Source organism: Lissotriton helveticus, chromosome 1_1 (genome assembly GCF_964261635.1).
Source record: "Lissotriton helveticus chromosome 1_1, aLisHel1.1, whole genome shotgun sequence".
Classification (NCBI taxonomy): Eukaryota; Metazoa; Chordata; class Amphibia; order Caudata; family Salamandridae; genus Lissotriton; species Lissotriton helveticus.
Genome location: NC_136057.1, coordinates 2,037,194,262 through 2,037,266,350, shown reverse-complemented (window position 1 = coordinate 2,037,266,350; position 72,089 = coordinate 2,037,194,262).

The window sequence follows — 72,089 nt, the reverse complement described above, 5'->3', positions numbered from 1 at the left end:
GTTTTTTCGCTCTTCTTGGCTCATTTAGCAGCCATCTAGGGTTAGCGGTCTAGTTGCCTGCCTACTAAAAGTTGATGCCAGCGCGGATACGCTGCTCAGCTCAGGCAAGCACTATGTCTATTGTGGCATGTGGGGGATTAGTGGACATTGTATTTTAAAGGCATAGTTTTACCAACTATTTTATGTGCGCCGCCTTTGCTTCCTGTTGCGCCACAGTCCTTGACTGTTTGATTCAGAGAAAACCTTCTTTTTAATTTTCCACAATTTCTGGTTTGTTTGCCAGCCATCTTGGTTTAGCGGTCTGGTTGCCTGCCTATAAAAAGCTGATGCTGGTGCGGTCGTGCAAGGGACGCATGCAGCATGCTCACCGCTGGCATGCCAAAAGTACGCCTTAGGCAACACAGTTTGCGTCTATCCACACCTGGACATTGCCAGGACACACAGTCCTTTGGGGAACAAGTTGGCAAATCTAGCAGAATATCATCCTCTGCCACAACCCTGCATCAGCTAAGTAAGTCTAATGTGTCTATCACTTTATCTAAACTGCACTACCTTAATAGTTTTTCTTGGGCGCTTAGGCTCCCAGTAGCATGTTTTTGTTGCCATTTTGAATGTGGCTATGGTTTATTCAGCCACGCCTCGAAGCATAACAAACCTGATATATATTAAAGAAATAAATCCAATTTGCTGTGAGAAAGCTCCCACCAACCTACCTTATGCCCTCCTTTTTATTGCACCAACTCAAGAATTATATCCTACTAATTTTAAAACAGGCCTTAAGAGGAAGAACTTTCTTTGTAATGTTAAGTCATTAGCTAAACATTTGACTACAGTGTGGGATCCTATTACTTCTCTGTCCCTGGATATATGTTTTCCTATGAAAACTTGGCTAATGCCACACATTCCCTGGCTATTACTTTGGCTATACCTCAAAACTATCAGCTAATGAGATTAGGCAGAGACTTGAAAACAGGAGGTGGCATCACTATGGTTTTTAAAAATATTATCAAAGTATCGTGGGGTGTGACGCCTCTATTTCCAAGACTATGGAATTAGGTATTTTTAAAGCTGAATTTACCCCAATGAAAAGCTGACAAGGCACACTTATCTATTGCCCAGGAGGTCCAACAAAGGGTTTTAGCCAGTGATTGGTAGAAGCAATATCGACTCAAGTCCTGGTGACACAATCCTTTCTCCTTGTGGGTGATTTTAATTACCATGGAGAAGATCTATCCAATCCAGAGGTGGTGCAACTCATGGCAGATGTAGAAACAGATTACAGGCCCTACTCAAGAAGCAGGCCATTTGCTGGGCCTTCTGTTTACTAATAGTGATTCAGTCATATGTGATGTATCCATGCCTCAAACAAGGACAGACCATTATATAATACCCTTTCAAGTTCAATTTCTCAAATAACCAGTATGGCTAAAATTAAAGTGGATGACAAGACTGTAAGAAGAACCTGACACTCAGACTCACCTGATTCTTTCAGTGAGCTTTTTAAATCTGTTGTACAAGCAAATGTCTTTGATGTTAACTTAGCTTTATCTGATTTTAATAAGGCTTTAGCTATGGCTTTTGATAAAATTGCAACACTGAAAAAGAGTGGTAATGCAAAACAGTTTTCCTCTGCTCCTTGGTATACAACAGAGATAACGCTTAAACAAATCATCTTGTAAAAAAACTTGAGAGAAGATGACATAGAAGAAAAAATCTCTTGGACAAAGATCTCTATAAACTAGCCTTTTGCTAGATATCATCATAATACCAAGTCCACGCAGAATAATTTTTTTTACAAATCAAATTGAACAGGCAGGTAACTCATCCAAAGTGGAATTCAAAATTAAACATAATGTTATCAGTTCTCAGGCATGCTCCCAGTCTACTTTTGCATCTCAGGAATTATGTGATTCTCTTGCCAATTTCTTTCAGGATAAAATTTCACAAATATTCTTGAATTTTAATATCCCAGCTGAAGAAAACATTGGTGACATCAGGAGAGCTGTCTCTGTAGTAGTAGAGGGGAATCCAACTTTAGGTGAGTTTAGACCTTTTGCTTTCGAGGTTGTCCCGAGATCCTCAGATACGGTGAAATCTGGCTCTCCGCTGGACCTACGTCCTTCTAAGGTAAAGGCTCTACTCTCCAACCATATTGCCCCAGCTATTCAGACACTATTTAATCTAACCGTTGAAAAAGGCATTATCCCCACTGACTGAAAATCTGCGCAAGTCCTATCTCCTAAAAAAAAGCAAATTTAGATCCTAACATCTTATCGAACTCTCGCCTTATATCCTTACTAACCCCTTTTGGAAAACTTTTAGAAGGCCTAATTAACAAACAATTAATAGCCTATCGCAAGGAGAATCAAATTCTGGACCCTTCGCGATCTGGATTTAAGTTTGGTCATAGCACTGAAACAACCCTTCTGGCCATCCCAGATTTTTTAAGACTCTCACTTGATGCCGGAGCTTCATCTATGTTAGTTCTGCTGGACCTGTCCGCAGCTTTTGATACGGTATCTCACTCAAGGCTGCTACAGAGACTACAAGAGACTGTTTTTCAAGGGGTTGCTCTCAAATGGATCCACAATTCTTTGGGAGATAGGACCCAAACTATTGCTCTTGGTCTCGTTACCTCCCTCCTGCAACATGCAGCTTGTAGGGTGTACCACAAGTCTCATGTTTAAGCTCTACTCTGTTCAACATATATTTCTGGCACCCCTTGCTTAGATTATAGGTCCCTTTGGCTTTGAAATAATATCTTACGCTGATGACACTCTGCTGATTTACACCTTTGACAAAGATTTAGCAAAAATGTAAGATCATTTTGCTACAGGAATGATAGCCATCTCTAGTTGGATCACAGCAAACTGTCTACAGCTGAATGTTGACGAGACTGAGATTATGATGTTTGGTAAGGCAGTGTCTTTTTGGTTCAATGGATGGTGGCCTGCTATATTGGGCACAGTTCTGACTCCCAGACAGTCTGGGAAAAATCCTGTTGTCAAAATTGATCAAGCGTGATCATGAAAGCGCAGATTTTGGCTACCACTGGATTGCGCTTTCACCCCATGCACCTACTACGAAGAGTCTTTCCCTATCTTCCGGGATATTACATCACAACGTTAGTCCAGGCCCTTGTAGTTAGTAGACTGGACTACGGCAACACTCTAATGGCCACAGCAAACGAGACGCTTATGGATAAATTTCAACTGGTACAAAACACTGCCGCCAGGCTTACTATCAACCTTCTGTCAGGAGCGCCTTCAGCCCATTCATTGAAAGCCTTACATTGGCTGCCAGTAGGGCAGAGAAGTATCTTTAAAATCTGCTGCCTCAACTATAATGCCTTAGGGGCCAAAGGCCCTAGATATATCTAACAGAAACTCAAATGCTACTTACGAACCAGAAGCCTAAGATTTCAGGATTAAGACTTGTTGAGTGTACCCTGTTTCCATCTGTCCAGATGCGATGGCAGAGTCTTTTCTTACCTGGCTCTGCTCTACTGGAATAACTTACCTCTTCACATTTGACTCTCTACTAATTAGAATCAATTTACTAAATTTCTGAAATCTTCCTTCTTTTAAGAGACTTTTTTCCTTTTTGTGCTTGCAAGTAGCTGTAGGCAGTGCTGAGATACCCTTGGATGAGTTGCGCGCTAAACTAAATTCAATTAACATAACATAACTTTAGCAACACTTGAGTAATGTTAATCTGCATGAGTAATGAACATCAGTAGTAGCATGGCATACAAGGGAGAAGGGGCAAAATGTGTATAGCATCTTAGTTAAAGTTGGAGTGGCCTCATGGTAGTTCTAGTCTAACTTTAGCAATACTTGACAAATGGTAGCCTGCATATTACGTTGACGTCAGTTTTAATGTGGCATACTAGTGAGAAGAGACAAGAGGAGTATAGCCTCTTGGTAGAGGCAGGGGTCATCTGGCACTGCTAATCAGCTTAGTTTACTTCATGGCTCACATATATTAGGGGTACACAATTGTTATGGTGTCACTGATGCCATCATTAGTTTCAGTTGATGGGTCCAGGACACAATCAAGTAATGTATGCATATGAATATCTGAGTGGAGCTTTTTCTGTATATTTCACAGTCCATGATGAGTGAAGATCAATTGTAACATGGGAGACAAGTAAGAAGGGACAAAAGGAGTGTAGCATATTGGTTAGAGTTTTAGACACAGGGCATGAAAGCAGTTGTGGTAATGTTTCAATGTCCCTTTACCAACACTTGAGAAATGATAACCTGCATGAACAATTAACATCAGTTGTAACATGGCATACTCGTGAGAATGGTCAAAAGGAGTGTAGCCATTTGTAGAGTTGCAGTCACAGGGCCTCATGGTAGTAGTAGTAGCTTTTCAATGTCACTTTAGTGACACTTGACAAGTGATAACCTGCATGATAGTTTAACATCAGTTGTATCATGGAATGCAAGTGAGAAGGGGGAAAAGGACTGTAGCATCTTGGTTGCAGTTGTAGTGACCAGGCCTCATTGTAGTTGTAGTCACTTCAATGTCACTTTGGCAACACCTGAGTAAAGGTAATTTACACGAATAGTGAACTTCAGTAGTGTTGAACCGTAAACGAAAAACCCTCGAGACGCTATTTTGTGTTGCCATGCTCTCGGCAACTTGATAAAGGCCCGTCTTTCACGTACCCATTGAATCTTACACAAACCCTTGTTCCTTGTGTTCAAACTGATTCCCAGAAACTGCCTATGTGCTTCACCCCCCAATGGTGTCAAAAGACTTAGCCGCGTCCTGTGCATCGTTGGTGACTCAGCCTGTCACGAACCAACTGCCCCGTGACCACAACGAGAAAGGGGAAGCATGAAACGATGCCTCATGATCACGCCGGATAAAGCAAGATAGCACGAGGCTGAGGACATTGTGTATACAGGGACAAATGTCCCCCGGCACGATCACACCATGCGAGGCTGACGGAGAGCATGCCAAAAGAGGAACTTAAAAGCAGAACTTGTATTGTGTAAATGGGCATGGCTAGCGCTATAAATATGTGTAATGCTGTGGAGTAAAGCAGCAGTCTCCGTAGAATTGTCTTTGTACCATTCTGGGACCTCTGTCTTAGCTCGAGCTAATAAATTACTTGCTTCCCTCCACGGCTGGTTGTCCTGGTCTCTTTGGTAATGTATGATTGAAGCAAGAAGGACCCGTAGATTTAAGGCATTTCCCTGCGCCACTGGCTTTGTCTTCCCTAGTGAGGGTGGTCTCCAAAAAGCCGGTTCTACAGTAGTAACATGGGTAAAGAGTGAGAAGGGGCAAAAGCTTTCAAGCATCTTGGTTAGAGTTAGAGAAACAAGGCCTCATGCTGGGTTTAGCCACTTGAATCTCACTTTAGCAACACTTGACAATCAATCAGTATATCATATCTGTTGGCAACATGCATTTCGGATGGACCATACATTTATATTGTAATACATATCATGGGTCCTGAAAAGATATTTTGGTGGAAATGCACTTACAGACAGCATTGCAACATATGGCATGTCCTCCAATCATTTACAACTACAGAGCCCCACTCCGCTCACATGGTAGGATCATTTTCAAGTTCTGTTTTCCCTATGTATACGCCTATCACCCGTTTCCAGGCCCCCAACAAGTCAAATGGACCTCTGTTGGTCAAAGCTAAATCAGTGGGACTGTGAAACCACCCTACAGACCACCAGACCGCGTCTACCTTACTCGATAATCTCGTCTTCCTGCTGCTTTGATGAATGGATCAAGAATTCTCTTGATTCTGTTCTACCTATTAAGAAGCTTAGAACCTTCCCACAGGAAAAAAATCTCCTTGGTTCAATTCCAAATTCATTGCACTCAAAAAAGGAGTGCAAACGACTTGAAAGGTGTTGGAGAAAGTCATATGATAAGGCATGCAAAAGTAACTACAGGAGCTCCGAAGGCATTATACTACTGCAACAAAAACAGTTCAATCGAAGTACTTTGCCACAAAAATTGAATATGCCGCTAATTCCCAGAGAGACATGTTTAACATCCTAAAAGACATCGCTTAGCCTAAGCTGGTAGGCTCTGCTGAAGAGAAGCCTCACTCAAACACAGCAATAAGGTGATCTATTTTTTTAAGAGAAATATTCTGGACATCTACTCCACCTTCTCTAATAAGCCAACTAATATGGACCCTTCAGGCAAGGAGTTCCTGCCTACACTGAAGGCAGAAAATCTTTCGGCCTTTCAGAAATTGAATGTTAATCTTCTCTCAGATCTTTTATCAACATTAAAATCTGGATCTCCCCTTGACCCCACCACTTTACATGTCTTACATCAAGGCCTCCACAGTATTGCCCCCTTTTTGATTGATTGGTTGAATCTCTTCCTTACCTTGGAGGAAGTTCCCCTATAATTGAAGTATGCTGTGGTCAAACCTTTCGTTAAAAAATCTGGATTCGATCCTTGCAGCTTGAGCAATTACAGACTGATAGTGTTTTTACCAGGTGTATCAAAGCTCTTGGAAAAACATGTGAATACTCATATTTCTGCATTTCTTGAGGCTAACGACATCCTCGAACCTACAAAATGGGTTCATAGCACCGAAACAACCTTGCTCCCCATAGTTGAGGGACTTAAATCTCTTCTAGATTATAGAGGATCTGCGTCTAATATTCTTTTAGATTTGTGTGCTGTATTTGATCAATAGATTTCTAATGTGGGCATTTCTCGTCCAGCTTTGAAATGGCTCTCCTACTTCCTGGACAATAGAACCTTCAAGGTTTTAGATCACTCTCAGTATTCTGACAGTCTCTTCTTAAACTGTGGGGTATCAAATGGTTCCTCCCTAAGCCCTACCATTTGTACTCATATAAGGTTCCTCTAGCTGAAATCGGATACTCCTTCAGGTTTTCATTGGTTTCTTATCCTGATTACATCCAATTGGTGATATCCATCTCACCTGACCCCAGCTCCAATCCTTCGGGCAGTGTCCAGTTGGATGTCTAGTTTTACGTTTAAGCTTAACTCCGATAAAATGGAGGTTATGATGCTGGACAATATGCTCAGCAAGGCAGTCCCAAATTCATTACCTGCCTGTTTAGAAGGGCTCCCTAGCCCCAAAGGAATGATAAAGAGCCTTGGAGTATGATTTGACTCCAAGCTCACCATGAAGTAACACGTGGAAAATCTTGCTGCCATCTGTTTTGGCATTCTCTGACTTTTGAGAAAGGTCCTAAATCTTCTCCCCTTCCCAGCAAGTAGCCTAATTGTCCAGGCTCACATACTATCCCATCTTCATTACTGAAATGTGCTTTACTTTTGTTCCCTCCAGTATGTGACTATTAAGCTTCAGATTATACATAGTGCAGCTGCCTGGATACTGATGAACCTTCCAAGGCATCAATCCACAGATAAGGTGCTGCACACCCTCCATTGGTGGTTTCCTGTAAACAAACTAATTCATTTCAAGGCCTTGTCCATTTTGCATAAATCACACCAGAATAGAGGCCCCACTTGTTAAGATTTTTGACCTCTCCCTATATTCTTGGAAGACTACGCAGATCCTCCTCTGCTCACCTGTTATATGTTCCTAAAGCAAGAAGATCTCATTGGGGGTGTTCTTTTTCCTATTTAGCCCCTAAAATAAGGAACATGCTTCCTCTTGAGCTACGTCTTCTACCTACTGAACTCCTTTTTCACAAGGCCTTGAAAACCTGGCTTTATTCAAGTTAGCTCTTCCGGTAAGTTGATATCTAGTGCTGTTCTAGTACTGGGAAGCCTTCGTGTAGCCATGTGCAATACAAAAAAAAACTGAATTTAATTACCAAGCAGCACAATCTCGGTCTTGTCAGTATTGCATTTTAAATGATTGGATTGCATCCAGTGGATCACTTCAGTAAGACAGTTTTTTAAATTAAGCTCTGAGTCAATGGATGCTTTGTCCAGCGATAAACACAAATGTGTATCATCCACATATGAGGTGAAAGTAGTCAGAGAAGTCAGGGGGGGGATCATGTAGATGTTAAATAATGCAGTGCTAAGAGATGAGCCCTATGGTACCCCTAATGTCACAGCTCTTTCTGGGGATAAAAAAGGTCCTAACGAAACAGTTTGCCTATGATCTGTTAGCACTGTTAGAAATGAGTACGTAAATACATGAAAATTGACAGTGTTATCCAAATCACACACTTGTCAATATATATGAGAACTGCAATGTGTTGTTACTGAAAGAAAAGCATTAATATACACACATATATAAATGTCGAGGTTATATAGAAAATGCATTTTCTATATGTCTTCGAGTGCACATCACTTAATTAATCATATTAGATCACACAAATATACAGGGTCATAAGTAAACATATATGTGGCCTAATCAATCATAAAATGGTGGAGCTAAACGTACTCTGCTCCAGTTCATTCGCTTTGTATATGGCATCAGTCTACTATTATTCTCTCATATCACTATTCACTAATACTGAGTTGTTTGTTAGAGCATCTTCATTATGTTTTACTGAAAAGAATATAAAGTAAATAAATGGGTTTGCATGCATATATTTTGGTACGTTCATACATTTCTGGATGTTAAGGAAGTATAGGCTTAAGACTCCTCTGTCTGAGCCATTGTTTTCCCATTTCACGTATTACCCAGGTCCCTAGGAATACAAGGTTGCCCCTTAATACATTGTTGCAGCAGGACTTTGGTATTCCAAAGCCCTGGTGTGAGTCCTCGTCTGCCAACAGGAGTCAGGAGTCTGCTTTCAGCCTGGCATCTTCTTCAGATGGGGACTTCCCTGGTACAGGAATGTTTCGAGTAGGAGATGGTGGAGGTGTCAGATTTACCCTTTGCACTAATTAGTTATTTGAGAAATGTCACCACTCAATCCCAACTATCTTCCTGCATTCCCTACGTCCTTTTTACAGCATTTCCTCAGTGTGTTACTGTAAAATTACCCAGGAGCCCCATTATAAGATGGCAAAACCAGGCTGCAAATATTCTGGCCTGTGTTCAGCTCTGAATCCACTCCTCTGTTTAGATAACCTCTCCTTCCAGTTGATCGGGTTGAATCTAGATTTCCCTCCTACTGTGACTGCAGACTGGCTGTCTCGGAGGTGTCTGTGAATGAATAAGAGAAGCACTTCGTGTCATCTCAAAGTCAAAAAGGTAGTGCTAAACCTGCAATTTGTTCTGCACACTATTCCTGACGACTCCCAGTTGGCAAATGCCTGCTAAGTAGTCAACTGTTAACATACATTAGTCTTTCTAGGCTCAGATGCAGGCCATTGTGCTCAGACCCAGAACCATTAACCCTCCGAGCAAGGATATGTTTTCCAGCTCTGGAGGTGTGATGAGTGGCAGAACTGGTTAAGCCAGTTGTAGCTCAAGGAAACTAAAAATCAGATTTCACCATCAAACCAGATTTTGAAATAAAGCAGCAAATAATTTTGAAGCATTTTTCTAGCCTTTTCCTAAGAGGAGATTTAAACTGCTGCTCAGCCTAATTACAGTAGTGTTCCTGGCTGATATATATATTTACCATTCCATGCCATAGGTGCACTTTAGGCCTAGTTACAAACGACTTATAGCAAAGTTACATAGGCCTAATAGGTAGTTCCAATGTGGACCACTTGTTTCACTTTGGATGCACAGGCACCTTAATATTGCTAACCAGTGGTAAAGTGCAGAGAGTTCTAAAGTCAGGAAAAATACTATCCCCAAAAAGGTGAAGAATTTGTTGTAACTCTGTAGAAAAGGTGGCTATGCTATACAGCTCCCCTCCAACCAATTACTAGATTACACTAATTCATCTTTTGATGGACTTTCCTGCTCAGACGATAGAACAAGGACAATTTGTCATCTCTGCAATGTCACTTTTCTATTATATGCTATTCTGAACCTTCCAGTACCCCTATGTAAAAATTTGCCTTCGCCATTAACCTCGCCAATGGTGAACCCATCTTCTCATCTGCAGATCCCACTTGTGAGAAGAAGAACCTTACACTGCTCATAAATTCATCTCAGTATGTGAATAGTACTGTCATTGCCAACAAGGTTATTTGGCTTCATGTGGACTTTCGTACCTCGTAGTGCTTTTCGAGTCGGGGGGTTATAACATCAGGCTGTCTACCCATCCTTTCACTCTCACTTCGACGATCTCAGCAGGGACACTCAGATCTCTCACTGCATCTACTGTACTGGAGAGCCAAGCCTTTCCACGAACGGCGTGCAGCTTGGTACAAGTATCCCACAGAGTAATGACATGGGTACAAAATCACTGTGTCCCTCTGGAAGAACATCCTGAATTCCCCAGGATCACCAGCTAACATTCTGTGTCCATCTCCCAACACAGGGACAGCAGTGTAAGCTCTACCCTCTCTCCCAGGGAACCACCTTCCCTAGCTCTGTACTAGCCAACTTGTAGATTGCTCACTAGTGAGTGCCCTCCAGGGTCAAGAAGATTCTCCCTTCTTGTGCCCTTACTGATGACAGTAAAAACACACATCCTTCTTGAAGGGCTTTTTCCACCTGGGTTAATGCCTTCCTGCTTTTATGAAATGGGCGGTACTATTTTTCTTTGTGTGAAGTTTGGGGTCATAAGGGGCTCTCCCTTTAACCTTTTGCTGGGAGCCTCACCCATCCTTCTTCTGATCACCACCGGTACCTATTTGGACACTTTGGCGACGAGTCAGAAGCCAGGCTCTTTCCCAAGCTCCCAGGACTCTGTCAGCTTAGAATCAATGAAATGCTGGTGCAACTCTGTAAAAAAATGATTCAAAATGTGCTCATGTGTAAACAAATTATACAGTCCATTATGGTCATTTACTTTGCTGCCCTTCAACCAACACTCCATTGCTTTAATAGGCACATCAAAAATATCTTCTCAAGACTACTGTAACTGCTTTTGGGCATCCCTAAACTTCAAACAATAATACCTGGGAGTGATTTCAAACTTGCAAACGAGAAGAGCCTTCATGAGATGATATTGAACTTGCTCTGTTTCATCAATGGCCAATAGGGTGTCACCCAGTCAATGCGCATATGCTTACACGCCCCCCAACGTCTTCAAGTACTTTGTGCATGCACAAGACAAAGTAATGAGAGTAAACCACTTATCTACATCATTTCAAACACAAAGCTATTCTCAATATTTCCAGAGACATTAATCTTGTGAAGAGCCGTGTTTTGTGTCAGCATTGCTGCCGCCATCCTCAGTGGACTCTAATGCCCTCCTTTTCCTGAAGCATATCTTCTTGTGCTGGAGCCTCTCAGGGCCAGCGTAGCTTTCTGCTCCCCCAAAGTCAACATTTCCCAATGTACTGCACACAATCTAATGATAAGCACAGAGCACGAGTCGGGGTCCACGTGGGTGGACGGCGTCCCCCCACTTCTATCACAGAGTGGATGCCGTCCACCCTGCCAAGAAGTTGGGCTACACTAAAAAAGATGCTGAATTCGTCCCGGTGTAACTTCCAAACACCGGGACACATTCACCCGCACCTGTACATTGTTGTCTGCTTTGATCACAACAACTTGCAGGCGGGGACAGGGCTCTCTTATTTCTGAATCCTGCTGGGATACTCGGCCATAACAAAGGCCGAGTCTTGGGGGTTATCAAGCCTCCTTTTGTTGGAGTTTCCTGGCTGGCAGCAGTCAGGAGCCTCACACGTGATGCAAATGCAGCAAAGGGGAAACCTTGTTAGCACTTCACACATACTTTGGAGAGGCAGCTTTTCACTTTGTTCAGGCTCTATTTAGGAGATTTGCATGCACTGTTAGAACATCAGATATGTTGATCTTTCCCAGTATTTGCAAAAAAATAAATTGCATTTATATACACTTTTTACCCTTGAGGAGGCGTTGTAATAATTTAAATATCACTATATCTTTTAAAGCACTATGGCTATAGAAAGCTTAACGCTGACAAAAGGTAACATTGTTTTATATGTAGTATACATGTAGTATACAAAAGTTTGAATCTTCTGCCTAAATCAGGAGGGTTTGCAAGTATGCTCGAAATGTGCTCTAATGTACTCATGATACACCTGCTAAATATATATGTGAGGGCTTAAGGTCTGATATCACTTCTTGTGATGCCAGTTCCTGTGATGTCACGCACTGTGATGTCATGCGCTGTGATGTCACGTGCCGTGATGTCCTCGCTGCGATGCCACGCGCTGCGATGCCACTGCCACTTGCATACTGTTTAACTAGGTTAGTCGCCCAACTTTTTTTTAGAACTTGTGCCCTGGATAAGCACATACACTTGTATGAGCACTTTAGTACTTTATAAAGTGCACAGAGCTGCAAAGCCAGCACAAAAAGTGTGAAAAAAAATAAATCAAAAAACCTTCGATGGACATGCAGAAAAGGCAGATTTGCTACAAATTCTGCAGAAAGTAAAATACAATAGCACGTCAAACCATCTACATTATCGCATATACATTTCACTCTGTTATGCGCACATGTTATTTAAATTACGGGCTCATTAAACACGATTTTTTATTTGGTACTTCTATTTTGGATCAAAGGAAGGTTAGAGCCAGACTGTGAAATTCGAGCGCTGTACATTTGATGCGAAGTCCACGAGTTAAGAGAAGAAAGGCTAATCGCCGCAGTCCCCATTATTGGTGTATACCATCAAATGTCTCTGTTATTACTGCCTGCGAAATTATGGTGGGTTGAATTCCTGTTCCACCTATACCGTTAAGCAAGGGCGTTCTAAGAATAGCTGCGAGGCTCCGCAAGCTTTGTCTGAGAAGTGAAGCAGCTCTTCAAAGACAATGGCGACTCTCAGAAATGTGTTCCAGGGTGAGCTAATACAGATCCGATATTCTTTTGAGGGAGCTGTCAAACAACGGCGTGCTTCTGTTGTAGCTGCCCTCCCTGGTCGCCGGGAGAAAAATGTAAAAAAGAACTGCAGGGGTGCTCACGCTTCATGAGGAAATCAAAGAATTCTTCAAGGTGTCGCATTTTTAATGGATGTTTCACAGATTTGAATACCATCAGCTGTCTGATCTAGTCAGACGTCAAAGGTGTGTCTGGCTGCTATTTTGGAACTGAAAAGGTCCTGGGCACATGTATTTAACTTTCAATAAGTAAGTGTGCGTGAAGGATGTGCAGGCCTCTGCTAAAGTTTGAGTAGGGCCCCGTGTTCTGTGGCTCATGATGTCAACCATCTGACTGAGTTCCAAAGTGTGCTTACCCTTTCTGCATTTTAGGATTGAGAGGTCCTTTGGCATTTTTAGGAGCCAGGCCAACCTCCACCACAAGGGCTGGGATGCAATGCAATCTCACACGTACTTGGAACAGTGGCTACAACCAAGGGCTAGGTGTGAGTACACTTGTATGGAGGGCTCCATAGGATTAACCGTTCCATAGTGCTGCAACAGAGCACTCATTGCCTGTCTTTACACTTAGGATTTATCTGAATTGAATAAGCTTTTATTCGATATGCAAGATATCTTATAAGCACACATACAATACAGCCATTTACAAAAAAGCAACAATTTAAGAAGGCAATATTAAATCTCATTAAAAAGGATAAAAAGGACATAGAATGCCCGGAATAATTTAACTAAAAAGAGAATTAAACCGCTATTGTCAGTCTCTTGCAACGAATAAGCCAGAACTGTTTTAAAAATTTAGCTATGCCACATACAATAGGAGGGGAAGTGTCTGCCATTAGAATGCGCAAAGCTACTAGGTAACTGCGTGTACCCATATTTTGGCAGAGAGGTTTAAGCCAAAAGCTCCTGGGCTTTGCATAGTCTGGGCATTCGAATAGGATGTGCGTGATGGACTCTATCCTACTAGGACAACATGCACAATTTGGGGACGTATGAGCAGATGATTTCCAATTTGATGTCAAGGCCCCAAGCGGGAGCAGACCTACTCTAAATTTAAAATACAGTGCACGGTCAAAGGGGAGGGTGATAAGGTCCAGGTAAGGCTCAAAAGCTACAACATCTTTTACTAATAAAAAGGCAGCAGTGGACTTGCAATGATCTGGGTTTGTAGATAATTGTTCCGCAGCCCATTTCCAGTAAAGTCTCTTCACGGCCTCTTTTGGTGGAGCTGAACGTGATGACCAACAATCCCCCAGTCCGATTTTCTCCAGAAGGTTTTTAGTGTCTCTCAGCCATCTTATTTTTGCCCAGCCTCCCAAACTCATTATTTCCGCCAACCCATCAGCGTACGATTTTAACTCTTCACCCCTCCAAATCCGTGTCCATAAAAGGAGAGGGCGAAGCTTGGCTTGATCTTTGATGTTTTTGCAGCCTGTATCCAACAGCGCAGGTACAGTTGGGGTGCTCAAAGGGATGGCGATGAATGTTTTTAAGAGCTTACTCTCTGCTGTAGCCAGGGCGTCCAGACGGCAATGTCCCCAGAGTTCTGCCCCATATAAGGCTGATGTTACTACCTTAGCCTTGTAGATGTCAATTACTGGGGTAAGCGATCTCCTAGGTGAAGCCCGAAATTCCCTCAGGAGCGCTCCTCCTACTCTCTTATAGTTGAGGGCCATCTTTTCAATGTGGGGTAACCAGGTCATTCTGTCAGTAATCCGAATTCCAAGGTAGTCAAATTTGGATACTTTCTCCAGGGCAACAGAGTTAAGAATAGGTGGGCGTCCCAGTTTCTTTGGAGGATTTAGGACTAGGTACTTGGTTTTGTCCACGTTAATTACTAGTCCCTTTGCAGCACAGAAATCCTGGAATCGAGTTAACAGTTTCTGGAGGCCTTGCGGAGTCTTGGAGATCAAGAGCGTGTCATTCGCAAAAAGCAGGGTGGGGATCCGTACTCCTCCGAGACTGGGGGCGTCGGCTGGTTCTTGTTGGAGATGTTCTACCACCCCATTCACATATAGTGAGAAAAGGGTGGGCGCCAGAACGCATCCCTGCCTCACGCCCCTAGACACTGGTATTTTCTCTGTTAGCTCTCCGTTTTTACCCCAGCGGACCTGAGCAAAGGTATGGGCGTGGAGGCTAGTGAGGAGGGATAAGATGTAAGGGGGCAATCCCAGCTCGTAAAGCACCCTCCATAGCTTCTCCCGGGGAACTAGGTCAAAGGCAGTCCTTAGGTCTATAAAGGCCAAATATAGGCTGCCCTTGCCTAGCTCCACCACCTTCCACCCCAGGAGTGCCAACCTGAACACCTGCTCTATTGTCCCCATTCCTGCCCGAAAGCCTGCCTGGTAGTCCGAAAGTATTTTGTTCTCCTCCACCCAGTGTAGAATCCTTCCAAGTATAGCTTTGCCTGCTATCTTTTGAGTGGAGTCTATCAGGCTTATTGGGCGGTAGTTCCCCGGGATTTCTCTACACCCTTTTTTATAAATCGGGACCACTACCGCTCCCTTCCACGATTCTGGCACTGGCCCTCCCGTCATGATGTCATTAAGGAGAGCTGCAATAACCCTTCCCCACTCCACTGGGTATGCCCGCATAAGATCCCCCGGGAGGCCATCTGGACCAGCTGCCTTGCGGGGGGCTACCCACCCTATTACTTTTTCGATCTCTAAAGGGGTGAAGAGATCATAGGCGTGAGGTTCTAATACTAGTGGGGAATTCACCCTAACATTTAATTCCCCATCTGCCGGGAGATATAAATCCCCAAAGTGTTTCACCCAACTTTGAGGGGGGATATTACAGAGCCTCATAGCTGCCTCGGGCCTATTCCGGGAGCCTACAAGGTTCCAAAAAGCCCTTGAATCCCTACTTTTGCTAGCCTGGAGTAGGTCTTCCCAGAATTTATCTTCCCACTCCATCCTAGCAATTCTTAGGGATCTGCTGTAGGCCTTCCTTGCTTCCTGAATATCACTGTGGGATTTGTTCTTTACTGCCTCAACAAGCCTAGACTTGTGTGCCCTGCATGCTTGAGTGTACCAGCCATCTTCTAGCTTTTTACCTAGCTTGTTTCCCAACTTACTAGAGTGGATGGTAAACACATTTGTCAAGGCATCTACTAAGGAGACAAATAGTCCACTCACCCTGCCCACCCCTTCTAAGGGGGACCCCAGGGTTGTCACTGCATGATTTAAGAGGGTTGCAATTTCTCCGACCCTTGCCTCCGAGAGGACCAGTTTAGCCCATTTTATTCGTCTTCCACAGGGCGAGACTACAGACTCGTCGGGGGGAGCTAATGCGGGGCTATTAAGACCCTTTTTTACGGGGCACCACCACTGGTCCATGCTTAAGGAAAGTGGGTCGTGGTCACTTTCAATCGTGGGCACCACCAACATATCCCTCACATGGTTCCAATGATATACATCTACTAGGATGTAGTCTATCCTAGAGGTGTGTCCTGGTCTATTGTACGTATGGGCACCCCCCCTATCCGATGTTGTCCTCCCATTAACTGCCCTTAGATTTAGTTCAAGGCTCAGGGAGTATAGCTGTAGCGCCACTTCTGTCCACCTCCTGATGGGTGGGATTTCCAATACAGGGATCCCTGTCCTAATGTCCTCCTCGTCTTGGTCAAGGGCAACGTCCGAGCCCAGAGGCTCGAACGTACAATTCATGTCACCAGCAACCAGTGTGCACGACTTGTAAAGAGTTTTATTCAGGAGGGTCTCAAGGAGAGATATTACAGGTGACTTTCTCCCACCCTTAGTCCCTCTGGCATAAACATTATAGACATTTAGGACTAGTCTTCCCCTTTGGTCTCTTAAGATGATATTTTGGATGTCCGGCTACCTGTGTGTATCACCTCTATTCTGCAGTCTAAGGAGGCTGCTACCCAAATAAGTAGACCGCCTGAAGGTCGCCCCCTCCCCGTTTCCGAGATTAGTGCAGGCACAAAGTAGGAAGAGAATCCCGCCCTGTGTACCGGCATCAAGCTCCAGGTCTCTTGGAAAATACATAAGGAATGCTCATCAACCCATGCAGTCCAATCAGGGAGAGCCAGCTTTCTTGCTATCCCTGCGACATTCCAGCTGAAAACCTTGAAAACTAGGTCCGTCACAACTGGAGTGGCGCTGGTCGCAAGAATACTATGGTCTGTGGCCCCCACAAAGGGTGCTTGGAGGGAACAATAATCTTGCGGAATGTCCTTTAAGACTCCCATCCCGCTAATATCTACAATTGAGGGAAAGTCAATTCGGGTGGATGACACTGCCATGGGATCTACTCTATTCACAGTTTCTTGGTCTGAAGCTACATCCGTGCATACCCTGGGGTCAACCTCCTCCAGTCAGTAACACCCTGGCACCCACGGAGGGTTCATCCCAGTACCCCCATGTGCCCCAGCCCAAGATGTCTCCCTATTTTGACAAAAATCAGGGGAGGTTAGGCTTTCCCCAATTAAGCTAACAATTTGCCTGGGGTAAAAGTAGGATAGGTCTACTACCTTCACCCCTGGAACCCCCATATTTTTTATGGGAGTACAAATGGAGTTCACTACTCTGGGGTCTTGAAAGTTTATTATTATGCAGTCCCCCTCCTGATTTTTTTTACCCTGCCCTACCCATCCTACTCTGCGGACACTTAGAATAATCCCATCCACACCCAGCGGAATTGGCTTTTTTGACTTTAGCCAATGGATGCACTTATTCTTGAGAGATTGGTGATTCTCCTGCTGGCCTTCCTTTAGTGGGGGAACGTTTACCAGAACAGCGACAAAGGGTTGACAGTCTGGCGGGAGGTTTACTGGAGGGATCCGGCGTATTGGATTTCTAGGGGCCACTGTAGTAGTAGTTGAGGCTATAGGTTGGGGTGCAGCTTTGGTGACCTTCCCTGTTACTAGTCCCTGAGCATTATCTCGTGAGCCTGGTGTTTGCATATCTTTCACTTTACCCCTAGCTGTCTGGGGCTGTTTTTGTGGAAGTGGCTTAGGCTTAGTTTTAGCGGCCTCTATGTGTGTTGCCGCTCCCTTGGGTTTCGGCCCTGCTTTAGGTAAAGGAGAAGTTTTGGAAGCTTGGGTTTGGTCTCTATTAGTAACAACCTTATTTAGGCTTTTTGGGGGATTGGGATCCATCTGTGTTGGTATGGAAACTACTGGGCGCTCGCTCCCCTTTAGGCCTGTGTCCTGTTTATCACTCACTCTAGATAATTGTTTAATTGTAGTTTTAAGTGAGTAGAACCCATCGAGGGTTGATTGCTCTAGCTTATCTAATCTCGCCCCCAAACCCTTAACCTGAGTTAGTAGGGGCATCAAGAGATTATTTACCCTCTCCAAAATATTTTCAATAGTCACGTGGTCGGTGAGCTTTGGGACTTTAACGGTGTTGTCATTAGTAGGTGGTCCCTTGGGAGAGACCACTTCCTCCCCCTCTGCCTCGGCTTTATTCTCGGTGGACATGCCCTTTGCATGTTTCCCATCAAGTCCACAGGGCTTTCTTATTCTTTGATAAAGCGCGGCCTGTCTCACCACCCTACCCTTTTTACGGTGTCCCGCCTTTTTACTTGTAGACCTCTTATCTTGTCTAGTTTCGACAGTTTCAGTTATAGAAGGCGCCCCATCTGGCACCCCATCAAGTATGACTATAGTCGGGGTGGGCGGTTTTGGCAATGAAGGCTGACTGGTGGCTTTTTCTAGGTGATTAGGCGATACAGGTGGAGATGATATACTGAGACCATCCTCTTCCTCAATACCACAGGGAAGAATCACGGCCAGATGTTCCAACCTGTCTATATTTTGCCCTATTTCAAGCAGCTGAGGGGGGTCTATAGAATCGTCCAGAACACCGGCAGGGGGGACGATTTGAAGCCGCTCACAACCCGGTGTAAGCGCCTGTGCTGCGGGCCCCAGGGATGAGCGTCTGGAAGGAAGGTAGACCTCGGATAGGCGCCGCTCTGACATAGCGAACTCATTTTCTATTACAGCTGCCACCCTGGTAATGAAGCAGTCCATAGTTCCAATCACAGGGCTCCCGGCAGCGACTCCCCTTTCACCCTCACTCCTGAGAAGTTTACCAGAGCGGGTGGACATGATTGTTGGAAACCCCGAGGGTGCTCACACAAACCGCCTGTACACACTGCTGTGGGAGTGGAAAGGGACGTGGCCCAGCCCAGCCTTGACAGCCCCTGACTGCCACAGACTGCCCGCCCTTTGCTCGGGCTTCGCTCGGCGTCCCGCTCGCGTCCCGCTGAGCGTCAGGTAGAGCGTAATGTAGGCACGTTGCAGGCGGGGGGCGTGTCTGTTGGTGGGCGCGTCCGCTGGGAAAGCAGGGACTCCTGGACTTGCGAGTCCCTGCTACAGCGCCGTCTTGTTGGTCCTTCACGCGCCTCCCAGTACCCAGCACTTGCAGGTGACTCTCCCAAGTACTGGCGCCGCGAAGCGGCACCTGCGGAGCGGGTGCGGCGAGGGGCAGCGGCGAACAGCAACACAACACAGCAGATGGATCCAGAGATCGGAGGGACAGACAGCAACCTCCAACGCTCCCAGGTGTGTCCCAACGGGGAGGGGAAACACCCGCCTTTTCACTCTGGTCAGGCGGGGGGCGTGTCTGTTGGTGGGCGCGTCCGCTGGGAAAGCAGGGACTCCTGGACTTGCGAGTCCCTGCTACAGCACCGTCTTGTTGGTCCTTCACGCGCCTCCCAGTACCCAGCACTTGCAGGTGACTCTCCCAAGTACTGGCGCCGGAAGCGGCACCCGCGAAGCGGCACCCGCGGAGCGGGTGCGGCGAGGGGCAGCGGCGAACAGCAACACAACACAGCAGATGGATCCAGAGATCGGAGGGACAGACAGCAACCTCCAACGCTCCCAGGTGTGCTCCATCTTCCAATCCCGCCCTTCCCAGCTCACAATTTGAAGACCACACAAACGAGGGGTTCAAGTATTGCAGTCAAAGTGGGTTGTGCATTGCTGCCGCACATCTACCACCCAATGGGCGGAAGGGTCTTACATGAATATCTTACTTTAGGCCATGCTACACTGTTGAACCACCCTTACCAGGGCCGGCCCGTTGCAGCACCAGGGGAAACGCATGAGTTTTCTAATACCATGCAAAGCACATTAAAAACAATTGATATTGGTGTTTGAGCCACCTTATAAACGCAGAATACTTTGTTTTAATACTTTTTGTTTTACTTTGTGGCATGTACAATGCGGCGTCATCCTTCTCGCATGATGTCCCACCCGCATCATTTGGAACCGGGTTCAAGATGACGTCAATGATAGTTTGATGACAGGGCTTGTGCAGGCCCCTCTTCAAAACTAGAGATATAAGAACGTCCATAACTTTAAACTTTTAAAGATCATTAATGCAGTATACTTAATTGAGTTCGAATAAATTATCAGCACATGAGCTCCTAACGTAGGGAGTACATAAAAAATGCAGGTAGGTGAAAATCATGTCTATAGCATATTCATATTTATATGTTGAAGAAACAAAAACATTGAGAGAAAAAAGTTGAGAAACAGTTATGCAGTGGATTCATGTTTTATCTCATATAAAACCTATCTTTAAGAAATTTGGCATAAAACTCATACATATAAAATTCATTTATCATTCCATCTTGCCATTTAAAATACTATATATCATATAACTCTTTATAAAAGACGAATTTCAGTTCTATTCACTTTTAAGGACTTTTTAAACTTTTTGGATAAACTTCCCCATGGCACATGCTATATTAATTTCAGTTAGATGATCTACTGCTTGTAACTTATTGTTAATACCATACTTTCAAAAAATTGGACATAAAAACATTATATATAACTTATATCCAAAACCTTCCAACAATCCAATAAAATGTGTAATATGTTGCATGTGTGCAATTCTTAACCTTAGTAGTTCCCTTCTTATCCAACGACAGGGGAGTGGTCAATATAAGGGAAATGTTGTTCATTTTACCATGAATTAGCCATAAAACATACCGAATTTTTTCTCATGAGACTCATGAGATATTCTTGATCAAGATCTCGAGAGATTTCTCTCCCATGAGCCCTAAGTTTCCTCTTGTTTCCTCTTGTCTACCTCAATTTGTAAATTCTTTGGGCATAACTTGATCGTCATGACTCTACGGGCTTTAGTTATGGTTTCCCTTGCCCCCTTTGCCCACTTCAGCTCACTCTGCAATATCTCATTTCTACACAGCTGTGATATTTTGTGTTCTTCCCCACAGCCCAGGCACTGTCAGAATATTAATAGAGCCACACATGCCATTATATTCCATGATACAACATTGCAGGCTATCAATTAATTATGCAGGCAAAGATGCAGAAGGGCTAAATGCTTTCTACTTTACAATAAACTTTATTTGATCTTATTAGTCTTGAACATTATATTTATTCATGCAACTCAAAATTAAAAAATAAAACATCTTTATTTGATCTAAAACCACTTTTTATATGCAATTAAAGAGAATATCATTGCACATAATTTACCCACTTTGCATTTTGTCTGATTCACACCTCCCAAAATTATATACAAACAGAAATACCATCATTCCTCTGTTCTAGAAATAAAGGTCTTCATTACAGAAAATGTGAAGGGAACATTTCTAGGAAAGCTTAACACAAACTAGGAAAAGGGGTCTGCCAAGCAGGGTTACTGTGTTCCACAACATGACAAGCAAAAGACTGATTTACCTGAAATGGAGAGGGGACAGGTAAGGCTTAAAATGTTTTTAAATGAATTGCCTACCTCCAGCCGGTAGAACTCTCCTCACATGTTAGCAGTGGATGCAACAGTATTTTCACATTCCGCAAAGGTGGTAAGGAGTCAAACATGTATTATTCTGGTAGCAAATAGAGAGAATGTCAAAATGTCTAAAATGCATCAGAGAGGCTAGTATTAATTAATCTGAAACATATATTTATATAACAAAATCCAAAACCACCTTTAAAGAATAAAACGCAAACCAAAGCCCATGTCTTCAGCTATCAACAGCGGACACAGAAGGAAGACGCTGTTGTAGTTGATATTGTTGCATAGCTAGAAAACCTAACGCATTATTTGACACAAGAGAATCTATTTATTTTCAATGGAAAAAATGAGTACTTTAGGAAGACACTTGAGTTAGGCTGAAGCGGAACTTCATTGACTTCAGTAATGGGTATCGTCTGTCATCATTTATGCAGGAGTTTGACAGGATATTTCACTGGTAGGGTGGCACGATTACCGCGCAAAACACCTGAATGAGCTAAGATTTTGCATTAAAATGGCATCCAGCAGCCACAGTGGGATAGCAAGTGTGCCATGGGTCCAATAGCAAGCCGAGAAAATGGGTCCCTTTATGGCGGGAGTTGTACCAATTATCTTCTGTAGGCTTGTTGTTTCTATGGGAGGCGAGTCTATCTCGTATTCTATATCGTATTCATTAGTGGCTCATTTATGAGCCCTTGAAACACTTTTGCTCCGCCGGTGCCTCACTTTGTGAGGCACCGGCGGAGAAAAAATGCACCATGTTGCGCCCTCAATTTACAAAGTGGCGCATCTAGGCAGATGTGTCCGTTTGTAAACCCCTGCGCTAAATTATACCTGCATCAGATATAATGTATGCAGGGTGGACGTTTCCCCGCATACCAGCCTCGTAGAAGTGGCGAATTGAAATCTATATCATTTCAGTGTGCCACTTCTAGGACGCCATTGCGTCAAATCCTTACGCCTGCCTCATATCAGGCGTAAGGGTGACGCAGTGCTGTATTCGTAGTCCTCCCACCTGCATTGCTGGAGTTGCGTCACGTTTCCGACACAACTCCAGTAATGCGTCAGTTTTGCGCCGAAAGATACGTCAGTAATACTGACGTATCTGTCATTCCTTGCAACATGATGTGTCATACAGTAAATATGGTGCATCCATCATGTCACAAGGAGGGCACAATGAGAAGTGACGCATCGCTGTTTTCACACAGAGATGCGTCACTTCTCATAAAAAAGGCCCCTAATCTCTAAGAAGGAAAACAAATGTAAGTTCATGCTGTTACTGCTCCAATGTATATTGATCTGAAGTATTGAGGAATTAGAGAGTATTTAGATTTGGGATTATCTTTTAACTGGCAAAACGTGAGACAATCAGGGCATTTATGAATGTACAATGGGCAAGAAATTGCACAACAAAATTGGACACAAAGTGCAGCATCATCACTACTAGTTTGATGGTCATTCATTGTGTAGCCTCGCATGATGTTAAGATTATATAGAATCACATGCAAGAAAAAACCAGCCAGCATACCACCATCCTAGAGGAAAACCTCACAATATAAGTGAAGTTTTACTGAGCCGTGCTATGACCAGTCAAGAGAACTACAGAAATCCTCAGCTTTTACACAATGTGAAAACAAACTATTTGTTATGTTATGTTATGTTATTTTGTGACTTTTATAGCGCACGGCTACTCAGAGAGTGTCCCGGCGCTTTATTAACATCCTGAAAGCAAAACATAACATACAGAGATTAAAAAGAGGACAAAAAAGGGAACTCAGAATCTAAGAGGCAAACAGCCAGGTTTTTAGGCCCTTTCTAAAGGATAGCAAATTAGAATTGCTTTGTAGCGCGAAGGGCAAAGAGTTCCAAAGCTGAGGAGCCCGGAGCATAAAAGAGCGACCTCCCAATCGGGCCCTCCTCACACGAGGAACGATGGCAAGAAGCTGCGATTCTGATCTCAGAGATCGCAACGGACAGTATTGCTTAAACCTCCTCTGCAGGTATTTAGCCCCGGTGGAATAAAAGGCCTTATGGGCAAGAGTCAAGGTTTTAAAAACTATCCGCTGTCGGATAGGCAGCCAATGAAGTGCCTGTAATAGGCCAGAAGCATGCGCTCGCCTGTGCAGACCAAAAATGGCGCGGGCCGCCGCATTTTGGACCACCTGCATCCGTTGCAGGAGGTATTCGGGCAGGCCAAGATATAAGATGTTAGCATATTCCAATCTTGAACCAATCAAGGCCTGGACCGTAATCCTTCTGTGATCCTCTGACAGCAGCGGAAAGAACTTCCGCAGCATGCGGAGAAGTCCAAAGCATGTGCCTGTAAGGGTGAGGATCTGCGATCTGAGGGTCAAACCGTTGTCAATTTTGACCCCTAGATTCTTCGCTACCTGCGACGACTGGCTCGGAGGAGACATGTCCGCCGGCCACCACATCTGCCAGTCCGGATCGGATTGACAGCCGAAGAAGAGTACCTCCGACTTATCTGAGTTGCACTTGAGGCTGTTCAGTTGGAGCCATTTAAAAACAGCCCCAAGGCACTCACGGATACTCTCTCCGTCAAAATCCTCCCCTTTCCGGCAGGTGAAGAGCAGCTGGGTGTCATCCGCATAGGATACGATCCGGGCTCCATAGGACTCCGCCAGAGCCGCCAAGGGGGTCATAAAGATGTTGAACAGAGTCGGGCTCAATACAGAGCCCTGCGGGACTCCGACTCCCAATGGCTGCATCTCGGCGGAAGCCGAGGAAACCCGGACCGACTGTCGGCGACCATCTAGAAAAGAAGTAAACCAGCTGAACACCGTCCCCCTCAGACCGATCTCATGAAGTCTGATGAGCAAACCCTCATGGGGGACGGTGTCGAAGGCCGCCGATAGATCGAGCATGATCAACATCGCTCTACCACCCAGATCTAGCATCTCCTTGATGGCCTCAGAAACCTCCAGCAACGCCGTCTCCGTGCTCAGATTAGGGCGGAAGCCCGACTGAGTGGAGTGAAGCAGGTCGTTGGATTCCAAAAAATTGGAAAGCACGCTGTGGACATGCTTCTCCAGGGTCTTGGCTAAAGCCGGAAGAAGAGAAATCGGCCTATAATTAGCCAAGACCTCAGGAGCCAGACCGGGCTTCTTAATCAAAGGGATGACCATGGCCTGCTTCCACGCCGAAGGGACCTCACCTAGGCTAAGAGAACGATTCAGGAGAGGGTTAACCAACGGGTTAACTACCTCCGCCATCCTCGCCAAGAATTTGGCCGGGCATGGATCAAGCGGTGACCCAGATTTGAGATTGGCCAGCAGAGCCAAGGAAGAGGCCATAGATAAAGGCGGGAAGTCTGACAGGACAGGTCCCGAGGGCATCGATGGAACAAAGCCAACTTCAGGGGCAGGCGGGGCAGCTGCCTGCCGCGGTGGAAACGACTCCTGTATCGTCTTGATCTTCGCGGTAAAGAAGCAAGCCAGATCCGAAGCCCACTTCTGAGTGGGAACGGACTGGGCCACGTTCGACCGCGGGGTGATGTATTCCCTAACGATCGAGAAGATCTCTTTACAGGAGTTCGAGGCATCCTCGATCCTCCTGGCAAAATAGCTTTTCTTCTCAACCAGAATCGCTCGATGGTAGGCTTTGATCATAGTCCTATATTCGAGCTTGGCTTCTAGATTGTACTGGGCTCGCCAGGTCCTTTCAGCCACCTTGCACTGCCTGCGAGAAGCAAGCAGTGCACCCGTAAACCACGGGGCGGAGACTCGCTTAGGTAATAATCGAGGAGGTCTAACCGGGGCCATGTCATTTAGCCTCTCCTCAAGCCAGGCCTGCAAGGATTCCAGGTCACTATCCAGATCTCCCGTCAGCGGGAACGGATGTTCAGGTAGTGCTTTAGACAGCAATTCAGGAGTCACCTGATGCAGCGCCCTTGTCTCTGAACCAAGCTGCCTAGAGGCATTGCTCCGAGGTCTCTCATTGGCCGGTATGTAAAACTGTACCAGGCGATGGTCGGTCCAGAGCACCGGCAGAAGTGCTGTCACCTCTATGGGAGAAGAGGAAAAGACCTGGTCCAAGATATGGCCTTTGTCGTGCGTAGGTTCAAAGATAAAAGGGGCTAAGCCCAAGGGGGTCGTGATATCAGCTAGTTTAATCACGTCTGAGTCCTGGGCATCATCCATGTGAAAGTTAAAGTCACCGGCCAGAATGCAATGGTCAGCTCTCATGGCCAGCGATGACATAGCAGACTGAAGTTCATCAAAGAACGAGCCTGCTGGACCCTGTGGTCTATAAACTAACAAACCTTTCACTGACTGATGCAGCGCCAAAGCTAAAGAAAAGGCAAGGGATTCAGACCCTTTGATGGCCTAAGTGGGAATGATAGAACACGCAACAGCGTTATTCACCACGATGGCTACACCGCCCCCCCTTCCTACCAGCCGGTCCTGCCTATAGATGCTATAATCTGACGGGATAGCCGAGGCGATATCCGGGTTGGAGGAAGCTCCCAGCCAGGTCTCTGTGAGCATCAGACACGTCGGTTTTTCCAGTGTCAGGAGATCAGAGAGCTCCTGAGCGTGACTACGCACTGATCTGGTATTCAGTAGCATACACAGATGTTTCACCGAAGCCACCTTCCGATGAGGAGGTGGCCGTGGACCAGCGTCTTTCGACCAGCCGCACCCAGGGCTTTTACTCTTACCTCTTTAACGCCCGGGGAAAACCTTAAAACAGCCACAAGACACCGTATTAAGCGACCGAAGTTGCGCAGAGGTATAACTCACCATAATTGCTACGATGAAACCCCGTCGCCCCTAGTCCAGATCAAACGCCGCCCCGACCGCCTCCGGGACGCTGACGGGCGCGGACGGGCAGGACTCTGGCGCGACTCAGGCGCAGGGAAGGTGCGACCGCTGCGCGTCACCGCTGCGCGCTAGAGGGAAGGGTTAAGAAGGGCGGGCGGAGGAGGTCCAAAGGGCTAGAACGCTCGGTCCGGCGCCTCTAAGCGGCGCTTCCACACCCAAGATGGCGGCAGAAAATAGTAAGCAGCAGGCTGAAACCCCTAGACCCGGACCCGCTAAGCAGCGGTGATCTTTACAATTAAAGTGCAGGTGGGGGCCAGGAACCCTCTTAAAAACAGGGGGAACTAAAATAATAAGAACAGAAATAATAAAACGGGCGTTTAAAAAGCGCAAAGCGCTAGCTAGTGAATCAGCGCGCAGAGCACCAGCGTGTGAGCATCCAAAATGTTAAGCAGACTGACCCGCTAGAGGCCAGCCTGAAGAAGGGCGGGCGGAGGAGGTCCAAAGAGCTAGAACGCTCGGTCCGGCGCCTCTAAGCGGCGCTTCCACACCCAAGATGGCGGCAGAAAATAGTAAGCAGAAGGCTGAAACCCCTAGACCCGGACCCGCTAAGCAGCGGTGATCTTTACAATTAAAGTGCAGGTGGGGGCCAGGAACCCTCTTAAAAACAGGGGGAACTAAAATAATAAGAACAGAAATAATAAAACGGGCGTTTAAAAAGCGCAAAGCGCTAGCTAGTGAATCAGCGCGCAGAGCGCCAGCGTGTGAGCATCCAAAATGTTAAGCAGACTGACCCGCTAGAGGCCAGCCTTAAGAAGGGCGGGCGGAGGAGGTCCAAAGAGCTAGAACGCTCGGTCCGGCGCCTCTAAGCGGCGCTTCCACACCCAAGATGGCGGCAGAAAATAGTAAGCAGCAGGCTGAAACCCCTAGACCCGGACCCGCTAAGCAGCGGTGATCTTTACAATTAAAGTGCAGGTGGGGGCCAGGAACCCTCTTAAAAACAGGGGGAACTAAAATAATAAGAACAGAAATAATAAAACGGGCGTTTAAAAAGCGCAAAGCGCTAGCTAGTGAATCAGCGCGCAGAGCGCCAGCGTGTGAGCATCCAAAATGTTAAGTTATTTCAGTTCTCTGAACAGCAACTCACTGCTTCAAAGCTAGTTTTGTGCTTCACAAGCTCCAAGACATACATGCCTACACATACAGTGACCAACATGAGGATGAGCCTAAGTTCTTCTTTATACATTGAAAAACAAGCTACCTTCTGCGATCAAAGAATGACAACACATTACATTCCCTGTGTAAACGAGAACATTAATCACTCAACGCACCATTTATTGAAGTATAGCTAAAAACATTAAGGGTCAGATCTGAGAACATTTTAAATAGAACCATTATCTTAACAGAAAATGATGCACCTTCCTCAGAAAATGAGTCTTCTATACCACACAGATATTCGTTAGGCTTTGGCTGAATGGGCCCCCTGGAGGGTTGTCCCCGTACTGCAGTTATGCTGCTGAATGGAGCCTATAGCAAGATCTTCAAAAGAAACAAGTCATCACGCACAATCAAGAACTCCATTTGTGAAAATATTAATGTCCGATTACTCATATAGGAACAATCTATATATTATTATCATAATTTAGAGGTTGTACTGTCTCCTTAATTGTAGACATTTCTTAAATGTGGACGGACCCACTGGTGAATCCTCATACCAGGATGACTCAGTACCATACCTGGAATGCAAGAAACCAAATTGGGTTGTAAGATGAACCCTCACATACCACCCTAGTTGGTGGAATGCTTCACAACTGGGTTCCCAGCTGGGCTGCCGAATGCAACCCATCTGTGCTTAGACGCCGGGTTTGGCTTTTCAATGTGATGTGTGCTCAAAGTAGTGATGTTAAAAATGCCTCTGGGATCCCCTACTGATAATGTTTTATTCCCGGGGTCCTAGGACACAGGGAACAGGGATAGTGATGATGAAAAATTGGTCTTCGTTTTCCCCTAAACACTGGTCGACATGTTTCAGCCTCGTCAACAATAATGAGGCTTTCATCAAGACCATATAACGTGAAATGTGATGTGGCAAAAAAAGAATAAAGCCACATGAATTTTTTCAGCACACGCGCTAAGGTGTGCTGTGCATGCAGTGGTATATCCGGACTTACAGACCCATCGTCTGGTTAAAACCTGGAAGACAAAATACAATAATAAAGGACATACAAACCATGAAGAAAAGCATAATTGTGATTATTCTTTTCTAGCTTCATTATCCTTTTGCTTGTGATGTGCTTACTTATGTATTCAAGTGCACTCCATGAGTCGGTTGCTACGATTCTTTCATACAGTCATCCTCACAGAGATATGCACCATACACCTAGTTTATGCAAATTCATTCATGGTGGCTGGTGCAGGCATGCATGTCTCATAATGAACATTCTAAACTGGCTTGCGTGACCACATGTCTATATGATCGCAGCCTGAATCAAGGTAGGCTAATTGAAGCTACTGTTTTGACTATGCATGGTAAATGTTATTACCAGTAGAAAGGACCTAGAACTGGGGGTCAAGGAATTTGGTCAAGGAAGACATTTGCATTGCTTTGAATGCATGCACAATCGAAAGCATGGATTTTAAAACATTCTTATTGTCACAAAAGTAAATGTATGCGTAAACATAAAAATCCAGAGGGATCTTACACTAGTGGGTCCATCCACGTTGTTCTAGATTACTGTTAAATAGGGAAAAGTACGTACCCTATTGTCCTTCCTCGCTCTCTTTTTGTTACTTTGACATTTCTTAAACCCCATAATTACTCATAGGCATTCTGAGACAGAAAATAATTTATCAGACACTTTTAATATTTCATTTTACTCAGAAGTTGAACCTATGTTCTGCCACCACTGTACTGCAAACTAACCTACACATATTTTACAGACGCGTCTTAGCACTAACACTAAGAGGATTTTTTTCAGTCAAACCCAGTGATACTTCTCCTGTACTCTTCCATTCATCTCATCTAATATACTTTCAAGACATATCGCCATTTGTCTTCAGTCAACTTCTTCTTGAGCACTAACACTATTCATTTCACAAACTTAACAAAATAACCCTTTCCATACAGCTCCTTATACTCTTTCTCTTTCTCCCCATCTAAACATTTGCATGTGTGCCACTGCAAAACAATTTTATTATCATTATAACTACCTCAAGAGATGCACCATTCACTTAACCAAACCTTGACACAGACATTCACACATAATTCAAACCAAATCAACTAAAATGCATCATACAATAACCGTCCAAGAGAGTAACCTAAAAGGCGATCTAATGAATTTATCAGCACATACTTATGTTTGCAAGATTGCACACCTTATAACACTTCACAATTCAGAATTATTCTTCAAAACCCAGAGCCCATTTATGAAAAAGTTGTGCAGCGCAGCAAGTCACCTTGCTGCACTTTGTGTTCCAGAAAGGGTAGGAATGTGCTGTATGTAAGGTAATACAACACATTCCTGCCTTTTCCTCTAGGCTGCCACCCTTTTGGCATTCTAGCGCCAATGTAAGCACCTTTGCATCATGTTGCAAGTGTGCCTGCATTGCATGCAGGATTTTTATTGTGCAGGAAGGGCCTTCCTACGCAAAAACAATCCTAAGAGGCATATTCCTCTTTCTATGTGTACTGCACAATGCAGCACACATAGAAAGAGGAAGAAACTGCACAGCTTGCAGTGGGTGGGGTGTGATGCTACCCCACCCTCAAGAAGAAACCGCAGCTGCCAACGAGTGTCAATCATGTCTTTACATACCAATCTTTCAGAATATTGAATCACAACGCGGAAGAAATCATTCTTAATAGAAACCTTCATGCTCTCTAGAAAGCTGTAACAGTCTGTCTCTTCAAAATACAACTGAACACTGAAGACTGATGTTCCCCATTGTGCTCTTCTGTGTTCTGTTGGCACTTTAATGTGCTTTACTCTGTTGTATCTGTGAGGCTCTGTCCTGCCCATGTGGCAGCTACATAGGTACACCTTATACACAAATAAGTAAACTGTGCTTCACTTACAGGTGGCAGACTTACAGGAGAAAAGTAAATACGATTGCATTAATCTAAAATACAAAACAACTAGGGAAATACATTCATTTATCATATGGTGCTTTAATCTTTCAAAATAAACACAGGATAAGCTGAAATACGCTTTTCCAAACTAGCATCATAACATTTTGCACACTGATTTATTCACAAAGAATGTGCTGTGACTAACTCATGTAGTTAAACTGAAATTCATGAATTGGCTATGCTGGAGCGAGAATTAGTTTTAATTAAATCTTTGTTTACAATCATCAGGGCTAATCCCCGCTTAGTCTGTGACCCATTGATCTTTCCCATTGGTTTAGAGAAGATCAAGAGCTGTACATCACATAAAATTATAATCAATAAATCAATCAATTAAAGCATTTGTATAGCGCGCTACTCACCCGGAGGGTCTCAAGGCGCTTGGGGGAGGGGGTCTTCTACTGCTCGAACAGCCAGGTCTTGAGTTGCTTCCTGAAGGAGAGGTGGTCCTGGGTCAGGTGGAGGTGGATGGGGAGGGAGTTCCACGTCTTGGCAGCCAGGTAGGAGAAGGATCTTCCTCCCGTTGTGGCTCTTCGGATGCGGGGAACGGCGGCGAGGGCGTGCTTGGTCGATCGTAGCTGGCGGGTGGGAGTGTAGAAGGTCAGGCGGTCGTTGAGGTATCTGGGGCCTTGGTTGTGGAGAGCTTTGTGTGCGTGGGTGAGGAGTCGGAACGTAAATCTCTTGCTGACGGGGAGCCAGTGCAGGTCTCTCAGGTGTCCAGTGATGTGGCTGTGTCGGGGGATGTTCATGATGAGTCGTGCTGAGGCGTTCTGGATGCGCTGGAGTCTTTTCTGTAGTTTGGCTGTGGTTCCGGCGTAGAGGGAGTTGCCGTAGTCCAGTCGGCTGGTGACAAGGGCCTGGGTGACCGTGTTCCTGGTTTCGGTGGGGATCCACCGGAAGATCTTACGTAGCATGCGTAGGATGTTGAAGCATGACGAGGAGACGGCGTTGACTTGTCTGGTCATCGAGAGGGAGGAGTCCAGGATGAAGCCCAGGTTGCGTGCGTGGTCCATTGGTTTGGGTGCGTTGCCAAGGGTAGGGGACCACCAGGAGTCATCCTAGGCGGAGGGTGATGATCCCAGGATGAGGACTTCCGTCTTATCTGAGTTCAGTTTCAGGCAGCTGTTCGTCATCCACTCGGCTACGTCTTTCATCCCTTCGTGTAGGTTGGTTCTGGCTGTTGCGGGGTCGTTGGTGAGGGAGAGGATCAGCTGGGTGTCATCGGCGTAGGAGATGATGTTGAGGTTGTGTTGGCGAGCGATGGCCGCGAGGGGGCTCATTTAGATGTTGAACAGCGTGGGGCTGAGGGATGATCCTTGTGGTACGCCGCATATGACTTCGGTGGCCTCGGATCTGAACGGGGGGAGGCGGACTCTCTGGGTTCTTCCGGCGAAGAAGGAGACGATCCACTCCAGTGCCTTCTCCTGGATTCCGATGTTGTTCAGGCACTGCACTAAGGTGCGGTGGCAGACCATGTCGAACGCTGCGGAGAGGTCCAGGAGGATGAGGGCCGCTGTTTCCCCGTTGTCGAGCAGGGCTCGGATGTCGTCGGTGGCTGCGATGAGGGCGGTCTCGGTGCTGTGGTTGGCCCGGAAGCCGGACTGTGAGTGGTCGAGGGATCCGTTCGTCTCGAGGAAGGCGGCCATCTGTCTGTTGACGGTCTTCTTGATGACTTTGGCAGGAAAAGGAAGGAGCGAGATGGGTCGGTAGTTCTTGAGGTCGGTGGGGTCCGCTGATGGTTTCTTCAGTAGGGCGCTGAGTTCGGCGTGTTTCCAGCTCTCTGGGAAGGTGGCGGTGTCGAAGGAGGCGTTGATGATGTCCCGGAGGTGGGGTGCGATGACGGAGTCGGCCTTGTTGAAGGCGTGGTGAGGGCAGGGGTCGATTGGTGATCCGGAGTGGATGGAGTTCATCGTGCGGATTGTGTCTTCGGTGTTGATCGGGGTCCAGGCGCGCAGGGTGGTGGTGGGGGGCATTGGTTCGGTCGTAGGGTGCGTCGGCTGAGTGCTGAAACTGTTGCGTATGTCTGCGATCTTGCTGTGGAAGAACGAGGCGAGCGAGTTGCAGAGGTTTTGCGAGGGAGTGATGTCGCTGTTTTCGGCGCTGGGATTCGAGAGCTCTTTGACGATGTTGAAGAGTTCCTTGCTGTTGTGGGCGTTGTTGTCTAGTTGTTCCTTGAATGCGGTTTTCTTGGTGGTGTGGATCAGCTGGTGGTGTTTTCGGGTGGCGTTCTTGAGGGTGGTCATGTTGTCTGTAGTCGGGTCTCTGCGCCAGGCTTTCTCGAGGGCCCGGCAGTTCTTCTTGGAGCTCTTGAGTTCGGCGGTGAACCAGGATGTTTTCTTGCTGCCGGGTCTGGTGGGGGGGGTCTGCAGAGGAGCGAGGTCATCTGCGCAGTTGGTGATCCACCTTGTGAGGTTGTTGGCGGCTTGGTTAGGGTTCGTTGAGCTGGCGGGAGGGTTCTGGTTCAGGGATGTGGTGAGTTGGTCGGTGGTGATCTTGTTCCAGCGTCTGCGGGGAACCGGTTGCGGGTGGTGGTGAGTGGTGGTCCTACTGAAGCTGAAGTGGACACAGCTGTGGTCTGTCCAGTAGAGTCCCGTGGTGTGGCTGAAGGAGATGTCCTTGCTGGAGGAGAAGACGGGGTCAAGCGTGTGGCCGGCGTAGTGGGTGGGGGTGGTCACCATTTGCTTGAGTCCGAGGTTGGCGAGGTTGTCCAGCAGGGTGGTGGTGTTACGGTCGTTGTTGTTCTCTAGGTGGAAGTTGAGGTCCCCTAGGAGGATGTAGTCAGCGGAGGGGAGGGTATGCGGGCTGATGAAGTCGGCGATGTCTTTGCGGAATTGTGTGCGTGGTCCCGGGGGGTCTGTAGATGAGGGTGCCTCTGAGTGTGGTCTTGGGGTCGGTGTGTATTTGGAAGTGCAGGTGTTCGGCGGCTGTGAGGGTGTCGTCGGTGTTGGTCGTGATGCGGATGGTGTTCTTGTGGACGATGGCGATGCCTCCTCCGGTCTGGTTGACGCGGTCCCTCCGGGTGATCTTGTATCCGTCCGGGTTGGCGATGGCGATGTCGGGCTCTGAGGAGGCGTTCATCCATGTTTCCGTGAGGAAGACGACGTCTGGAGATGTGGAGTCGAGGTGGTTCCAGAGTTCGACGGTGTGTCTGTGGACGGAGCGGGTATTGAGCAGGATGCACTTCAGGTGGTTGCTGCTGGTGCTCGGCTTGGCGGGTGCGGTGCAGGTCCGGGTGCAGGAGAACTTGCAGGATTGGCAGATGAAGGGTCCGTGGTTGCGTCCTGGGGTGGCTCGGTGGCAGCCGGGGATCCGGCCGGTGTTGAGTGCGTTGAGGGTGGTGGCGTCGTAAGTCTGGCAGGGCTGGCAGCTGCGGGGGCCAGGGGGTCTGGCGCAGGGCGCAGCCCAGGCGCGGACAGGCGCAGACGGGCTTGCCTTTGGCGCGTCTTCGGCGCACAATCGGCGCGCCCGCTGCGTGTACGCATTCACTCTGCCATAAATGGAGAGTGGGGGGGCGAGGCGAGGGAGGAGCAGCTGGGAGGCGGGAGCGGGGTGGCGAGTGGGGGGGTGAGCGGTGCGGAGATGCTGGAGGAATCACATTCACTAATCTATTTTCAGTCAATAATGAGAGTTTTATGAGTTAAAGGGTTTTATTAATCTTTTAGTAATTCATCTTTATTTAAAGTCACAAGTTAATTCTTTTTTAATCTCGATCATCAAATATGAATGGAAATCGATAATCAATATTAGTCCATCAAATAATCATAAAAAAAGCATCAAGCAATACCATAAAGGAAAAATCCCTATTATAGGAATGGGGAGGAAAGGTGTCAGTCAGAACTCATAAAGAGTTCTAGTTAGCCAGGATGAGAGAAAGTAGAAACATAAAGCTTTTGCATAAAATGTCAGGTAAATAAATCAATAATCAATCTAAGAAGAACTTCTCATAAACAGAGGTTCACAAAACTCAGCAAAGTCTCAGAGCAACATGGAAAAAGTAGAATGGAAAATGGCATAAGAGTCTGTGATAACCTACTCTAGAAACACACACTATTATAGACATAGATGTTGCAGCTGGATGTACCATGTTACTCCGCATACTTTTACTCCGCATACCGTTACAACGCGACTTTTACAACGCATACCATTACAACGCATAGCGCTTTGGGGTGCTGGATAGTGGTAAGTATAATTTACTATTCTAACTCCAGTCCCCGTGGACCCTAGGGAAGGTGTTGGATAGTAAATTATACTTATTCCCTATCCTAGAGCGCCCCCCAGCGCAATGCGTTGTAATGGTATGCGGAGTAAAAGTCGCGTTGTAATGGTAGTGCGGAGTGAAAGATGCGTTGTAACGGGTGTATACCGTTGCAGCTTGTTGTTTATTATTTCTTCAGCCAGCTATTTATTTTTCAATGTTTTCATGGGAACAGGATCACTCCCCGTCTTCTCATAGGACTACAATTATTCTACATAGCAGCTTTCAATGTTGCAACTATTTCTGATCATCTAGCAGTTTCATCTGGTCTACTTGTGATTAATTTTTTTGTTTAAAACTACTTTCCCATGAGGGAATTTTCCTATCTATTTTCTAAATAAATGATATATTCATATATTAGTAGCAAACATTGTGTAAGTAGAAACATTTGCCGAATTAGATTAAAGCATTTCTGCAACTATTATTCATTGTGACAAACGTCCATTGAAAGGTAAAAAAAAATCAACATCCTTTATGACTTAAGCATTTCTTTGATTCATGCCAGCTTGTAGGGCTCTGTTGCTTCAGCTCTTGAGGCCTAATAAAAGTAAATATGGTTACCAACTACAACATTTGAATTTAAACACATTTACTTTTCTTTAAAGCCCACACAGTAATTATGCTCATTATTATAAACTGTATTATTTTCATGACATAAAAATGCTCGAGCGACCTCCCCCTCTGATGTTTACCGAACTATCATATTTCCTTTACAAATGTATGTTAGAGTTCACTCTCATCCTCAGTTGAGTCTTTTCTCTTTCTTTTAAAATTTTCAGATTCCATTAACCTTTTGTATTTTCAATTGAGGTGATAATTAAATTCTAATTCCCTCTTTATCTGTATGTTTTTCTCCCTCTTCTTTTCGCTATTTAAATACTATCTAGAACTTTTATAAAAAAGCAAACAAGATTAATACGAAAAACCATACTATTAATTCTGGCTCCAACAACTCCCTAACAGTGGATGGAAACTAATTGCCACTAACAGAAACTCCTTTACCTCGTTTTTCTAAAACACTAGGGGCCAGATGTGCACAGACTTTCATTTGTGATAATCTAATAGCGAATTTTTGAGATTTGATTTTAGGAAATTGCAAACACCTATGTAATACAGTGTGTATTACTCTGTTAGTGATTCCCAAAAGGCCTCAAATTGACCTTCCTCATTAGTATTCACGAGGTAGGTCAAAATTTGCTGTCCATTAGAAATTGATAAAAATGCAGGGATGGTCGCCTGCTGGGTTCAGCAGACCACCATGTCTGTGTTTGGTTTCAAATAAAGCAATGATTTTCTTTTTTTGGAATGCAACCCGTTTTCCTTGAAGGGAAATGGTATGTGTTCCAAAATCAAAAATGGAAAGTTTTCTTTTTACTTTTTAAGAGCTGGCAGTGGTCCGTTGGAGTACTTCCTGCTTTTTTGTATACTTTCACAAATGAGAAGGGGATCCCTTGAGGACTCGGTCCCACTGCAAATAGGTTACCACCAAATTGAATTTGGTGGTAAAAAGCACATGTTCTGCAACTGCATTTTGGTTGCAAAGCATTCATACATACCACTGTAATTCGTTATTAGGAAGGGACGCCCTTAACACGCCCCTTCTTAGTACCAAATCGTGATCCCATTTTGCGATTCGGTAACAGGTTACCAAATCACAAAATGGGTTTGGTATATTGAAAAAGGAAAAAGGCTTTTTTGTAGCCGCAAATGGACAGATTTTATCAATCTACATTTAGCCCTAGGTCTTTCTAAGGATTTTAATTCAGGTTTCAGATCAGAAATGTTCTTTGTGAATTCTAGAATTGTTTTGCTCTCATCTGGTATATATGAACAGCAATGCTGAGCTTTCAGCATATTGCAGACTCCGCGTTTCTCTGTGAGCTAAATGTCAAATGCTAAATGATATTTTAACACCATTGATCTATGATCCACTAATTCTGTATTTACAACTAATAAAGCTTCAGAAGTGCTGGTTGCTAACTTATCCACAACAGTTGAAAGCTTTGTAATCTTTTTGTCATTCAAAATATCCCCCACTGGTTGTATGGTTGCTCCAAAAATATCTCCAACGAATTGTGTCCCATCACCTATACTACGTGTATGTCTGTGTGAAGATGTCATTGTTAGAGCATCTATACTATATACATGATACATCTTAGGAAACAGCAAAGTTAAAAAGCAAATACCCTCCCAATCAGCTGGTAATTGAAAATAAGCATCCAGTCGACAAAGTATACTCCTGTAGTGACTGTTTCTTGTAAAATTTGCCATGTACCGCCCATAATTTCACAACTACAAATCTCTATGAGTATATTTCTATTTTGGAATCTTCTTTTGTACACACATATTTTTCTCTTTTGTCTCCTGTCTAGTTTTACTTTTTGTATTCATCTTCTTTTGTCTTCTGTACCTTTTTTGTGAATGCCCTCCCCTCTGTTTCTAATATATGAAATATTTGTTCACCATCCATCTTATTTCATAATTAATATTTTCTCTAAGGCTCTCATTAAGAAAGGTAAATTGTTTTGTATGCCTTAACAGAGCCTATAATTACACAGTGGATGTCCATTAACGGTGCCTATAGGCATGGATCATCTAAAATAATGCCAAGCTTTGTCCATTTCTTTTTGTCTGTGGATGTAGATTCATGCTCTTCTGTACTGGAATTTTTGAAACAATCATGTCATAACCTGAGTAACAATATTCAATGGGTTCTTGACTATATACTAAGCTAAGATAAGTACTACATGTAAATGTGTATGACAGGTGTATGTGATGGTATGCAACTTCTTCTGCAGCCAGTGAAGGTAAGTGTACACTGATGTGGCAACTGTTTGCATTTAACGTATTCCTGAACTAACCTAGAATAAACATTAGGGGAAAATTCATCATTTGAATAATCTTGAAATGAAGCTTTTAATTTAGTTGCATCTATTGTGTGTGCAGAAGTCATAGGAACAAGTGTAGAAATAATTCTCTTTTTCTCTGGTGTGAGTGAAAAATCAATGATTAATGCAGTGATCATAACACTGCTAGTAAAAATGTAATGCCCATAATGATCTTGCATCTAGCCCTGTATATGAAATACATTTTTGCCTGGATTCAGATTAATCAGCAGAAATAAAGATGCAATAATTTAACCGTTTGTTTTCAGATTTTCTCTTTTTTTCCTAAACCAGTTTTTCTAATTTTCTTTTGCTGTTAATTCTTTTAGTTTTATTTACAGCAGTCTTCATGTAGTCATCCCTATTTCTATTCTTCTAAATGTTTTATTTCTACTCTTCTATAGCAGCTTTCTGCTTTTTAATTCTTTCATAATATAAATTGTATATCTCTTTTTGCACTATTTCATTGTATAATGTCTCTAAACTCTTGTTTCTTTTCAGAAATCCTTTCCAAATGGCTTTGTCTCCAAACATTTTTTTGTGAGATCTCATGTGGGCTCAAAACAAAAAGTACTGATTTCCAAATAAGTAAGTTTTCCATTGACTTATCTAACACCTTGTTTGAGTAGTATGTCCATTAAGGCACAGAATACCTTAAAAAAGGCCTTTTTGGGGTTCTTGGCACCTGTTGATCTTCTTCTATGTCACTTATACCCCTGACACTGTCTCTTCAGCAGTGGTTGGCAGTATGCGATCAACTGACATACTTGATCTTAATTTCCTTTTACCATAATTTTGAGGCCATTCAGCATTGACGACTACTCTTCTTGATCCAGTACTTCTTCCTTCACCCTGATCATCTATTTGTTCTGGTGGTGTCTCAACTGTTATCTCAAGTTGAGATGTTTTCTCTTCTTATTCTTCTTCTTCTTCTTCAGAAAAGTCCATGCCACTTAGTGAAATCACAGGAATCTTGACTGGTGTGACTGTTGTTCTTCATACCTTTCTCCTTCTTGCTGTGAGTCTCTTGTGGTATTACTCCTTGTGATTTTCCAGTTTGTGGTAGTTCTGTTACCAGTGCTCTTCGTTTTGGCTCAAAGAATACTATCTCTTTATTTGCACTTCTTACTCTCTGACTCTGTGATGCATGCACCTAGTTTCATACTCCAGCACACCCAAAAGCAGTGCTCATGATGGGAATCACTTGGAAGGGGTCTTTCCATCTCCGCTCCATGCATGACTTTCACACATGTTTCTTGATCAGCACCCAGTCACCGGGGCTAAGGTTGGGGTACTGTTCCAGATGCAGATTCAAAGTAGTAGTTTTAACCTTGTGAGAGACAGAAGACACCACATCAGCCAATCCTCTGCAGTAATTTAGTATCATATCATCTATGAGATTCAAAAGTGCATTTGCAGGTCCAGCAGGCAGTCTCATTGCATGCCCCGACAATATTTCGGGCCCAAGTCCCAATGGTAACTGTAGACCAAAAGTGTACGTTTATGACTTTCCCTAGTCACAAAGGTAAATTTAGACCAAAAGTCTGCGTTTACAGCTTTTGGTATTCACAAAGAGCATTTATGTGTAGTATCTTTGTGTCTTCACTAGGACAGACATCTCTGCACTCCGGCGGAGTTTACCTAACTGGGCCAGAATTTTTGCATTTGGGGTTTATTCTCCCCACTCAGGCCGGAGTTTTTTTTTCATCCTGACACACCAGTGTCAGTGCCTACCATCTCCCAACTAGTTCCAGGTGAAACTCCTTGTGCAACAGCAAATCCCACCCTTACTGCAAACATAAAAGCAGAGCTGCCACAAACAAACCCTTATAGACCTTTTGATATGTCGCTGAATGTGTTTGTTGGTTTGCGCCTTGCCATGTGGCAGGATGTTTTCAGGAGGAGAGTCGAGAGGATTTTCAGACAAAAATAAACCTCCTTGGTATCTCCAGGCAAGATGTCAGGGCCAGATACCGTTTTCTCCCTGAAGTCATCTTCAAAATGGGTTGTGAGTGGGAGCAGGATCTCGACTCTGTGACCAGCTGTTCCCATGCCATCCCAGCCTATGTCAAGATCCTAGCAGCTCTCCATTTTATTGCTGTGGGGTTGTTCCAGAGGGTCTCCAGAGACCTAGTTGGCATCTCTTAGGCAAACCAGTCCTGATGTTCTCATCAAGTACTGAGATGCATCTATAGGAGAGTCCATCTCCACATACGAATGCCCCATACACTGGACAGGAGGTTAAGGGGAGCTAGGTTCTACCTCTTTTCCCGATTCCCACATGTGCTAGGTGCAATAGCACTCATGTGGCTCTTCAGCCACCTCACCACAATGCACATATCTTCTGCAACAGACACCACTATCTCTCTATTAATGTGCAGGCGGTTTGTGATGCCAGTTGTTGCTTTACTGATGTGCATGCAGTGTTCCCAAGCAGTATCCATGACATTTTCTGATTCTGTAGGTCACCTCTTGTTCTGTAGGTCACATCTTGCCCAGCGGATGGCAGCGGGAGAATTAGGCAACATGTGGCTTCTGGGTAAGTACCAATCCCCACACATGTCTGATATGTATATTTGTTTTGTGATATACACAACCATCATACAACACTATTCCTCATGCAACATACATGCCCCCAATGGACACAACATGCACTATTCCATACATCATGTACTGTACAGATACAAGAGTGCCATGTACAAATAATCTCTAATTTTCTTCCTCAGGTGATGCTGCATATGCATTCTCTCCTTATCTCCCCACACAATACACCTCAGCAGAGGTAAACTAGGGCACACATATGTATCATAGAGCACACCTTTGGTCTCCTGAAGTCACGATTCAGATATCTTGACTGTACAGGGGTGGCGGTGCTGTACTCCCCTGAAAGTGTGTGCAAGATTATAGTGGCCTTCTGTGCCTTACACATACCTCTGGACCCTCAGATAGGTCTGAATCCGGGCAACTGTACCATTATGTAAAACAGAAGGCAGGGTATGCAGGTGCATGACCTGCTGTTTGACACATTCTTCTCCTGAGCAACCTGTTATCTTTCAGTCGTCATGTGGTTTGCAGTCAGTTCTCAAAGATTATAGTTGGATAGTTAACATTGTCTATAAATTCCATCCACTACTTTGTACGCCATACATAATGTCTGTAAACTGCAGTTGTTGACAAGAGCCAAAAGTTTGGCCAATCAATTCATTACATGCACATGTCAGTGATTAGTGTGGACAATGTCTCTAAGGACTCCATTGCTTCAGTGAATTAAATGTCAGTGCATTTGTGAGACTTTCCTGGACAGTTTGACAATAGAGCCCTGATTCACAAAGGGCCTCTGCCCTTTGGGTGAAGGTGGTGCAGTTGTTGGGGAGCGTCAGTACACAGGACAGAATCACTGCAATGAGATGTCTCAGTGCTGGGAATTCGCCCCAAGAGTGAACACTCCCCCACAACTGAGTGGGCTCCTCCATGAGTGCAGATTCCTTTGTGAGACAGACCTCCTGTATGTCTGTATGCTGCAACTAATGCAACAGTGTTCCTATATGACTGCCATGTGTACACCATGGTTCAAGTAGACCTGTGTAATGACATGGATAGTCCTTGCTCATAGCTGTCATGTTTGTCAGCTCCATGTGTGATGTGCCACTCCATGCCTGTTGGTAATTGTTGTGCAAACTGGGATTGTGTTCCTGTTTCACTATGGAATGAAAAAGACTACAAGTACCAGAATCGAATGTGATCATCTGGCCTGGGTCAACATATAATGAATGGAGCTGTGGAACTTGGCAGGGCAGTTTGATTAGAAACTGTCTCCCTCATGAATCAGACTAACACCTCCTGGCCCCATTCAAAAATGAATAGCCATTTTGTGTGATACAGAATGCATCACCCACGCAAGTGGAATGTACCCCTATGATGATATAGCACGGTCCCATACTAACTTACCAGGTACCTTGGGAGATATATCACATGGAGTGGCTGCCACTCTCTAAGCTGGTTATGTTGTACCAGCATACACACTCTGCTCTAATGGTACACCTAGAACCAAAACAGGCACAATGATACACTACCCAGCAGCACGCAGCAAGTTAATGCCAGATCTCGTTGTGCACTGCAACACGCATCTGTTCCACTGGCTTCACATAATGTAGAGGGTACATATCTAGCACCTCCTCAGTTAACATGGTCATATCAGTATCACAGATTGTGTGGTTGCCTTGTCCTCAGCTCCTTCAGCCATGTTGGGGAGGTGGGTTAAACAGTGCAGCAGGATGGCAGAGGATCTTGCTTGGAGGTAATGATGACTCCGAATGACCATAACATTGCTCCCTGCAACTCCTCGTAATAAAGTGGGTTGGGAGCGCGGCTCTCTGCTGATGAAGGACTAAATCGAGAGACACATGTATGGGCCTGATTCACAAGGGCCCCATTCTCAGAGTTCTCATTGCAAAGACTTCCCCAAGACTGAAGGGCCTCTGCCATGAGTCTGGAGGACCTTTGTGAATCAGGCCCTATGTGTCTATGGACAAACAGCATTACCTGCCCCAACTTTGGTGAAACACTTTAGTCAACTTGGAGGTACACATAAAATATGGACCGCATGTACCCTAATGCAAAGTTGCAAACTTTGCTGGGATGTGATGTAGACTTTACTCAAACCCTTGTCCCTTCCTGGATTAAAGTTGATGGGAATCTTTATTTTTTTACTCTCATTTTGAGGAAAAAATATTGTTTTTTGGACCATTTTCAGAGTCTCTAGGCCGACTATGTAGGGTCCACTCCGGAAAAAGAAAGTCTGCAATTGGGCTGAGACTCCGAAAATGGGTTAAAAACAAATGTTTCAGTACAGGAAACGATAAAAACAAATTACAAGGTAGGAGGTTAAGGACAGGAAGTTGCAGGCTGCCATGTTTTTGTAATACTGAGTCATCCTCACCTCCTAACAGGATCCTCTGCCATCCTGCTACTCTGTTCACCCAAACAGCCCCCAAAATGGCAGAGGAAGTTTTGCATGTCAGCTGAAGGAGTATGAGCTGCGGACACCTAGTAAACAGATTGACTGTTTTATGTGTGTGGTAGTATGATGTGAGTGATGGCAGAGCTGTACCATCTTATGCCTTATGTCACTATTCACGTAATCTGAGCGATTACTGCTGTAGTTATAAGGCCAATGGTTCGTTAGAGCACATTGAATACACTGACTGGAGTGAATCCTGGGACTTATAGTGTTCTGAACACAACTGCATGTTGCATTCAAATATATAAATGCACTGCCAACACCATGACTGGTGAACCAAGGGCATTATCACTGTTGTGTGCAATGGGGTAGGAATGGGCCAGGCAGTGTCTAGTGTGGGGATGGGAGGCCTTTGGGTGTTGGATGCTGTATCATGCATGCCTTTCGTGTGTGTTGTTTCTAAGAAAAATATATTATTATGTGCCGTGAAGTAAAGGTAGACTTTGTGAGACTTGTCTAACTCAAAACGATACCATCATTTGAAAGGGGGACAAAATACACACATTTTCCCCACAGTGGCTAATGTCATTTGGAATGTCTAGGTAGCTGTACTAACTATGCACATGTACTCGTCAGCGTATAGCACAACACAACTGTAATGACATGCTAAATGTGCCACTTGCTATGTAGAATGACTGCTGTTGTCAAGAGATATTCAAATACTAAGATTCACATCTTAGCAAAGGTCATATCCAAGGCCCTGTTTGTATATGTATACCCAAACCAGCATTTGTGTTGTGTTAGACAATGCTAAATCAAATCAAATCAAATCAAAATAAGCTTTATTCGATATTCACAAAGGATATCATAAAAGCAATCATTACATTTTGTTTAAAAAATACATCTGCAGTCAAATAAGTAAAAACACAGTCATCATAGAAAACCGGGAATAAAAAACCTCTTTCATAAGACTATGTTAAAAGGTTAAAAACAGCCAAAGATTTAAAAGCACAAACATACATGGTCTAACGTAGAGATTTCCTGAATTTAAGCAGCAATTTCAAAAACTGTTCCATAGTACATATGACATCCTTGTCCTCCAACTGTTGTAACCGAACAAAGGCATCTCTACAGGACCTCAAACCCCATTTCTTCAGAAGAGGTCTCAATAAAGATTTCCTAGGAACTACATAATATGTACAAAATAATATGGAATGAATGTTCGATTGAGGAGAGAGGTCATCACAAGGACAGGGGCACAGATTTCGAGACCAATTGTTACACAAAGGGAATGTTATTAGGCGGAAAAAGGAGCCCAATCTGAATCTGGTGAGAAGCATTCTAGAAAAATAAGAAAAATCAGTAGAAAGATACAGTTGAAGACCCTTATTTAAAGTAATCATTTGGAAGTCCAGGGTTGTTTTATTTAGTTTTTGGATAGCCCACCTCTTGGCTTCCAGATGGTCCATTAAGATCTTTCTCAAGGTTTTCCTAGAAATGTTCTCCAAAGACATAGGGTCGGTATAGAACTCTGGGCGTCCAATTTCGCAAAAAACACTTTTTACATATGCCAGCCATTTCGTATGTTTTACCCCTTCCAGCTTAAGAATGTCCAAAATTACTTCTCGATTTAATGCCGCCTCCGTGGTGGACCAGATTTTATGCCACAAGAGAAGTGGCTCAACTTTAATTACATCTGAAACGTAAGGTAGGCCTAACTCTATGTGGGTCTTGTAGACAGATGTTGATTTTGGTGTTGCTAGTAGACACCTTAAAAAATGGTTTTCTACTATTTGGATGGATGATATGTTTTCGATCACCCACAGTCCAGCCCCATAGATTGCCGTTGGGACACATTTGGCTTTATAAATAGTGATAAGCTGCTTTACTGGTCTCCCCCCTATTTTGCTGGCAAAATCTCGAAGCGCCCCAATTGCTCTAACAAAAGCAAGTTTCCTAGCTTTAACGGCAAACTGCCATATCACCTTTCTGTGGACGCAGATGCCCAGATACGGAAAATGATCAACTGTGTCTATTCTTTGACCTTCAATGAATATGGGACATGGGGTTTTCTTTAGTCCCTTGCTGCATACCATGGAGAACGTCTTGCCAATATTCACTTTCAGACCCCTATCATGCATAAAATTTGAAAAAGCAGTGACAGCTCTTTGTAGGCCCAGTCTTGTTTGAGATAAAATGGCCGCATCGTCGGCATACAACAAGATCGGTACAGCATGTCCTCCTACTTTCGGATAGTCACATTCGATGTTTTTCAAGTGATCACCGATGGCGTTTATATAGAGAGAAAAAAGCAGGGGGGCTAATATGCACCCCTGCCTCACCCCTCTGGTGATATTAAACCTTGGAGAGCACTCCCCCCTCAGTCCAAACCGCACCCTGGCCCCCGCATCTCTGTACAAGTTTTTGATAAAATCGAGGATGGATGGATTTATCCCCAGCTGCTCAAGAACTTTCCATAACTGATCATGGACCACGCAATGAAAAGCGGAGGTTAGATCTATATATGTTACATAGAGATTGCCCCTTTTTACCTCCACATATTTGGACATAAGGAGATGTAAATTAAGGCTCTGTTCAACTGTGCCCCTTCCAGTTCGAAAACCATATTGTAGACTTGAAAGAACGTCATTCTCCTCAGACCAGTTATGTAAACGTTTTAAAATTATACGACCCGCGATCTTCATTAAAGAGTCAAGCAAGGAGATAGGCCGATAGCAAGATGGTAAATGCCTATCTCCTTTTTTGTATATGGGTATCACTATGGCCTCTGTCCAAGTTGGTATTTGGCCATGCGCATTTGCTGAGTTCAAGGCAGAGGTTAAGACTGGGGCCCAAAAGTCTAACTCTGCCTTGAAAACATCCGCTGGGATGGCGTCTGGCCCAGGTGCCTTCCCAGAAGGGCTCTCCCTTATTGCAAGCATAACCTCCTCACACGTAAAAACAATGCTAGAAGTGCCCTTTCTCGAAGCCATTTTGGTAGAAGTTGAGGAAGGAATGGAGTCCAATGAAGAAGTATTAAGAGAAATAGGTCTACTATATAGTTTTTGAAAGTAGGCAGCCCAGCTATCTCCATCAATAGCAAGATCCAAATTCCTCTCAGGCATTTTTACCCATGGCAGTGGGGCATTTACGAATTTCCAAAATGCTGAGGAGTCACGGTTCCCACAGGTTGTCAACAAAGTCTGCCAAGCTTCCGCCTTCAGAGATCTTTTCCTGTTTTTTATGGCTACGCGATATTGAAGTCTAGCCTCACGTATCTCCATGGGTAGCTTTGGGCTCGAATGTAAGGCTTTCTTCAATGATTTTTGTGCTCTAGTGCAGGCTTTATCAAACCACCCTTTAGGGGGAACAGGGCCTGGTTTGAACTGTCGGGTAAGTAGGTTTTTTAAACTTTCCTGTATTTTTAGGAAAGCTTCAAAGATTACTTGGGGCTGTTCAGTCAAGGACAAACATGTATGTACCTCCTCCCACCTCAGCTTTAAAAGATTTTTAAGAAGGCTAGATGGATTGATTTTTTCCCATTTTAGGGTATAGCCATTTAATGCTCCTATTTTAATAGGTTGCTCATATATTGTTGGAAGATTTTTGTGGCGATATGTTGGAAGTAATACCACAATAGATAGAGTCAAGGGATAATGGTCACCATATAGGTGATCAAGAGTGTCCCAGGAAGATATAAGGGAGGCGTGCGTCCTTGAAAAAAGAACAAAGTCAATAGTAGAGTTTGCTCCTCTTCCATGAAAGGAAGGTTTAAAAGGTCTCGGTGGAGAGCATATGTCATTTGAAAAAACTAAATTAAAAGAAGCCATAAAGTTGTTTAATACCTCCCCGGTTTTGGTGTGTAGGAAATGATTTGAGATATCGTCATCAAATTCATATTCCTGTATGGGAGAAAAATCACATAGACCTCTTGGAGTTTTTTGGCAAATATGGCAGTTAAAATCACCCATGAAGGCAGTCGCACACTCACCCCCACACCATTCTTTTATCGAAACAACCACATTGAACAAGTCATATAGTCATTTCTCCAACCCCTCTGAAGGCATGTTATTATAGAAGTTAATTAATAATAGACTCAGGGAAGGGCCCATTTCAATAAGGATTATTTGGTAGGAATCCCTAAGAAGGTGCTTCCGGATCCTTAATACTAAGCCCACACTAACATATGTAGTCAAGCCCCCCTAGGTCTTCCTTGCTTGCTCTCTATCGCTGGCGAGTGGAAGGTCTGGTAGCCCAATAAATGTATCGGGGTCTGCGCCCAGGTTTCCTGAAAACACAGAACTGAGCAGGAAGATACCACGTCCAGCCATCCTGGTTGACTAATTTTTGAAGAGATGCCAGCCACATTCCAGCTAAGAATCTGTAAGTTGGAAGATAGTTTCCGATTGTCCAGCTGGATGGAGGAATTGATTGTGGTATTTGGCTGTTGAACGAGGGGAAACATGGTTGGTGGGACGGTATTAATAACATCCCTTACAAGCCTCCTTTCTCCTCGCTTACTACACCCCAAAGATCCATTTGTGGATGGTACGTTAGAGGATATGCCAGATGAGGAAAGTAATTCATTTTCGTCCAGGCCACCAAGCGATTCATAGTAATTGTAGCAAGGAAGGTTCCAAGTGGGAGTTTTGGGTGGAAGATATTGACCATAGCCAGCAGGGTCGTGTATAGGGGGTGGAGGGAGTATGTTTTCCATCATACCATGCCTAGGAGGATATGTGTTATAAGGTAATCTTCGGTGCCGTTGGATGTGTAAATGGTCATAATGCAATTTAGGGCAATTCGACTTTCTAGACATTAGTGCTTCAGGATAAAAGTAGGATACCTCTTTAGGTGTAATCGGGCCGCTGTATGGGCCTGAAAACCAGTCCCTTATATGCGCAATGATTCTAGGGTCTTTAAAAGTAATAATTACTACGTCTCCCTTTATATCTTTGGGACGTATACCGACCCAGTTAGTTCTTCGCACCATAATGATGTCGCCATTAATATGAGGTGGCAATGGCCTGTTGTTTTTTAGCCAAAAAATGACTTTATTCTTTAAACTAGTATGGTGTTCATACATTCCTGAAGGTAAGGGCAAAACCCCTGTTAAAACAATGACATTGTGTGAAGCAGCCGGGGGTAAATCCACATTTCTTTCGCGTGTAGGTCTTTTCGATTTGAAGTCGGCCTTATTCTTATCCCAAGCGGGATTTTTAATCCCCGTTTTGGCTGATTCCATCAGCGAATTTATTTGAGCAGAGTAGGGCTGTCGATTTGAAGGCGGTATTTCTGGGGCGACAGAAATTTTGTTAACTAAGGTCAATTTTGCTGAAGAGGATTGTACAGTGGGAATATTTGATGCAGGTATGGATTTAGTTTTAACCTCTTTAGATGGTTTCTCTGCCTCATTTGTGTCAAATGAATTAACTTGAGCCTTGTTAGTTATGATTTTTAAGTTTTGACCTTTAATAAGAGTGTCCAGTTGATCGCCTAATCTCTTAACTCTCTCGGCTATTGGGAGTAGTAAAGCTTTCAATAAGTGCTCCATCGCATCGACAAAATCTTTTATGGGAGGTGAGGTATAAGAGGGAAGTGTTTTTTCAGGTACATTTGATGCCCCTTCCACTATTTGAGGTAGTTCTTTCCCAAGTAAATCCTTGGGAGGCATTTTTTTGCGGGCGAAGGTATCTATATTTCCCAATCCTTTTTTCCTACGTTTTTTCGGGGGTGAGCGGATAAGTTGCTGTTTTTGTTTAGGGAAATATTTTACAGTCGATATCGTTGGGCCCTTTTGTTGTGAAATAGGTATTTGTGTTGGTAATGGGTGTTCAACATCCAGGGGCAATTGTGCCTCTGTGGTGCTTGGACTGACAGGCTCAGGGGCATTGAGAGTTTTAGGGGTGACAAGGTCAATAAGGTCAATAATTTGATGAGTGCTAGAGATGGATGAATCGAGTTGACTGGCAGTGGATATATAATTTTTAGGGGACGAACTGACCTGAAAAATTAAAGGAATATTTTCCGTGTTAAACAGATCAGCATCAGGGTTTTCCCGGGAAGCGTTGTGCACAAGCGAATCAGGGATAACTTTAAGAGAAGAGTCTAATACAGTGTTTTTAAGTTGCTCAATAGAGAGCCTGCGAGCAGCTCTACGCTCTGCCAGGGCCAGGTCTCTGTCAACTTCGGCTATAGCTTTTGTGAAGTATTTATCCAGGGGGCCCAAAAAAGAAACACCTACCCTGGAAGGAAGGTCGTCATCAGCAGGTATAGACATTTCAGGGACGGTGTGTCGGTACGAGTGGTTAATCTGATCCCAGGTACAAGATGGAAAACGTTAAGGGATCGGCCAAGCCGAGCCTTATCTGGCCTTGGAGGGCCGTAGAGGGCCCGCCCTTTGCCCGGGCTTCGCCCCGAGCTCCGTCCCGCGCGCGTCCCGCGTCGCGGAGGAAGTGATGACAGTAAAGTACGAGTAGGCAATGGGCGTGACCGCCGGGGGAAGAGGCACCAGCTGGGCTGACTGTGGAATGCTGGTCCTCGCAGTCCCCCGGTCGGTGCCCTTCACACTATGCCTTGCCTCGAAGCCTCAACCCAGTGGACTCCAGCTGGGAGCGCTATCGAGTCTTGCCGATTGCAAGACACGCTCACACCAGCGAATCCGCTGCAGTGGGGAGGCTTGTTCTTCACACGGTGTACAAGTTAAGGAAGGTTCAATCCCTCTGCAGAGCACAAGGAGCAGGAAAAACACTGTGAGCGGCTGATGCCATTTGATAGTAAGTGTAAGACTGTTGAGACTGTGTCCGATCGCCACTTGTAAACTGACATTTGAAGATGACTATGTTGCAATGTCAGGAAACATTGATTGCAATAATGCCGAAGGTGAGGGTTGGTCAATACAGAAGTGTATGCTACCCAAAATTGAGAAAGATGTCAATGTGTGACTTAATTCAGGATATCACAGTGGTGGTGCACATACATTTGGCTCCAAGACACATCATATTGGTTTGTGAGATCAAATGAAAACAAAGTCTGCATTGACTTCATGTAATTACATGCTTTGCAATGACTTGCACACCAGATATATGATGTCTTGCCTCCTATTTCAGTAGACCCAGCTGGATAAGAACAACAGGAACAGGACTAGTGGCAGAGCAGGACATCCTTGGGGCATAGGAAGCCACACCCTCTTTCCTCCAGTTTCGAGGATGTGGGAGAGGGACTGGATACATCTGCAGGCAGGAGTAGTGCACCCATCTGGACAGAGCATCGAACAACTGCAACAGATCAGGTGGAAGCTGAAGACACTGAAGGGAGGGTTACAGGTCTGAACATATCCAGCCGGGGGGGCAATGTGACTCTCCCTCTGACACACAACAATTAGTAGCAGCTGATGAGTATCCAGAGCAGAGCCTATCACCTTCTGGGCCTGCCACCACCCCTCCCTCAGCTGAACCCACTGTCACTTGTTCCCTTCCAAGAGACTGCCAAGATTCACTAAGAGAAAGCTCTGCCCATGACAACCCTCACCCACATGTGAGACCCAAACACCTCCCTTTATTGTTGCTTCTGTGGATACAGCCCATGCAGAGATGGTGCACCTGATGGTGAGCCAGGTATTCTCTTTCGGATTCTACTGTGAAGTGACCTGGGAAGGTTCTGAGAGGAACAGGCAAGAACCATGGCCACCCTCAATGCAATCATTGCTTCCTTGGGTTCAGCCATGTTGGCTGCCTTGGTCCAGCGTCCCTCCCAAACCACCCTCCATGTCTCTCCTTGTTCGTCTTGCCACTCTGTGACCCCTTGTACACCTCATACCCCTCATGTTTCCCATTCCTGTGGAATGTCTAGTCCTGACTAACCAGCCAGAAGGAGGCCACAGAGACGGAGGACCTCCACATCTTGGAAAAGGAGGATAATGAGGATGACCAGTGATTTGACCATGTTTACATTGTGAACATTTTGTTTACCCCCTGTGCATAGACTGGTTCCCTAACGCTTCCTGATGTGTTTTATTTATTTTGCCCAACCCCCTCCAAGAGCCCTCGCCCCTTCGGTAGGAAGTCCATTATTGGATTTCCTGTCTCCCTTTCCAAAGGAATGTGTAGCGCTTTCTAAGTACTGACAGAGTGTTGAGCATGGAATTCAGCTACCCTGGATACCATGATCAAGGATAGATTTTTGTGAACAGCAGTTAGTGCCGTGATCCTGGCCTGGATGCTTCATCTGGTGGCTTGTTGAAGCTTAATAAAGTGATTACTGGAACACTTACCTGTTTCTATGTGGTCAGTTGCCACATACTGGTATTTAAGTGTATTTATTTTTCCTAAACATTATTTAAAGTATTATTTTGAACATCATCTTTGTCTTCTGTAGATCATGATATATAAGCAGGATTTAAAGTATGGAAGTGTACATTGGGAATACTTTAGCTATACTTCACACATGATACCATGTCACACAGATAGTCCTACAAATCTGCATGTCTCACTCACACACAATTATCGTCTCAACTATAGGCTACCATCAGGGTTACCAATTGACCATCATCGCATAATGAGAAACTCAGTATTGACTTGTGAGTAATATATTTTATTAAAAAGAAAACCACAAAAAAGAACCGGGGGTCTATAGGCCACACCTTTTAGCCAGCTATCCTTAACTACACTGTTTTTAAGGAAATGCCCAAGTCATTACATAGGAAAACTGAAAAGAGGAAACTGTGTGTGTGAAAACAAAGAGGTAACGTGCAAGTTGAACAAGATCCAACCACAATGTGTGGATTACCATCAAAAGGACTCAGTGATCAGTCATATCATATGGTCATCCAGCTCATGATATGGTAAGTCCCTTGATCATCGGGACCACTTACCATTCATTTGTATATGGACTGGATCTTGTCCACCAGCACATGTGGACCACCATAAAACAGCTAATCATAGATGGCTATGTTGAGTGAAAAAGCAGTGCAAGAAAGAAAATAAAAAAGTGGTGAATTAAAATAGAGTGATGTGTCCAAACGCTACTATTTTTATTCAGAAACTAAACACATCCACTAACTAAAAACAGAACAGTGCAAATGACAGTCAAAACAAATAGCTGTCGGAAATAAAGGCCAACATGTTTCTGCCTTACGGGCTATCAGTCCCTCGGCTTTCGTCAGGGCCTCTGCTCTCAAGACTATTGCTACTGCTAAAAATGTGATAAATAATAAAGTATAAAGTACTGTTTGGAATCAATACAACTTTAAAGATGCTACTCCTCCGAAGCAGTGGATGTAAAGTGACATCTACAATAAATGTAAAACAAAGCATGATAAACAAAATGCACTTCTCCAAATTGTCCAAAACACCTCTGTCTCCTCAAATCATATTCGTCAATTACTAAATTCAATCTAAATTCTTCTCACCCAGCTGTACGGGGGACTGAACCTCACCTCTCCTTGACCTTGCTCAGGATGTCGAGGCCCCGCTCTGTAGAGGGAAAAAGGCAGACAAAGGAGAGTTTGGGGGGCCACTACTCAGTAAATCCATTGCCCTAAAAACCGCCTTAAATCCTATAACTCTATGCCCTCCTTGGTTAGGTTGAACTTGGAAGTGCCTATCTGGAGCCATCTGCACCTCAAGCCCACATGTAAACTCTAAACATCGAAATACCAATGCTGTTGGTAGCTGTATCTGTCTGTACAGTGAACCACCAGCCCTCTTTGATAGTAGCACAAACAAACACATTCTTAAAGGCAAGCGGACTGCATAAACAAACTTATCGATATCTTGTCCCCTCAGACTAGTAAAGAAAGTGCTATTGCATGAGTACAACAACTTTAGAAATATCCGTGATATATATGAACCCTAAACGGGACATCAAGTCTTAGTGGTCAAATGTATCTTTGCTTAAGGATGTATCACAAGGCTAACACACCTCATAAGCCCTTTTATGTCTCTTATGTTAGTCTAGATCGTGCATCATACCAGGTCTAAAACTCAAGAGTACAGACTCCTAGTGGTGAATAAACCACTCGTTTGTATAAAGGCAAGAAGAGATTTAAATTTCCCTTACCTATCCGTCGCTGCCTCAAGACTGCATCAGAGTCTTGGGGGAGGCACCTGCTGTTGTCCGCAGAGCGTATTTATACAACACCAAAATGGGGACTCTTTTGCGCGCTCCAGACCTTTGCGCGTTGACTGCATGTAAAGTAATTCACGATCCCTCACAAGCTGAGGGGAATGTTAGCCGCAATTAATGTATTGAAAATCACAAACTACAGCCTCTTGAATTACAGAATCCAAAACTAAATCGGCGGCGATCCTGCAATCCCCAGACAAGCAATCACGTGTGCATTCGAAGTACCAAACTGCAAGATGATGCAAGCTCGTGCTCGTTTGTAGTTCTCACAGCCAGGCACCCAAACTTACGATCATACATTCACGATCAAAAATCTTTTGAAATGACACGTTAGGAAGATGCTAAAAGCCACTCATATCTCCCAAAGATTACTGGGTTATTAATGTACAAAAGAAGGAGATCGTCTAGAAATACACCGCACACAAAATGTCACGTGCGTGCTTGTGTTGCTAAAACTACAGAATGACGGAAGCCTAAAATAGTTTGTATTTCAAGTTTAAAACTCCATAAACATTCTGAGATCGCACTAAAAGATCGTCACTTAATGTACATAATCTATAGTTTCAATATTATATGCTGGAAATTGCGTAGACCCTCAATATTGTGCTCCTTTCATTCATATCGGTTAGGCTATATCTCCAATGCACTTCCTATTGTCAAACATGACTATCTTAAGAACACAAATCCCAAATTAACTCCCCGATACATACATGGGGACTCACACCGCAGCCCGAAAGAACCGCTGGATGTGCTCTTCATATACCATTCAGTCACATGAGAACAACCCTCATCGAGGGAGACAGATAAACTCATCTGCACTCCATCATGCACGAAAAATGGTCAAAACTATAGTTTGTATAGAAACCCACTAGACTAGGGAACAATAATTACTCCTCCTATAGATCCTCATTAAGAAATCTAAAGCAGGCTGATAGTCCAACAATAAATCAGACTATGATTGGACTGAATGCAAAGGCTCACTCGTGACATGTCTGATGAGCATTAAGGGGGATGAGCAAGCTGTGCGTTCATCTTCATGTGTACTCAATGGAATGCGAATCCCGTAGGTGTATGGTATACAACTCCCTACAAAAAACGCAGCTAGGAACTTGGAGATGCATGCCAACCGCATATTAAACTTCATACAATGCCAGCATTGGAGTTGTAATGATACATGGTGTGAAAGAAGGGTAACTCCAGTCAATATGTACATCTTAACAGTCATGTGAACGGGCCAGAAACCCGAAGTGCCAAACTACAGGGACACCCATGGTATATCATCATTGAGCCCTGACATGTTGGTTAGGAGCTTATAGATCCATTTCTGTTCTTTAACAAAAAGGTATCTGGAAACATTGGTAATATGTGGTCCTTTGAACCCTGATCCCACAAACACACAGTATGGCAGAAATAAGTGGATTGGTGTATGATGATACAGTATACCAGTCCATATTGGACAGCATGCCCAGTATATTGGAGGTACTCCCTACCACCACAATAGGCACAGAGGATGAGTGGGCGAAAGTTCTAACACTGAAGAAATCACATGCTCGGACATCAGTACATGGCATAGCAATGGTGGAATACCTGAGGGCTAGCTGTGCACCTCCAGGGTTGATCGTCACCAATGCACCATGCCTGTTCTTACAGGACAAGGTATTCCTTAAAGATTAGTCACTTATAGCCTGGAGGTGCATGAGAGATTGGCTGATTTTGATTATCAGCACAGCCAAAAGACTAGCTGATGCCATATTGATAGAGATTCAGGTTTTAGAATCCTCTATAAAAACAACCATCACAGGAACCCTGTTCAGGAAACAACAAGACAAGTCCAATAAGAACACAAAAGAATTTAAAGATTCCATTCATACAAAGTAAAATAGACAAATTTAAAAAAGACTTGTCTAAATTTAAACATGAGCGGGTGTACCCCTGTACCAGCGACACCTACACCCCACCAGAATTTAGGAACAATGGCAAACGGTTTGGGTCAAGCTATTCAGGCTCCAGTTCAGATGGTAGCAGTGACACAGACAGTGCTGGGACACTGAACTTTCAGAAAAGAGGGCGAGGGCGTTCCAATAGACCATATGCTTATGGTAATCACCCTTCTAATCAATTTCAACAGGGGTGGCCACCATCCCCTTGGGGTTATCCATCACAGCAACAACATACCTTTCCTCCACCCCGGGTCCTTTTCAAGGATTCCCGAATGATTTCCATCAACAGTCTTTTTTAGGATTTGGCCCACGCAGGTCGCGAGGCAGAAGACGACCACAGCAAACAGGGGTCCACTGGGAGGCTCAAACAGGAATAAAGAGAATAAAGAATCGAGGCGCTCTCCTATTTTTTACTAAAGTAAATTAAATATATTCATTTGACAAATTTTGCTGGTCGGGGTGCTACATTACATACGAGTGTTGGCTACCACCGTTGCTATAGGAAACTAGAAGATGCAGAATAGTCTGCAAGTAATGCGCACTGTTCCCTTGGAAAGGCAATTATTTCCACAAAGTTTACACAATCTTTAAACTTTTTAACACATTGTTAATATTTATTCAGAATTAACGTAAATCATGTGTGTATTGCTTAGTTCCACGTTACAATTTCGTCGTACATAAACACACATTTTAACATTTTTTATGTTCGTGGGTGTGTCCCATTTAATGTTATTGCATATCATAACATATCACAATGCTTTCACAATGAACCTATTTACAGAAGGATGATTCTTGGAGAATCTCTATCTTCATGAGGAATCCTATTTTGAGGTCGGTGCCCAATGCATTTCGGGAACTAATCCCTTCATCAGGGGCGGTATACTATAAAAATGAATGAATGTGAATCATATCAGATATCATATCGCTTCTAATACAGATTAGAGACACGGTCGGGGGTGACTGTGGTTAACAGGAAGTTCTGAACCTTATCTGCCCAGTGGTGTATACGAGTGAAAAACTTCACCATCCGTCATACTGCCGCCTCCCTCGCTCACAAGGGGGTGGTAGAGTCTTTGACTCACTTCCGGTTTACTTCCTGGTCCACTGGGAGCGGTTAGCGCTCTAGTGGATCCTCACAGCGCTATATAGCCCTCGCGCCCTCCTGAGCGCGCAGCGATCGCGCGCAGCCCCGCCGAAGACCCGCCAAAGAGATGCCCGTCTGCGCCCGTCCACGACAGGACGGGCACAGGGGCCAGGGACACTGCCCTCATTATCTTTTTATGTTCAGGTATGTGTCCACATCGTATTACCTATACTACTCAGGCTCTACTAGATTTAAAACCATACACAGCATGTAGTTCAAAAATACCATGGCACACCGTAGTGGGAGCATTCTCATGTTTCCAATGTCATCATCGATTACTTGGTAACAACGCCCCGCCCAAGGTAGGAGCCCTTGCTACCGGGCTGAAGGCTTTTCTCCTAAATGTAAGATCCCTGCCTAAACACCAGCATGAGGTATGGGACCTGGTTAACTCTATCCAACCAGACATATGTTTCCTCACTGAAACTTGAATGAAACCCCACACCATCACAGCTGTAACAATAGGGATCCCAACCGGATACAAATTGAAACACCTAGACAGAGAAGGGAAGACAGGCGGTGGCCTAGCAATCATACATAAGGATGATTTAAAGGTCACTATACTCTCACAATATCAAAGTCTGCAATTAGAAGTTATGTTTTTTAAAATTGCTCTTCCTAGCCACACTTTTTGGAAAGGAGCCCTTGTTTACCGCCCACCAGGACCAAACCCTGATTTTTCTCTCCTTCTCCAAGAACTATTAGCCCCCCAACTTAAATCAAATGAAGACTTCATTCTTCTTGGAGACTTCAACATTCATGTAGACTTACCAAATTTACCTGAATCTCATACCCTAACCACCGATTTGCTAAACGTAGGTCTAGAGATCAAAAACACTGGACCCACGCATAATGGTGGCCACACGTTAGACCTTGTTCTCTCTAATGGTCCTAAGGTCATCTGTCTTCCAGCCAGAGAGATATTATGGACAGATCACTTTCTCCTAGAATTTATACTCTCAACTCCCAAAAGACCGACAAATAAAGGACCCTCCCTTCCCTCCTGGCGCCGTCAATGGCACAAAATTTCCCTAAGCAATCTACAGGAAACGTGGGTAATACCCACCATATCAGTAGAAGATACAGTAGATGCAGCATCGGCTAAGCTTACAGGCTCTATCAAACAAGCTATCGACACCTTGGCCCCCTTAAAACTATATAAAGAACACCCCGCCTCCAAACAAGAAAGTTGGTACACTAAGGAGTTAAGGGAGGAAAAACAAAAATGTAGGCAAGCCGAAAAAAAATGGAGGAAACATAAGACCGAGGAAACAAGAGCGGTCTTTCATCATGTTCAATCCCAGTACTATAAAAACATTAGACAGGCTAGGAAAAACCGTCTTCTGCAACAATTAGAAGAAGCCACAAACTGTCCCAAGGAGCTTTTCAAAATTCTCCAAAACTTTGTAAACCCTGCCGCATGTGAAAGCTCAGAGGAGTTCTCACAGACTTTATGTGACGATATATCGTCCTTCTTTGAGAGTAAAATTGATATTATATACGAGAAAATAGTGGCTGCCAATAACAGTACGAATGTAGCTAGCAGGATTATACCTCTAGACCCGCCCAAAGATAAAGACAGTGGAAGTTCCATATCACACTTCCCCCTTATTGAAAGTGCAGATCTCTCTCACCTCATCACCCACATCAAATCAGGGTCTCCAAATGACCTTCTCCCAGCTAAGATGGTTCCTCCCCTGCTCCCTCTCCTGGGCCCCTTTATACAGGTTGTCATTAATACATCTCTTACGAAAGGACAAGTCCCAGCAGAGTGGAAGAGGGCGGTAGTAAACCCAATACGCAAGAAAGCTGCTTCCCCATGGACCGACCTTTCCAACCTGCGTCCCATTTCACTCTTGCCATACATCAGTAAGATAGCTGAGAAGCATGTGAACACCTATCTGTCACAACATCTAGAAGCGACGGAGGGCCTGGACTATTCTCAATCTGGGTTCAGGCCAAACCACAGCACCGAATCTGCCCTCCAAACAGTGACCAATAACATCAGAATGGCACTGGATGGGGGCAATTCCATGATTCTGGTGCTGTTGGATCTCTCCGCCGCTTTTGATACGGTGTCTCACAAAGTGCTTCTTGAGCGACTAAAAGACGTAGGTTTGGAGGGTACGGCATTGGCATGGATGGAAAGCTTTCTGTCAGGACGCTCTCAAGAGGTTAGGCTGGGCTCCCACAAATCCATCCATAGGGAGCTCAATAAGGGAGTGCCACAGGGCTCTTGTTTAAGCCCTACACTTTTCAACGTGTATGTGGCTCCCCTAGCCAACCTAGCAAGATCATTTGGGTTTACACCAGTGTCGTACGCTGACGACACCCAACTCCTCTTCCCCTTTAAAGATCTGACACCTGCGATAAAAAAATCTTTCGCAGAGGGAATGAGAGCAATATCTGCTTGGATGTCAGCAAATTGCCTCCAATGCAATATAGGAAAAACGGAGGTCATGTTGTTTGGGCAAGCAATAACGTACTGGACACCGGACTGGTGGCCCCTGGAACTAGGCCCCGTTCCTAGCCCCAAAAACACAGTGAGAAACTTAGGAGTGTTAATAGATCAAACACTTACCTACAAGGACCACGTTAACCAGGTGGCAAGCACCTGTTTTCGAGCCATCGGCATGCTAAGGAGAGTGTTTCCCTACCTGCCAGACTGCCATAGAAAAACTCTAGTGCAGGCATTAATTATCAGCAGAGTAGATTACTGCAACGGCCTTCTTTTGGGAGCAAATGAAGGGCAGTTAAAAAAACTGCAAGTAATCCAAAATACGGCAGCTAGGATAGTCCTCAACGCCCCTCCCAGAACTCCCTCCCTTCCCCTGCTAACCAAACTTCATTGGTTACCAGTAAAGAAACGAGTGCACTTCAAGACCCTATGCACAATTCACAAGAGTGTGATAGGTAAAGGCCCTAAATATCTGGCCAACATCTTCCTACCTTATGCCCCTGGGCGCATCTTGCGCTCAGTGAACCAACAGCTTCTGCAGGTGCCCAGAATAAAAAAGGCCAGACAAGGGGGGCGAGCCCTGGCCCACCTGGGACCAAAGCTCTGGAATTCCCTGCCTCTTGAGATAAGGACTCTAACCAATCATCTGACCTTTCGTAAGATCTTGAAAACATATCTATTTCCCAGTAACTGATCTCTCTCTCTAAATGCTCCATTGTCCTCCCTAATTAACATCTGAGAACTTATTCACTGGCAAAGCGCGGAGATACCCCTCCGGGGGTCTATTCTTGCGCTATAGAAGAATATAAAATAAAATAAATAAATAAAATACTATGGTCACGTGAGAATCACTTCACGGTGCTAACTGTGCAGACATGCTTCATGTGTGAGATAGTGCTCAATAATGTGATTGAACAGTGTCCTAACTTGTCATCAAGTATATAACCATTCGCTCGTATGTAGCTAGAGAAACTTTGTATGTTAAGGTATCTAAGTTACTTTAGGTGACTACATAACCATGCATTAATGTGCGAATCAAAAACTTATACCTCGAGAAAACAGTGATGGTTTTCTGATTCTTCAACGTATACATGTAATCCAAAAACAAGTATATCGCGCATAGTATCCCTAAAGGAGAGGGTTAACATATAAACTCAGTACTACTAGCAGCAAGTAAATGAAATTAACTAACAGTTAAGACTGCGGGGATTGTCTGGTGATCGAGCAAAAAAAGTCACAAAAACAATGTTGATCAATATATATCCAAGTGTTAAAATATCAAACGATATGCAACTCTTGCTGACCATACTTATTGTGCTGGGTTGCATTGTTATATTGCAAGAACCGCACTATTTATAACTATATAGATGGGTCTAATATGATAAACTAACGTAAGGTGGACTGAACATAGGGGCATATTATCAAGGGGGTTTATCTCCGCTTTTTTGGCTTTAAAAGCCAAGAAAGCGGAGATAAAATTATCTCCCTATTACCTAGCTGTCGCTAACACCAGTTAGCGACAGCTAGTAGGAGATAGCGACCATCTTGGGCCCCACTTTGCATGTCAGTGATATTTATCCCTAATGACATGCAAAGTGGGCGTGCCAAGATGTTAGCGACTGGAAACAGTCGCTAACATCGCTATCTCCTATTACCAACTTATGGAGATATTCGCGCTAAGCGCGAATATCTCCAAAAGCTAACACCTGCCCTGAGCAGTTCTTAGCCATGTTATCCAATGGGAGGTGGATAACATGGCTAAGAGCATTAGCTCGATAATGCATGAATATCGCTGACTTTTCAGCGATATTCATTCTTTGCGGCGATTTTTATCGCATTTGCGATAAACCTTGGTAATACCAAGTTTTATTTGCGATAAAAATCGCCGCAGCTTTGCGGTAAATTTTTATCTCTAACCAAGCAATAGCGATAATTATGGCTATTGCTTGGTAATATGCCCCATAGTCCCTTACCTGGTTCAATGATGACCGATTGTGGTATGATTAGACCAAAGCCAAATAATGTCGAAGCTGCGGGGCTTCGTGCTGTAAATAAAGTTAAGAACGAAATTGAGGAAATTGTCATGGTGCGGTCTGTATGTGTATGCGGGCAGAACTCAATAGATGGATTAATCGCTCTCCGTACCAAAAATTCCAGTAAAAATGTATGGGAAAATGTCTTAACGTTGAACGTTTCTGGTCTGGAACTCACGCGACGATCAAACGTGGAAGGATACCATACAGCGTTAAATGAGTGCCGATGACTTACAGAACTATCAGAGAACCTCATGCGAGGAAGCTGGAACTTGTAGTTTTTTTTACTCGATAATGTGGTGTCACACTATATGGTTTGAGCATACTGAGTATAACACCCAAGTGTATAGATATATAGATACAAAAATCATAGACCTCTTATGTTAACCTGAATATGCGGGTGGCTCATAAAACATAAAAGATATATATCTGCTCTTGATCTGACATCCTCTTTTTTCTACATGCAAGTGACCCCTATCTATACAATATATTTCCGGGGTAAAAACATCATAGGTCTGCACATAAAACATGAAGACTGTATACATACATACACATAGAATTATATACATAATTGTCATTTTGTATCCAAACTTTATCTTCGTCAATGAAAGTAACCCTTATCTGTACAATATGGTGACAAGTGCAACCATGAAGAATATATAAATATATGAATACACATGAGTTTATGATCCCGGTTATCTTGCTGCAACTTCTTTGTACATTAACATGCCAAATAATTTCCAATATTGTAGCGTGGTACAATACTTATAACCATATACCCTTGTATACATGCTTTGCAGTTGTTGTTTATACACAATCTATATAGCAAGCTAATTTACTGGGCAAAATACATATGCATACATAACCTATTATCTACATGACCATCTATATATGTTTTATGTATGTATGCTAATATACCCATCTCATAATTTGAACGCATAAAACTCTGTTGGGGATGAACCATGTTTGACTGTTAATTATGTGTGAAATTCTCACCAGGATTAGATTAAATGTGATGTTGTGTTACTTTTTTAGTAACGGAATAGGAAATCTAATGTATTACTTGTTATCGTGATAGTAAATGTACTGGTGTTCTGGCTACCATATTATCTAGTATATTTTGTTATGACATCTACCTTACGAGCATAAAAAGTGTCCCTAGTTATACGGAATTGAAGTGCTCCTGATAGAAAGCAGCCCAGATCTAACCTATCATTCAAACTAACTGTCGTTAGTGTTTGCAAATAATGTATCCAAAAGGTTTTCCTTTGCAGTAATCTCTTTGTGTTATCTTGTCCCTCCAATTTGGGAACCATCTCCACTACTTGTACCCTTAATTGAGCAATATTGTGTTGTGCTTCCAACCAGTAGAAAGCAACTGGTGCTGACCTGTTCTGTGTCCTGATTGTACTTTTGTGTTCTGTTAGTCTTATCTTCAATTTACGTTCAGTTTTATCGACATATGCTCTGCCACAAGGGCATTTAAGGCAATATACAAGGTGTATAGAATCACAGTTCGTGGAGTGTCTGAAAGGAATTGTCTTACCCGATACGGGATGAGTCAATGTATTACCTAGTGTAATGTTGTGGCAATGAGTACAGTTGTAACATCTAGTTGTGCCTTTGTAAATTTCTTTCTGGGATTGTTTGGTCGGAGTTCTAATGATGTCCATTACATTTTTTCCCCGTGTGTATGCAAACATAGGTTTCTCATCATAAGTTCCATTGAACTCCTTTTCATTCCTCAAAATATCCCACCTTTTGTTTATAATGTTTTTGATTTGGTTGGAAGATGTTGAAAATCTAGAAACAAAAGTAAAAGCTGTAGTTGATTTTTTTGTAGATGGAATTAAAATTGTACTGCGCTCTTTAGATGCCAATCTGTCCAAACTTTGTCTCAAAATGTCGGTGGGATAACCTCTTGCCTCAAATTTGCTGATATGTCGTTTCAATTGTCTTTCCAACGTGTCATTTTCCGAACAGATTCTTTTTATTCTTAAAAAATGCGAATATGGAAGATTCGTAAGCAGACTCCTTGGATGAAAACTTGAGTAAATTAATGTGCTGTTTCTACATATGTCTGTGGTCAATTTCTGTAAAATTTCATTCTTTGAAATTAACACGTCTAGAAAATTAACTTCTGATATGCTTACCGTGCTGGTAAACTGTATTCTAGGATTTCGAGTGTTAAGTTCATTTATCAAGTTTTTCAGAGTGTCTTCCTCTTTGGACCAAATAACAAAAATATCATCTATATACTGACAATATTGTATTATACCATCTGTCCAATCCTTGTTAGATAGTATGTGCTCTTGCTCAAATTTCGCCATGAACATATTAGCGTACGTGGGTGCTCCAGAAAAGCCCATGCTGGTCCCAGCTATTTGTGCATAAAACGTGCCCTGCCATTTGAAGTAACTATTGCCCAAGCAAAATTGCAATAGTTTCATTAAAAAAATGCACAAGTCTTGCGGCAAATCCATTTGGAGTAGTGCCCATTCTGTAGCTTCCATACCTTCTGTATGGGAAATAGATGTATACCGTGCCATAACATCGATTGTACATAGTATCCAATCCTGTTGATAAAACTCTTGCATCATCTCTAGCTTTTTGAGGAAATCTGACGTATCTTGAATGTATGTGCACCAAGACTGGACAAATTGTTGAAAATGGTGATCCAGATATACTCCTAGAGGTTAAAAAATAGATTCAAAACCTGAGACTATGGGACGGAATGGAGGATCTGTGGGAAGTTTTGTGAATTTTAGGTGTCATATATAGTTTTGGTCTTCTTGGATTTTGTGTTTTGAGAAATGATTTAATTTGAGATGTGATGATTCCAGATTCAATTGCTTCCAATAAGAGATTTTCTAGCATGTTCAACAAGGTATTCATGGGATCTGTATCCAAAATCATGTATGTATTGATGTCTTGCACATGGTCTTCTACTTTCTGGTTGTAGTAAGCAGTGTCCATTAGGACTAGTGCTCCCCCTTTGTCCGCTGGCTTCAGTGTCAATCTGTCATTCTGTACAATAGATTGAAGAGTACGGCGATCATGCATGGTAAAGTTCCCATGTTGATTTTTATCATATTTAATTCTTGCAAAATCTCTTTTGATGGTATCTTCAAAAAAATCTAAAATCTTGTGTGAGGTAGGTGGTTGAAATTTACTTTTTAATTTGTATTTGCTAGTATGTTCCACATCTTGGTCAACTGTATCCTGATTCCTGGACTATATTGGAGAAATGATGTCCCAGACGAAGTGTCCGCATGAATTTGTAGAAAGCTACACTTGTTTCTAGGGCATTGGTGTTGTTCATTGGAACAAAAGATGTACCTTTGTTCAGGACTGCTATCTGTTTTTGTGTTAGTGATACCGACGATATATTAATTAGCAGGTTATATTTTTCCTCCTGCGTAGTGTTCTTCCTGCTTCCTCTCCTTGTTTTTCGACGATTGGTGGTACCACAGTTTCTTGACTTTTTAGCGGTGGTTGTGCTGCAGTCTGTGTCTGTGACAAAAAAGATGGTTGACTGGTAGAAGCAGTAGTAATGTGTGGAAGTGTTGTTTTTGTTGGAGCCACAGTTTGTGTAGAAGACATCGTTTTGGTCTTGTCTATTGGTTGCTGTGTAGAAGATGCATCCTGCTCTGTAGCTATACTTTCATTGCTCGATGTGTTCGTCCTAGGTGTGGTGTATCTTTTTCTTGCGTATACCTCTGCCCATGTGTAGACTTCATTTAATTTGTAGTCAATCGTGTCTCGGATCAAACGGGCCCTCATGCAGGAACTCGCAGCCAAACCAGCAAGAACCTCCAGAAAGCGGGTCCCTCAGGGAATCAACCCTGATAGTCAATTTATCGACTAGAACACTCACTCGGACGGAAGAGAGTGTTTTGAATTGAGGTCTGGGGTTTGTAATGACTGACAATGGCGATCCTTATTCTTTTCGCTGTGAATTAAGCGAATTTTTTCGGAAATTGAGGCTCCATTATTTTTTCAAAGACAAAGAGACGGATTTGGAACCTACCATGGATGATAACACAGGATTGAAGCCGAAATCCAATATCTTTTCCCCGGCCAATGTGGTCCCTCCACAGGTCTTGGCTTTCGAGAAAGCTGTAGTAGATGACATCTCAAAACTGTGGGAGACACAGCATAGTACTTACAAAAACCTATCGAGGGAGGAACATCAGGCATTGAATTCCTTATCCCAAGATCATTCCATCATAATAAAGCCAGCCGATAAGGGAGGTTCTATTGTCATCTTGGATTCTAGTGATTGTAGAGCTGAGTGTTTACGGCAGCTAAATGACAGAGGTGCATACATGCCACTGGAACAAGATCCTACAGAGGGTCTCCAGAGACAAATCAGCAACCTAGTAGAGGAGGCCCTTGCGGAAGGATGGATTACCAACAAAGAGGCATTATTTTTACACCCTGAGTATCCAGCCATACCGTACTTTTACATCCTTCTCAAGGTACATAAGCCACAGAGGCTTCCTCCAGGGAGACCAATTATCTCGGGACAAGGGTCAGTACTCGAGCCTCTATCTACCTTTGTAGATAATTTTTGAGGCCTATTGTACAGAAGATGCACACATATCTACAGGACACTAAGGATGTGCTGAGAGTCCTACCAGAGATCGAATTCGATGCCGCAAGAGACTTATTAGTCTCGTTTGATATGGAGTCTTTGCACACCTCCATCCCCCAGGATGAGACTCTTGAAGTCGTGACATCCATACTGGGGGAGACTACTCTGGATACAATTACACCAGTACCGTTTATAATGGCTTTAGACAGTTTGGCTTGCCTTTTTCCCTCTACAGAGCGGGGCCTTGACATCCTGAGCACGGTCCAAGAGAGGTGAGGTCCAGTCCCACGTACAGCTGGGTCAGAAGAATTTAGATTGAATTTAGTAATTGACAAATATGAATTGAGGCTACAGAGGTGTTTTGGACAACTTGGAGAAGTGCATTTTGTTAATCATGCTTTGTTCTATATTTATTGTAGATGTCACTTTACAGCCACTGCTTCGGAGAAGTAGCATCTTTAAGGTTGTATTGATTCCAACCAGTATTTTATACTTTATTATTTATCACATTTTTAGCAGTAGCAATAGTCTTGAGAGCCGAGGCCCTGACGAAAGCCGAGCGACTGATAGCCCGTAAGGTAGAAACATGTTGGCCTTTTTTTCCAACAGCTATTTGTTTTGACTGTCTTTTGCACTGTTCTGTTTTTAGTTAGGGGATGTGTTTAGTTTCTGAATAAAAATAGTAGCGTTTGGACACATCACTCTATTTTAATTCACCACTTTTTTATTTTCTTTATTGCACTACTTTTTCACTCAACATAGCCATCTATGATTAGCTTTTTATGGTGGTCCACATGTGCTGGTGGACAAGATCCAGTCCATAGACAACTGAATGGTAAGTGGTCCCGATGATCAAGGGACTTACCATATCATGAGCTGGATGACCATATGATATGACTGATCACTGAGTCCTTATGATGGTAATCCACACACTGTGGTTAGATCTTGTTCAACTTGCATGTTACCTCTTTGTTTTCACACACACAGTTTCCCCTTTTCAGTTTTCTTATGTAATGACTTGGGCATTTCCTTAAAAACAGTGTAGTTAAGGATAGCTGGCTAAAAGGTGTGGCCTGTAGACCCTGGTTCTTTTTTGTGGTTTTCATGTTGTACAAGGGGATGTGGAACTGGGCAGGTCTTTAAATTTTCCCTATGACCCTCCTTCCTCTGTTTGTTGTAGTAATATATTTTATTAACATATATTGTGTGTAAAAGTTTACAATGATTCATGGGGGATCTTGCTTGCAACTTCTCAGTTGTGGTGGTGAGGATATCTGTGAGTAAGTGGGTTTACTGTGTTGGTGGTATGGTGCAGATGTTGTGCATTTGCCTGTACTGGTGGGGGGGGGGTGCCTGAACAGGGGGGGTTGGCTGCTTGTACAGGTAGTGGTGTATATTTACAGGTAAGGGAGGATCCAGGACAGGTGTTGTGGCTTCTTGTACAGGTGGGGGTTTCTGGACAGGGGATGATGGTGCCTGTGCATGTGGGGGATATGACTAGGCAGGAGGGAGACTTGACTGTGCTGTAGGGGGCAGGTGCAAGGGGACAGTGCCTTGAAGGTTGGGGGGTGCCTGTGCAGGATTTGGTACAGGTGACTGGGTATAATGTGGTGCAGATAGATGTGTTTGCTCCCCTCCATGTATTGACCATAAAGGTAGACTTTGGAACAGTTTGATCATGCCCTCCATCATCATCATGGCCAAGGCATGGTGCCTTGCCCTCTATTGCCTACTGATGGATATGATGTCATTTATCCTCTTTGTCATGTCTTGCATAGAGGTATCCTTCCTTTCAAAACCTGGGTCATTCTTTCCACCATCTGTCAGATATACCAAATGTCCTGTAGTGAGTCAGACATGCCAGAAAGAGTAGCCCCTATGGCACGAATGTTGTGCCTCATATCAACTTGCTGTTCGAAAAATTCATCCTCCCACTGGCCACCACGACCCTCTGCCAACCCCCTCCGCATTGGATGACCTTGAATACAACTCTCAGGCTCACCAAAAGGAGGCAGTGGCAAGATGGAGGCTGTGGTCAGGTCTCCCGCCCTCATCGTCACTGAGGCGGCTGGCCACGCCCACTCTAGGCCATGCCCCCTCCGCCCTCCCAGCTTATAAACGCTGACTGCAAGCGTTTCGCTTAAATTGAATCTCCTGAGGCGGAAAGCCGGGAGAAAGACTATTTGTATTTTACTGTGCTTTGTTACCTAACTGCTTTTAAAAATATTGTTCCTTTGACATTTTGGCGCCGTACAGCGGACTCAGCGCTGTTAGGGGGACCCACCTGATTCTTTCTCCCGCCCTCATCGTCACCGAGGCGGCTGGCCATGCCCACTCTAGGCCACGCCCCCCCCTGGCCCCCACAGGCACATACATATATGTGTAATTTTAGGAAGCGCAGCGGACGAGCGCAGCGGGCATGCCGATTGCGCGCCGAAGGCGCGCCTAAGGCAAGCCCGTCTGCGCCCGTCCGCGACGGGCCGGGACTAGGGGCTATGACTCCCGGCCCGTCACCCCCCGGCCAGTTGCTCACTTACCCCAGGGAAACTCTGCTTAAGCTCAGGTCACCTCCTTGTGCTTCCTGCTCTACATTGAATTTGCTCCAAGCCCCTTCCTTCTGCCCAGTTTGTCTTCTCTCCCTTACGTCCCTCCCTTCCCTCACTAATATTGTCCTATCTGATTTTCCTCCCACTCATTCCAAATTCTCATCTCCTGTTACTTTCATAACTCGGACTCTGATTAGCCTAAATTGCAGATCCCTAGTAAAACACAAGAGGGAAATATTTGACCTCCTGGTCTCTGAGGAACCTGCAGCTTTGTTCCTCACGGAGACATGGCTGAAAGATCATTCTGGCCCAGACATTGCTGCAGCCCTTCCCGATAATTACACCTATGTCGGGACAAATAGAGTGTTGAAAGATGGCGGTGGAATAGCCATTATCTATAATAGACGCTATTCGTGCAAATGGGAAGACATTGTAGTTTCCAACTGCGAGGTAGGTCTTTTCAAGCTTTCGCTGTCTCCCAATGTTACCCTTTCTGGTTTGCTTATTTATCGTCCCCCCGGACCAGCGAGCTCTTGGGCCACCTCTCTTCCTGAGCTCATAGCACCTTTTATTCAGAATTCCACCAATTTTTCAATTTTTGGCGATCTCAACCTTCATCTAGATGATCCCTGTTGCTCCGTTAGTAGAAACCTTCTACAGGACCTATCTGCATTAAATATCATTTTACATAACTCAGGCCCTACGCATGCTGCAGGACATCTTTTGGACCCCATCTTCTCCAATTTAGACACTATCAAGTGCGAGACCCAACTACCGATCGTATGGTCGGACCATTTTAAAATAACTTTCACTATTACCATTGGTCACCAACTCAACGTTCTCCCTATATCTACCCAATCTAGACTAACTAGAAACTGGAGCAAATTAGATATAAATGAGCTCAACTCCCACCGTGAGAATTTTAGACCACTCATGGAAGATAACTGTACTGAAGCGGCTGCAGCTGTTGACGCCTGACTAGCAATGGCCGCTGATGCATGCTTACCCCAACGCATGCAAAAGAAAAATTTTCATCATCCACCCGCACCCTGGTTTACAGCTGCTTTAAAAGTAGAAAAAACCATCTGCAAAAATCTCGAACGCAAATGGCGTGTAAAATATGATCCTTGCTCAAAACAAATTTACAAAGCAGCCCTACTTAAATACCACTCTTTATGTAAGATGGCCAAAGCTGAATATGTGATTACTACCATTCTTGAAGCACTAAACTGCCCTAAAGCTCTCTTTAAGGTAGTTCAGAGCTTGTCGGGTGATTTGTGTCAACCCAAACCGCCTAGCTTAAATACTGTACAGTGTAATTCATTGGCTGCATTTTTTGTAGCCAAAATAGATACCATCTATTCTAATTTTGCGAAATCCGTCCCCTCCCCTTCATCGCCCTACCCACCCGCCCCCACCCCACTCACGGAACAGTCTACGTCTGAGGTCCTGCCTGCTACCATAGGTCAATTTACCCTTTCCACTCCCCCTGTATCTATGATCTTCTCTGTTCTAGGCTTCACCGAGAAACCAGTTCCTCTTCTTCTTTGATCGACACCTGGGAGCCATTTAACATCACGTCTCTTTCTGATATCATTTGCAGAATTAAATCTGGCTCTCCATTGGATCCCCTTCCTCCCCACATACTAAATAAACTAGACCATTCTTCATTGGCATTGATTATGGATCTTCTTAACACCTCCCTTAAAACAGCATCAGTACCAGCCACTTGGAAACATGCAATGGTAGTACCCCTGTTAAAAAAAAACAATGCAGATCCTCCTTGTATCCCTTCAAATTTTCGTCCAATTTCACTTCTTCCAGTTTTTTCCAAAATCCTGGAAAAACATATCAACTCTCAATTGTCAACCCATGTTGAGGCTTGTGGACTACTTCATCCATCTCAATCTGGATTGAATCCACTTTGCTAGGGGTTTCGGAAAACATCAGGTGCCGAGTTGATAAAGGGGAAACCGTGGCACTCATTTTACTTGATCTGAGTGCCGCATTTGATACGGTTTCCCATTCCATCCTTATCAAAGCCCTCAGATCATCAGGCATTATCGGCACTGCTCTCAACTGGTTTGTTAGCTTTTTATCAAATCGCACATTTCAAGTTTTCTCCATGTCCTCTGCTTCTCAAACTTTCACATCAGAGTATGGTGTACCGCAGGGTTCCATCTTGAGCCCCTTGCTTTTCAATTTGTACATTAGACCCTTGGCTACTATTGCAGAGCAAGCTGAGCTCACTATTTACTCGTACGCTGATGATACCCAGGTCATCTATTCCCTTTCCTCTGACTCTCCCTCCGATTCCTCCTCCCTCTGTACAGGACTGAGTAACATCGCAGCCTGGATGCTGGATAACAAACTTCAACTAAATGGGAGTAAAACTGAGGTTCTTTTGTTCGGTCATAACACCACCTTATGGGGGCCCCGGCAATGGCCCTCCCAAATGGGCCCTTTGCCTATTCCATCCAAAACAGCTCGCAACCTTGGTGTCACTTTTGACAACCAATTATCCATGAAGAATCATGTGGTTAAAACATCATCCACTTGTATTACCATCATCAAGTGGTTGCGAAAAATTATTTGGATGCTTCCCCTGGACACTCAGAAGACTGTGGTCCAGGCTCTTATTACTTCTAGACTGGACTACGGGAATATCCTTCTTCTGTGAGCCAGTAAAGAGGTGACGGGTAAGTTGCAGACAGTCCAGAATATGGCAGCACGACTTCTCTGCAAATTACCTAACACCTCCCCTACCTCTAATGCCATACGCTCTTTGCACTGGCTCCGAATTGAAAACCGTACAAAATTCAAGGCCCTCTGTATCATCCATAAAATTAACTCTGGTCTAGCCCCCTCTTACCTAAATCCTCTGGCACAGCTACATCATCCTCCTCGTAATTTACGTTCTTCTAATGAATATTTACTTTCTGTTCCCAGAATCAAAAAAGCCAGAATGGGTGGCCGCTCATTTGCTTGGCTGGCCCCCCGCTCTGGAATTCTCTTCCCCTTCAGATACGTACTGAACCTAATTATCTTAGGTTCCGCAGGCAGGAGAAAACCTGGCTATTTAACATCTAATAGCCCTTTTCTGACTGCCCCCTCACTGTTTTCAATTTAGCGCCGGGAAACCTACGGGTAGCTGTTGCGCTTTACAAGTTTAATTATAATAATAATAATAATAATAATTGGTGCTTAGGAGAAACTTGATCCTCAGCAGGAGTGGTAGGTCGTTTAGATGGTGGAGAGAAGGCACTGTCATCAGAGGGTTGTATAGGGGAACCCACACATCTGGCTTGGACATGAGGGATGTAAAGGTTTTATGTTTATGTTGGGGTGTAGTGAGTGTTGTGGCTGGTTGGATGACTTCTGGGAATGGGCAATCCTCGGGTGGAGAGGAGGCACTTTGCTGGTTGAAGCAGGTGTGGCCTTAAATTATTTGCCCAGTGGGCCAACCATGGTGTGCAGGCAATAAGACTTATCATTCTCTGCAAGCAGCCTCCGATCTTCTGTATCCTCGGCTACTTCCCCCTCAACCTCCTCTTCCTCTCATGCATTACTGCCAGCTGCCTGAAAGATGGGTGGGTTCTCACATGGTATTGCCCGTCCCCGGCTACTGGTTAATGACCCTTCTTCCTGAAGTGACTTGTCGTCCTCCGCACCTGAAAGACAGAAGTTGCAACAGGATAAGTATTTGCCATACTATATCATGTGATGTAACACTAGGGTTAAGTCAAATGATCTTATCATCAACGAATGTTCCGCATGTGACCTGGTTTGTGTACATATACACATGAGAACTAAAACCATTTCATTGAGGTGTTCAATGCAGATGTGCTATGGAAAAGCAAACCCACCAGCTCCAACGACAACTCTGTGTGTTTTTGAGATCCCCTGTGATGTCAGCTGCTAAACCTGCATCCTCATGTCTGCAGCAGAAGATATCAGCATTGATCTAGTAGCTAGAGAAGTAAGTGTCACCTTTCTAATGGTCTGCATGGATTATATGTGAACATGCACACTTGATACACACATCACTAAATATGTTGGGAACTTTTTACACATCAATTTCAGATGCTTGGCAGAAGAGGCTACAGCTGCTAATGTACTTTCACAGGGATTTAGTTATTGGGCAAGATTTGTGATTCAGTGTTTACAACACTATATGGAACACTTACTTGATGGATGCATGGTAGAAGAGAGCAGAAACCAAGATAATCAGGGTATGACAGATGGAGACAACCATAACGTCAAAGACAGGAACAAGGACAAGGACAAGGATTAGGATAAAGAAACTAACAAAGACAAAGACAAGAAAGTCAAGAAAGATACACATTGTGAGAAAAATGACGAAAAGGAACTTACAAAGGAAAAAAAGCAAGGGAAAGAAAGGGGGAAAGGGATAGGGAAGGAGGCTGGGAAGGACCCAGGGAAAGATACAGAAGGCAGGGATCATGACAATCAGGAATTAATGGCAAAAAAGGCGAAACGATTACAAGCAATTAAGATTCTGAAAGCTTCTGCCAAAACCACCGGTCATTCAATAGCGCTTCAGCCAAAGATCTCAAATATCTTCGCCCCGCTCTCCAAAGAAGGGGTTGGTGATTCTCCCAAACCAACAACTCTTAGGCCTCCACCCGGGGTCCTGGAGGATCGTATCC